Here is a 60,159-nt window from a genome sequence, read left to right as displayed (position 1 = left end):
GAGCGGTGATTGAACGACCCCTCGTACTAAATGGGAAAACTTGGAAATAAAGCGCAAACACTCCCAATCTTTCTCAAAACTGATTTTCTGGAAAGCGTGTTGTACTTTTATCCAAATATTCAGGTCTGCAGGTTCCAAGTAAGATGCACATTTGCGGGTTCTTGAATTCGCAGAACGGCAAATCGCAGCAGCAGACGAATTCTGACTATATATGTCCACGTAGCGAAGGAGGGAGAGGAGGCAATAAGCAGGCGTTCTGTATCCAGGTGGCGTTGCCATAGCCAATCACGAACGGGCTTTCAGCGATCGTAGTCATGTAGACAAGCCACTGTCTGCCGGATGGGCGGCCATTGTCGTCTGCGAGTAGTAAACATCCCTGCGTACTAAATGGGAAAGCAAAATAAAGCGCAAAACGGGCCCATATTTTTCTGAAGATTGATTTTCTAGTAATGTGTTGGGGGGGGGGGCACTTTCAGTCTATATAGGTTCAAATTTGCGAAGTTAGTCGCAATCATTGCCAAGTTCTTCAATTCACAGCAAGGCGAATCGCGGTAGCAGACGAATTCTGACCACGACCAACGCCACCTAGATACAGAAGGCCTGCTTATTGCTTCCTTTCCTTCGCCGTTCTGCGAATTCAATAACTCGGAAATGATTTCAGCAAACTTGGAACCTGTAGACATGAATCTGTGGACAAAAAGTGCAAATGCTTTCCAGAAAAACAGCCATGAGAAAGATATGGGACTGTTTTGAGCTTTAGTTTAAACTTTTCCCGTTCAGCACGCGGGGACGTTCCATCACTGCTCGCACCACTGATCTCTATGTATAAAGGCGGGATCGCGCATAGGAGAGAGGCTCGTGGGCAGAGGTGGGCAAATGCCCTCACGATCTTTGTCCTCACCTCAATTTTCGTCAGAGATGTTTTTCCTCATCTCACCTCATTTTTTTGGGGACTTCGTTCCTCACCTCACCTCAACCTCTTTTTAAAATTATTTTCCTCATCTCAACATTTTCCAGAACACTTTTTCCTCACCTCACCTCATTTTTTTCTGAAAAATTTTCCTCACCTCACCTCACCTCACCTCAACCTTCTTTCTAAAATATATTCATCTTTGTTATAATTTTTGCCTCGTCGAGCTCACCTTAACCAGTTTCTGTAAAACGTTTTCACTTCACAATTGCTCTTTCAATTAGGAGTGGCGTTGCTCATAGCCACAGTTGCTTGCAGTGGTGCTAACACGGAATCAAAAAGGTATTAGGAGTGGGTAGGTGTATACGTTGCAGTTGGCTTTTTGCTGCTTCGGTGGTTGATTCCTGACAACAAGTTACAAGTACCCACAGCTAAGATTCATTGCCTTGCTTGGTTCGTCCTTCTTGCAACAAGTATCCACTACATGTACGATCAGTAAAAATTGGACGTCGGGTACATGGGTAGAGAAGTTGCACAAACCGAGCAATTTTGAGTTGTTTTTCATACTGACAAGGCAGGAATGGCTTTTATCGAGTGTCTCTCAAGCGAGAATGATAATGGCGCTGCGGAAGTCGTTTTCGGGATGCTATGCAGCTATACTTCGAATTACTTGTACATTTTGCATTTTTGTCGGTTTTGACTTTATATTATCGATCAATAATGTTTAAATATTATGACTTATGACTTATGACTTCTGCATGCTCTAAGATAATGGAACACTTATTATTCAAACAAATGGTGGAATACTTAGATAGAAATAAAATATTGAGCAGTGACCAGTTTGGTTTTAGAAAGGGGTCGTCTACAACATTGTAGTTAATCGAGGCTGTGCATGACTGGGCGTCGTGTCTCAACGAAAGAAAACAATGTGATGTCATCTTTATCGATTTTGAAAAAGCATTTGATAAGGTGTCACATTCGAAACTAATAATGAAAGTTGCGAATATCTTTCAAAATCAGAAGTTAACGTCTTGGATATCTGCATACTTAACGTCTAGGCAACAGTTCGTTTTCTTTCAAGAGACCTGTTCAAATACGCAAAATGTGCTGTCAGGTGTCCCTCAGGGAACTGTCTTAGGACCCTTATTATTTCTTCTATACATAAACGACTTAACCGATTCAGTACCGTGCAACATCAAACTCCTTGCTGATGACTGTATTTTGTACCGATGCATATCCACATCAGAGGACCAGTTTGTCTTAAATACTGCTTTGCAACGTATAGAGAGGTGGTGCCGAGAATGGCAAATGAACATCAACGTAAAAAAGTCAGTGGTTATGTCTATAGGGCTGAAGAAAAACTTGTTAAAATTTAACTACTACCTCGGAGACTTTCAGTTGCAACATGTAGACCAGCACAAATATTTGGGTGTCATTGTAGATAGTAAGCTATCGTGGAAACAACATGTCGAATATATAAAAGGGAAGTCTCTTAGGAAGTTGAACGTAATTCGTCGTATTCTAAGGCATGCACCATGTAAAGTTCGATTGGTGGCATACACTACACTTATTAGACCAATAACCGAGTACTGTTCACCAGCATGGTACCCAGAAGAACAAATAAAAAGGCGAGAACTTGAAATGGTTGAGAGAAGAGCTATTAGGTTTGTCTTCAATAAATTTGGTAGATACGATTCGCCCACTCAACTGTTACATGACGCAGACCTTACTCCATTACCTGTGCGAGTTGAAATGCTGAGCATGAAAGTGTTTTGGCTACTTCTCAACGGAAGACTTAACACAAGCGCTGAAAATTTCCTATCGTTTAAAGAGTCTGGGAGAATTCGACTGAGGCACACTAAGTATTTATGTGAGCCACACTGTAATATCAACGTGTTTAAAAACTCCTTCTTTCCACGTGCTATCTCGCAATGGAATTCACTTCCGCAAAACATCGTTGAATGTGACACATTGTCAAGCTTTCTGAGCATGATGTATGGCGAGCCCAAATAGGCTCTTACTGTTTTTCTGAGCTTTTATATTGATGCACCTTGTCCATGCTCCCTGTCGTGCGTGAGCACTCCTACTGTAGCACCTTCGGTGCGGAGTAGTATTACTAAATAAATAAATAAATAAATAAAATAGCAGACGTATTCATTTGCAGGCGGAATTCGGGGACCTTTTCTTCATGACCCTTGTTTTGAAGCAATCAGGTAGACGTGCTGTACGGATTACTAGTGACTTATGTGTTGACTTACTAATTAAATTACTTTATGTAGACACAGACCTCTTGTGCGTTTTCACCTAACTTCATTGCCGTACTAAAAGCTAAATATTTCAATTTGTTGCAATACGGAATATATGTCATTATTTGCGCTTATTGCACTTAAAACGCTTGTTGTTGCCTCCATTTCTTACATCAGTCTCTGATAAGGCCACTGGCTGTCATGTATTATCGTTCCAAATAATACGTGAAAGACATCTGCCTACGGACTGACTAGTTTGGCTTTGTTGAAATCTAAACACTCAAAGCACACGGAACTATACTGACTTGTTCATGTGTCTCACATCATGTATGTGACTCAACTGACTAGTTTGATTCTGTTGAAATCTGAGCTAAATACATATAAAGCACACATAAGCTATATTCACTTGTACGTGTATCTGATCTGACACGTCTATCATGTATCTGACTCGACTGAAAGTCTGGAACTAACGCGCTTAAAGCGAACACATTTTAGTGTAGAGAGCTTACTTTTGAGAATTTTTCCTCACCTCACCTCACTGTGCGTGAGGTAAGGGTGACGTGAGGGTGAGGGCACCCTCACCCTCATGTGCCCTCGTGAGGATGCCCACCTCTGCTCGTGGGAGAGAGGTGCGGCAACCGGCCGCCATGTTGGAGGGCCCACTGGCGCCCGCTGCTCCCATAGGAAACAATGGGAAGCGATTTGATTTGGAGTATTTATTGCGCTTTAAACGCTCCTCATTGCTGATTAGCACGCATCTTTCTTAGGAATCAGTGTGCTGATGTATTCCAAACGTGCTTCAGCCGTGTTCCTCTAGTTTTTAATGGTAATTGCCTTCTTTTTCTTCTCCGCTGCATGTATTCCGAATAGGGGGTCGTAACTCTCGTGCACAGGGCGCGTACGCATGAAGGTGAATTTGGTGAATGTCAACCTATAAAGTTAATTATTTTTACTCAGAAAGGTTTCACACTGTCTGTTATTGTAAGGTACGTCCGTTTTTATATTTTTTGTTTGTTTTCGTTTGCTGTTCGGTTTTCGTGTGGTGTTCCGCGGTTCTCGTTCGTTATTATGTGATTTGGTATTGTACGGTTCTCGTTTGACTTTTTCCATTATCGTATTATGTTCTAAGAGTGTCTGTATGTGTGTGCTACAATAAGACCTCGATCCTTATTCTGAAGGGGCTCATTATTTTATTCACCACATCGCCACCAGCAATGAGGTGGAGTATAGACCTTGGCAATGAAACTCTCCATTCCTCCTTCTTAAAATAACGTTATTGTCACGAGTGCTTTGCAGTTGTTCAGCTGTCAATGTATTTCATTACAGAAATTCGGAGCGTTGTGCACGAAGAGCATGCACATGCATGACTTATCACACACGCTGTAGGAGCGACTGCACATACGAGGTTAACACAGTTTATTTGCTTCCACCGTACCTCACAGATTAAAAGAACAGTGGAACAAATTGGCATATTGGCGTAGGTTCTGCATCCGGTTCTTCGATCGGCACAGCTGAGTGACTGTGAGGGGAACCTGCAAGTACAAGCGCATTGTTTATAGAATATACATGGTCTTGAGATCTGTAGGAGCAGTCACACATACTTTCTTAGTACGCAATGGCACCAGCAAAGTGCAAACAAGACCGAGTTGTTAGATGCACGCGATACGAATAAACTGGTTTTTCTTCAAAATAAACAGTCTACCTGTGAAAAATTATCCCTCTTTCTCTGTCCGCGTGAAGTGTACTCAAAGCTGCAACAAACTGGCATGACGTGCCCTTTAATTTAAAAGAAATTTTAGAAAATACGAGCAGCACCGCTTGAACTAAATGCAGACGACAGGATGCGATGGGCCCACCAATATGGCGGCCGGTGACCACGCTGTGGAGCACCCTATGCGCGATCCAGCCAGCCAGCCAGCCAGCGAGATCAGTGCTGGTGACAGACCAAAATGACAGATTTTGCGCCCACTTTTATCAACGCCATTTGCATAGAGAGAGGCATGTTGGGAAGACTCCGAATTGCAGAAATGGTTGCTGGCAGAATTAAGTGATTGGCCAGGAGAGCGGTACAACCGCTTCTTCGTAGCAGACGACTGCAGGTATGAAGTTCTAAATCACGTAATGTAAGTAGATCAAATCTAAAATGAGTAAAGATGTATGTATAAATAAAATGCAATTATTTAATGCAAAATCCTACGTACAAGGGTCGTCCTTCTTGCTGTTTTCTTGGTATCACGGTCTTAACTAGGCCTAACGTTAGGACAAGACATCCCATTTTCGCGTAAATAATGATGGCGGAGCGAAAGATGAAGCTGATTTTGCAGACGCGTGCATGATGATATATACTCGCAGTATGAAATTAAAGTATTCTGTGAAAATTTTTGGTCATGAAATCTCCGCTTCGCCGTTCCAAGCACCATCGTCCATCTTGGAGAAATTCTGGTGTCATCGCATCTCCCATGAAAAACGGTAACCAATGAAATGAGCCCAAGTGTGATTGACAGGTCGAGCCTCTTTTTTAGGCTCCTCCTAATGGCCAGACTCCCTTTAGCATACACGGCACTGTGCTCGCAGACGACGGTGGTTCGTCTCCATGGCTACGACCGCTCAAAGCTCGTTCGTGGTTGGCTACCGCCGTTGAAAACACGACCCTCATTGGCTGACTTTTAGTTGTTACGTCACGTCGACGAGTAAACAGGCTTTCTCTATCTAGGTGCTGTTGTCACGACCTGCTAGATTATAGCGACCATGTGATATGAACCCCTTCCCAGCACCGCATTTGGAGTGTAACGGTGGCGCTACTCATCGGCCCGTTAATTGCTTCCTCACGTACGTTCTACAGTACTGTGCACTTTAACTTATCTTAGCATTTTTGTACAAGCGGTGGATGCCACACGAGATATACTTCTTTCTAAAGTTGATTATCATCATCATTCTACGCATTTTCATAGGAGCTGTTGCTGTCGTCTGCTACGGTAGTCGTTTGTCCGCTTCTGCGCGTTCAAAATTCAAATTTATATTGTCCAATCATGATGTATAGATGTCGTGGGCCGGTGAGTAGCGCCCCTAGCGGATCGTGCGAACGAGCTCCTCATAGGGGTTGCCGATTATGATATGGTCGTTATAATCTAGTAGGTCGTGATCCTGACTATATATGTGTGTCCACGTAACGAAGGAGGGAGAGGAGGCATTATGCAGACCTTCTGTATCTAGGTGGCTTTGGCATGGCGAGCTGTTCCTTGTTGACTGCTATTCATTGCGCGTTAAGTGGCTGCTCCGTAGCACGAGTGTTTGGCACTCCTACCGTTAAGTGGTTACGCTCGTACTCCGAGTTTCGTACACGAGAGCGCTCTCCACGTACCTGCGCTTTTGGAAGACGCACGGAAAGGAGGTATGCTCGGTCACGTAACCGCTTCCCTCCTCTCCACGAAAGAGAAGAAAGAGAACGCAGCACGTGGGGCGGCAGCAGAGCAGGAGAGTAGAAAAAAGAGAAATGGATCAACGGCAGCACAGCCAACGTGTTCAAGCGTCAAAGCTGCTCCAGGAGCACGAAACTCGGAGCGCCCGGGAAAGAGTATCATAGCAGCTACTTAACGCACCCATATGTCACGCTTTTTGAGAAACAAAGCACACATGCAGCCCAACAATATAATATTACGATCACAAAGCAATTTTTGTGGCTTCTGTGCAATCCTTCGTTGCACGTCTCCAACTGGGGAGCGGCGTACGCGTGAGTCATGCGATGCGGCGTTCAAAGCAGTGTTGCCACATATCCACAGATTTGTGTGGAGATTTAAAGATTTTTGGCAACATCTACAGATCTACAGATTATTTCTGAAATCTAAAGTTTTTGACTCCATGATGAAACAAGCCTGAGCACGGGCTACACAAAATACACGAACCTTCACAACGATATCGTTGTGTATGTCCCTGTGTGTTCCCATGCTCAGGCTTGTTTCATCATGGATTTCATGCACCAGCTAGCCTGTGCTTACGTTTAGAGCTGAGCGTGGGTGCGGGTATACCCGCAGTTACTCGCACATCGTCACGGTTTGCGGGTAGAAATTCGCGATCGCTGCGGGTATTGGGTAAAATGCGGGTGTACCCGCAATGCGACCGCGGGTAATGCGGGTATACCTGCATTACCCGCACTCCATGGCAAACTAAGTGATCCCTCTCTGTCACACGCGAGCTCAACTGTGCCCTACGTCGTTGGCCCTATACATCCATGTGTCAGGCTGCAGCAGGCAAGTGCTGGCGGGCGAGTTCGATTATTAATGCAGACATACGTACGAGTATATGGCTCTCTGTTGAATTGAAGTTTTATTGGCATACGATTGAAGTCGTCCGAGACACGTATAGCTAGAGCACTGCACGGGCCGACTTTTCCGGGCCCGACCTGGCCCGGGCGCATCGAAAAATGGCCCGGCCCGACCCGGGCCCGGACCTTCATATTTTTATGTGGCCCGGCCCGGCCCGGTGACCCAGTGACTAGAGCCCGGCCCGGCCCGGCCCGGTGACCCGGCGAGTAGATCCCGGCCTAGTATTTCCAGCCGCGACGTACGCGTTTCTGGCGATTATCAAACAAATTTATAAGTAAATTTATAAGGAGAGAAGACCAACATACAAGTGATGGCGGTTTAACACCGTAACCGCACGAGACCAAATTAAATCCAGAACGCACGGGGCGTTATCGTTACACTGTCAAGATTTTGCGGAGATAGAGCATGCTGTCGACAAACTGCTTCTCCCAGTCCCTATCCCTCTCACCAAGCTTTACCAAAGTGATTGTGAAATATGTGAGGAGTGAGGAGCAATGTAAAGTGGCTTGGAGAATGTTCTAGAGGGTCGAATCATATGCATAATGCAGTACCCTTTGCTTGTCTTTGCAAAATATGCACAGGAATGACGCAAGCGCATGATGATATGAACGAATGCATCTCCAATGTGTGGAATTAGCTGCGTGGCCCGGCCGGGCCTGACTCTCGGGAACATATTTGTCGGCCCGGGCCCGGCCCGGCCCGCGGTGCTGGCGTATTTTGTCGGCCCGGGCTCGGCCCGGCCCGGAGCACACAGCCAACAACAAGCCCAGCCCGGCCCGCGGGCCGGGTCGGGCCCGAGCCGGGTCGGGGGCGCGGGCCCGTGCAGTGCTCTACGTATAGCCAACACTCAGAATTTCCATTGTTTTAAAATAGAAACAGCGGTAAAGTGAACGAGGAACACTTCCCCCTGCGTGTCCCAATGCGGGTATACAGACAGCACTGCGGGTGCGGGTCGCCCAGATTAAATTATTGCGGGTGCGGGTCACACGCGCGCAGGTACTGTGCGGGTGCGGGTCCAAGTTTGCTTACCCGCACTCACCTCTACTTACGCTATGTTGTCAGATTTTTCGACAATCGTTCAAAAAAGTTGTGACAAGAAGCCCGATTCACGATGTGCCACTCTCGGGTGAGAAAACAAAGAATTTTTAAGTTCCTGTTTGCTTCGGTATCAGTATAAGCTTTGATATTTTGTATCAGTCGTGGCACGGAAGCTGTTCGTACTTGATCACACGATGTAAATGCTAGTCACCATGGTTAGATCGCTTATGTATTGATTTGTCTGGTCATGATGCTTGATTTTTTTTTTCTTATTCTTCCTGCCTCCACTGGAAGCAAATAGATCTCGCGCAGTCGTCGGCGCATTGGCACCGACGAACAGGTTGTGGTAGTGCGCTATTTCAGGACGGTTTGCCTGCCGGCTTGTGGCTCGGTTCTTCCTAGACAGCACAGCCAGCGCCAGGATTCGAACCCGTGGAGCCAAGCCATTCAGCGCAGCTCCCCAATAAATTTTGCCATCATATATTTGCGTAGTCTTGGATGCAAAAGCGAAATAGAAAATGTCAGACCGATGCAACGCACAAAATCCTGGCCTTAAAAACGGTGTTAATTAATCAGATTATATGTTTTACTGCCGTCTACAGATTTTTATGAAAATCTCCATGCTTCTTAATAAGCGATCTCCATTCTTTCCCTCCGACGGGTGTGGCAACAGTGGTTCAAAGCGAGAATGCTTCAGACCGAGGCGTAGTGCTGTTGTGCGTCTCTTCGTCGTGTTCGCTAATTCCCAGTCACGGCAAAGTCTGTTTGATATATCCTGTCCCCATATCAGCTAAGTGTGTGACCGGACAGCTCACCGGTGATGCAACGCGGGGTTCGGGGATACGTGAATCAGAAAGGCAACGCCAGGGGACCTATTATCGTCAAAGTAATCGACCTCGATTACTTTTGTGTCTCGCCTATCATTGGTCGTTACGCGAAGAAGGCGTGAAGAACAGAGGTGAATGCCACGCGTCCTCAACCAATAGTTGAGCACATGATCCTGCAATCTTCGCGCTTTATCGGAGTGAACGGAATATCACCACGTCCCATTAATTCTAATACACGTTTACACCTATGCGCCACGCTTTTCCCTCCTTTCCTTCCTGTCGTTTATTTCAGTATAGCACATAGCCCCCCCCCCCCCCATGTCATAGGAAAGCGCGACCCTCGTACTGTGTATGCGCTATGCGGTAGAGACACCGGTGGACAAGGACAACGGCTAGGCATACCGGCTAGGGATAGCGGCTATAGGGATAAATAAGGGCGGAGCCTATGGGCGGACCGTGTTCTGGTAGGTCTGCCCAACAGTTAGTGACGTAAAGTAATCGAGCTCGATTATACTTTTGACGAGAATAGCTCCCCTGACTGCCACTTGCACAAGGTTCCGCCGAATGAGTCAGGAAGAAGCAAGACGCTCGCTTTATCAACGTCAGGATACCTTCGAATACGCAGTCTTCGAGCGAATTGCACTTCAGCGAGAGCAATTATTAAGGACCCTGGTTTTCTGCTGCGGCAAATTCAAAATTCTGCGGCACCGACTCGTAAATTCCGCGATGTTTCGCAGCAAGCAGTCAACGGCTGCTTGAAATGGGAAACACTTTACTTTCTTAGATAATGTGGGGAACAAAAAATATTTGATAGATTCAAAGCACTGTTGTGGCTCAGCATTACATATATGATATTTTGTGTTCTCCTCTGACGAAGGATGCCGTCTGTCCCCTGCAATAATTTTATACCTGCTGAAAGATCTTTCGGCATCTACAGGTTTATAGGAACTTTATAGGAAGATTATAGGAAGAAGCTTACAATACATGCCCTGTGGAAGTTACATCTCTAGGACACCCTTTTTGTGTCTGGTGTAGGAGTAGGAGTCTTTAAAGGCAAACTCCCAGACATCAAATCAAAATCCCACCTTGCCACCGCTAAATGGCACCAGGAAGGAACGCCGCCCCTTTCTCAGGTGAAATATGCACAATAAACATAGGCTAACATTATCTTAAGCTAAACTACAATCTGTGTGTGTTAGTCCTGCAGCGTGGGCAATTTTGAAAAGCAGGCTTCACCTCATGCAGGGAAGCGTCAGGTGAAGCCCGCTTTCGGGAGGCGTCGTTCATATTCTGTGAATACATAGTCGGATATTCGGAAATCCGAATATTGGGTATTCGATTCGCAAATGAAGTACTTCGAGTGGTTAATATTTGATTCGAATTCGAGAACTCGAATATCCACACACCCCTAAAAACAAGGGATTCCGTGAAATTCTGTGTCAAACCAAGGATTCCGCGATGAATTCCGGATTCCGCGATATTTCGCGGAATCGCGGAAAACCCGGGGCCTTAGCAATTATCAATAACCGCCGAGCATTTTTGTCATACGACAACGGTGGAACGAGAGTTTTAGTGCATCCTACGGTATCACTTTTGCGTACGTAAGGAATAGCTTTGGTGGTTCTGCGCACGCGCAAAACAAAAGGAGAGATTCGTGCATTGCGAAGAACCGCCACGATATCTTTTAGGTACGCAAAGACGATAACTCACGATGTACTAAAACCCACTATTCTCCCGCTCGGTCGGCATGGCGATGAAGGCCGCACGTACACCTAGCAAAGACTCGTTGCGTTAATCCCCTTACAGTTCGACTCATTATGTCGATGTCCCCACCAGTTGTCACGTCCCGGTGGGGTCACCGGAGGCCTTTCTGGTGCGAGAACTCCAGCTCCATAGAGCCGCACATTGTCGGGAAGCTGTCGCTGTACAACGCACAGTTAGACTCGTGCTGCAGTGCTCGTTCTTCTCATGGTGTCAGCGGTCCCAGAAAGTCGAGGTCGCTGGCGGCCTTCGAATCTTTTCATTTCGGACATCACGTAACCGAAGAACGTGTAGCGTCTCTGAAGTGGTAGCAGACGCTCCGGCCTGAGCGGTGTTGCTGACCCATGGTGTCCGACGTCGCCTCGATCACGTGATCTCAGATCCAATGAGGAGCGTCCCCTCTTCGCACGTCACATAGTGACGCGCGTCAGGGAGCTCATCACGTATCTATCGTGAAGGCGAAGGCGAGTGTTCGGACTGGAGATTCGAGGGGCTGTCGTAAGCATTGCAACTTCGCTGCGGTCGTATTAATTGTGGGAAAATGGTTTTCGGGCTCCTAACATTCAATACCGACCAAAAACAGAAACAAAGTTGTGAGCCTTTAGAAGGCTTCTTTAAAGTGACAGTTGCATCCGTCCCAGTCGATTTCGAAACTGTAGTGCCATTTCATTCCTCGCGGATCACTCACCACGGTATCCCGCTGGCCACGAAATTCCATGCCAAAGATGGGCGCAGTTTGACTGCTATTCGGTGGAATGCATGGCAAGAGCCGACGCCGGATGTTGAGAGTACGCCGGAATTGGGCGTAGGAAGTTGGGGGCGGGGGAATTTATTGGTAGAAAAAAAAGAAAAAGAGTAAAGAAAGGGGAAAGGTCAGCCATGCAGCACGCCGCCTTCCTATTCCCTAAACAAAAAAAAAAGAAAGAAAGAAAATGAAACAATATAAACAAAAAATACGAATAAATAAATAAACAAATAAAAACAAGAAGAAAAAAACAATGAAAGAAACACTCGGCTCACAGGGAGCCCAGGAGGCCCGTATCACGCAGAAAGCGGAGCACCGCTTTTGTCCCTCTCCACTGGCTAGCTCGCTGCACAGGGCCAAGGAGAGAAACGTCTCTGAAAACCTAAGCTTTGAGAGGTGTTGCCAGAGCACGGCCCAACGGTGGTGGTGACGCTGACAGTGGAGGAGCTGATGGGAGATATCGTTTTCTACGGCGCAGCAGGGGCAAGTGCGGGACGCGGCCCATTTTGAACAGGAGTGAACGGGTGAGGGCAACGTTCAGCCGAAGACGATGTAGAAGGGACTCCTCCTCGCGGGTACAACGGCAGCCGATGACAAACTTCAGTGAGGGGTTCATGGACTGCAGGAACGCATTAGGTCGGATAGCGTCTACAACAACCTGGCGGGTGCCGTCGCCGCAGAGACGCCGTATTAGCGGCGACACGCAGACACCGGGAGCGTCAGTAGGGGCACCGGCGTGGCCGCATCAAGCGCGACTAGTTGGTTTGGACACTGCATTGGGACGAAATGAGAGAAGGAAGCACACGACAATACAGGACAAGCTGGTACTGTACTGTCGTGTGTTCCTGTCCTTACGCTCATTTCGTCGCAATGCCGGAATTCCCTCCCTGGAAAAATCAGAAAATGTGACTCCCAAAGAACCGCGACGACGTGAGCAAAAGAATGCCGCAGCCGTGCGGGCGTCTCACAGAGTTCACGGGGCGTCTGGAGACTCTGGACCACGACCTACTTATTAAGTAGGTCTTAATATTAGTAGTCATATTAGTAGTTAATATTAGTAGTCTTAATATTAAGTAGGTCGTGCTCTGGACGACTCCTTTCTCCTCTGAGCGCCGCCCTCTCACTCCTCCATTTAGGGAGTGACGTCACGCCGGCGGAGCCTCGGCCTCTCTGCAGCTGATGAATAGGGTTCGTTTTTGAGTTTTATGATTTTTTAATTACTATTTAGACACGAAAAATCGGGGAGAAATCGGGCGCTACGGTCTCTGTTTCATATGCCATCGGGGAATTTTCGGGTGAAACGAAAGGCATACGAAACAAACCACTGCTGCGACACTGGGAGGAGAAAGAATAATCTTTATATTTCCGCTCGGGAACTGGGGCTGTGAATGACCGAATGAACACTTGCATGAGCTCCACAAAATCTCGACTTTGACTCCTTTGACTCCTACAGGAGGGGATTATAAAAGGAGTACAAATATGTTGTCACAAATAGCTCCCTTTGCTGATATTATGCTTCACTTTTCCGACGGTTTACCTAGGACGACAAGTTGAAGGACCGCAAGGATTTCAGGTAGATGTCGGGTTTTACCCGAATTCTTGCAAACTATCTGGGAACTATCGTGAAAAATCGGGTTTAACCCGAAAACGAAGAACCCGACTGACGAAGCAGCGCTGATCTTGAAAAGTCGTTTATTTAATATCTAAGCACTTTTTTGACAAAAAATTAGCCAAGTAGATTGCTGGCCGATGCCGAACATAGTGATATCGGTTTCATAGGTGAGTTTCCGGATGCAATCGTTCCTTCAGGAATTTCGAAGCAATTGACCATTCGGTTCGTGTTGCAATGGGAGAACCTTTCGCGAAATTTGTTCCACGAACGTGTTACCCGAAAATCCGCCTCCTCGCCGAAAGTTGTTCACTGTTCACAAAAGGGAACGAAATGCGTTTGTTCCGTCCAAAGGAATCGCTTTTTCACCAGTGCAAACAAGACTGGATGAATTCAGTTGCTCCCATCTTTATTAGTGAGTTTCAGTGCAACGTACGCAATGATGCTAGCGTTGGTGGTTCTGCGCACGCGCAAATCACAAAGAGAGCTGCGCACAATGCGCAGAACCACCACAATATCCCTTACGTACGCAAAGGCGATAGCGTACGATGCACTAGAACTGTAGAGTTTTAGTACATCATACGATATCGCCTTTGCGTGCGTAAGGGATAGCGTTGATGGTCCTGCGCACTGCGCGTAGCTCTCTTACTGTTATGGGCGTGCGCAGATCCATCAACGCTATCCCTTACGCACGCAAAGGCGATAGCGTACGATGCACTAAAAATATCTATTATCTGTATCGCCCTTTCCGCTTCACCGTGTGTATGGCGGAGCAGACGACTGCGGAAGCGCAGTTCGTTTCTGCGAACTCGCTGTTTTTAAATGCAATAGGATTTCTTTAAAGTGGCACTCTGGACACGAAAAACGGCATTTATCTTATACAGTTCATGAAAAGAAGGTAACTCAATGATTCTATACGCGAAATTCCAGTCCTGTTTGGGAGCGTTGCGCATTGCTATCAATTTTTGAAGATCTGCTGACCTCCACGAATTTCAATGACGCGAGGAGCGGGTGACGTCATGTCCGCCCAAATTGTGATGTCATGTCCTGTGATGTCAGCGCCAGTCTCCTTGCAACGACGCCGGCGTCCGGGGAGGGTCACGTGGTAGAGAAGTCACGTGACGCTGATCGAAAGAGAAAAATGGGAGAGATGCCTTCCCCTCATTGTGTTTTCTTGAAGGTCGTGGCGGTCGGAGGATATATATGTCAGGTGGGGCTCCGCTAACGGAGTGCCAAGAGTGAGCCCCCCGTAAGACGCGAAAGGCAACAACGTTGCCACGTGAGAGCGTGCGCTCCGTCGCAGCATAACATGACGTCACAGTTCTCACAAATAAAAATTAATTTTCTCTAACTTTCGCGTCACGTGGGGCCAAAATATTTAGCAGGAATGTAAAGTGGGGCATGAAAATTTCAGTAACATAACATTGGTAGGATTCTGTAGATACGAGGCCTCGGTGTCCGGATCGCGTCACGCTGCTCCCTCTCATTTGTTTCTTTATCGCGGCGCCGGTTCAGTAGGAAGATTTAGAAGGCTTGGAAGGATTAGAAGATATTTATTTAGTAGATTGGAAGATCTTTACGATAACGGTTCCGAAAATATGATATGTTGAGCACCTGATTCCGTTGAAGTGGCTGCCACCACGTTGCTGATCTTTGATTTGACAGTTTCCTTCATATTTTCGTAGAGCGCTTTCGATGTGCTAAAACACCCTAATATGTGCTTCTTATACTGATTCCGTGTTAGCGCCACGAAGCAACCATGGATATGAGCCTCGTTCAGACGTGGAAAGATGGAGAGAGGTCAACCGGAAGGAGTGGGGGACAAAGTGGTTGGTGTGCGTCCTCGCCGACTTCAGGGGAAACTGTGCCGACATTCGTGTGGAAAGCCTGCCGAAAAACCCAGTGAAAATCTTAGACAGTACGGCCGCCGGTAGGATTTGAACCTACCTACTCCCAATCTTCCGCACTACATTGACTAGTGATGGGCAAAGTACCTCAAAACTGACACCAAGTATCTAGCACCTGTTGTACTTTAAGTACACTACAAAGTACCATACTACAAATGTACTTAAAGGAAAAGTGCAACGTCCTTTGCAAAGTACTTTAACTCATCAAGCGCATTGCAAATTTAGATCGTATCACTGAACGTGTCAACACTTGATAGTGATAAAACTGGAGGTAATTATGTTTCGACTGTTATCTTTAGAAAGCTTTTAGCAAGCATTTTTGCCAAGTGCTATTTGGGAAACATGGGTACTTTACATGTGACTGATTAATATCAACCACAAGAAATGATTTTGCGACCAAGTTTTGCATTTATATTGCCATTTGGGTGCTTGAGAACAATAAGTAAAGTACAAGGTACACAAACTGAAATGTGCTTTAAGTAAAGTACAAGTAAGCAGAAAATATCCAGGATAGAGTCGACGTCCAAGACGTAGTAGCACAACAAGGTACACACAGTGAAGCTTTCTTGGTTTATTGCATGAAAGCTACAAGTACAAGTAAAGTACAAGTACTGAGACACCTGAGCGCTTGGCACTCCAAGTACGTTCACTGGACTGTTGGTACTGGACTGTCCGCAGGGGCAGATCCAGGCCATCGGTTGAGGAGGGCGGCTTCTTTGTCGGAGCGCATGGTGGGGGAGGGGAGACAGGGAAATTTAATGTATAATCTGACGTTTTGGTGGGCCGATCGCCCCTCCCCCTTTTGGATCCGCCACGGACTGTTCGTCCGGACGCTCACTGGAACCTCATTAGCCCTCGCTCCCGCTCCGCTTCTATCACACTCAGGTCTCGCCTTCAGCAGCGTCTCTGGAACGTCAGCTACTTCGCATAGATTTCTACAGGCAAGTATCGGCACAAGGTCTCCGATACAAAAGAGCAAAGTATAGCTGGTGGTCATCGGTCCAAATGGAAGTTCTTGGTAAGAAGGCGCTGCCCTCCCTGTCGCACTAGGGGTCACTGAATAAAGCTTGCGGTGGCTTGTGCGTGTTTTTATTTTATTTTAGATTTCATTCTTGTGCACAACTATTTGAAAGGTATACTTGAAACTCTATACATTGATTTTTTATGGTGCACCTTGTAGCTTCCGTTTTTGAGGTTGGCTTCCCAGTATAATCACACGTCAAGAATTCTGGAAATAAACCGAGAACCATCTCGAGGTACAGTTACTCTCTTCAAGCAGTCTCTTCTCTCTCTCTCTCTCTTTTTTTTTGTTGATATTACTGCCATAGGCTTGTGTTGCGCGATCCTTGAATCACTTAGTACAGCAGAAAATGGAATAGCAGTCATCTTAGCTATTAAGCCAGCTGATGACAGAATGGCTTGGTCCATGGTCAAATCCAGCCCATCAACGGTCTGCCCTAAGAGCACTCCGAACCTTTCCGGACAATGCGGGGCTTCGGTCCTCACTGTAACGCTCATCATTATATTTTTACCAAGTTGCTGCGAGCACAGCACCATCATCTGTGGCGAGGAAACACCTCAATCATATAGTATATATATAGTTGTCATGAAGTTGTTGCAATAGTAATCAATGCGCAGGGGCACGCACGCACACACACAATCACAACAGGTGTTATGGCATTTCTGATCGACTGAAAAAGAAAACGAAAAATCTGAAGATGAAATGGTGAGGAAGCAGTCGAGCTGTATGGCCACGGTAATCTATTACAACAAATCGGAGATTGGGGAGAAATGCAGACGACAAGGTCCCTCTTTTGCGGTATCTTGTCTTGCCTGGATTTCTCCCCAATCTCAGTATTCTAGTGAGGAACGGACCTGTGACTCCAGGACACGTAGGACAGAAAGTAGAAGAACAACGCCTAAAACTAACGAAAAAAGAAACGCAAATGCAATCCAAGATATCGACGAGACATAACAGAGAAGAAACAGGGGCTAACTAATGAGTGAGTCCAGTTAACGGGACCATAGTTCGAAAGTCCGTAGATGAAATACAGCAATTGCCCACGACGCACACTGCACAATGTACCCTGCCTTTAGGACAGTATGCAAGACACACAAACACTTCACTGCGTGTCGAGAAGGTCACATGATGTCAAAAATTATACAGTTGCGTGCATGGCCGGCACTTGATGACCCACAGGCCAGCGCCCAATAACTTTTTCGGGGATAAAAGGACTTTACCCAGGTGTGCAAGCGACGATTCGAAGATACCGCGATGGTTACGGTATTTAGCGCAGTCTTGAATGACGTGTTCAGCGTCTTCATGCCATGTCGCGTTCGCTAAAATCATGTCACACTTCTGTCTTCACCGTGTCTACTACATGTTCTTCTTTATTTTCAGCCGGTTATTTGGTAAGAAATCGGAATGTCAGGTATACGCCTTTCACTCTAAGTGAATTTTCTGAACATCACTTAGTTCCTGTATGAACGTAGATAACCCTGAAGTCTTTATTTATTTGCATTAGAGGTCTATGTTTTCGTTTGGAGCTCGGCCTCTGCATTTCTGGCTCTTATGATGTAGTGGGCCTCGTGATGTCCAATGGCGTTTCTTCGGCTACTCGCTTGTTTTCTGTAATAATGTCACTCAGCACAGCACAGCAGCACGGACAGGAGAATCCTAGCAAGAAGTAGTCCTGCTCATGGACGTGGACGTTCACGTCATGTCTGATGAACTAACAGCTGTGTACTGCACGATGGTGGCCGGTTCTGTAGTTTCCAGAGGCTGCGCAGCTTTGGTAGCTGTAAATTACGAAGATAAATAACTATCGATGAAAGATGAAAGTCACTGAAAAGGTTAGCCAGCTGTAGGACTCGAACCCACATCTTAATTAATTAACATCTTAGTCTTAGTTAATTTCTTAGGCAACTTGAGGCCTTGTATGTGATTGTCCTTTCTATGTTGTTCCAGCCTCAGAACATCAGTTATATCATGTTCAATAAATAACTATACAGGGTTTGAGCACTGTGTATGTAGGAAAGCAAACGCCGTGTCAGCCAGCCGATGGCAGGCTACAACGTCCCTGCCTATTACAAATTCCCTGAAATTGTTGTCGTTGGACGTGGAAATCACAATATGAAGAGCAAAATAAAAGCTGAAACGCTATGACTACACTGGTGCAGCTCAGACGTCGCCACGCCAGCATTAGAGAGCTGTTTCGAGACAACATCCCACTTATTGGGATCTCATCAGCAGTGCGTACACTCTAAGAAAAAGTAAGAAAAGAGTAAGAAAAGGATTAATTTTACTCCTTCTGGGGACTAAATGCATTGCCACAAAAATAGTCCCTTTCGGGAGTAAATGCACGGGAGTAAATGAATGTCACAGAGTGGAGACAGCATTTCACGCTCTGTTTTAAGAATTCCAAGTACATAATTCGTCTGCATGCATGAAAATACGTCGAATCAAACTGTCAACCGTGATATATCGAGTGATATAAAACCTTGCGACATGCATAGGGCACAATTTGTGAAGAAAGAAGCGCTATCTCTTTCTTACTCTGTGTGGGTAGAAAATTGTTAAATTACGCTGTACAAGTGCGTCTCTACGCATGAGAGGAGGGATTCAGAGGGAAGAGGGAGGGCGCCGCCGTAGCCAATGGGGCTTTCCGAGTGGAGCAACAGGGAGAGGAGATATGCGCAGAACGCTCGGTTACTTGCAGAGCGAATACAGCCGTATGCCATCATATTAACCAAGAGCCTGTATTCATATATACTATTGCATTCGGAAGACCATTTGCGAGGTTCAGTGACAATTTGCAGTCCCGATGAGTAAATATCGGGGTTAGGGGAGTAATTACAGTCTAAGGGACTACAAACTGCAATTACTCCTCATTTAACTCCCTTTTTTTAGAGTGTAGGTGGGACAGCGCTCGAGGAAGCGCCGTCAGGTCACGTGGAACGTGATTTTCTTCTGTCAGGGTGAGAGCCTATACCGGGGCAGAGTTGTACACGTTACTCGAAAAAAGTAATTGATTACAATTACTACTGCGCGAAAAGTAATTCTTTACCGTTACAAATTACTTCGTCCAAAATGTAATACGTTACCGATTAAAAATATAACGCGTTACTTTTCCCGTTACTTTTAAATTGTGGGTCATAGCAAAGCCAACAAGCCTGCAGTGAATGCAACCATGCAGCTCTTGTGGCAAATTCTAAAATGAGACACCAACATACATGATAAGTGAAATTCACAAATACACTTGAAAGCAACATACAAAACACATACACGCGTTTATTACAAATTTATATACACATTTAACAACATCGAAACATCCGCTTCGTTTTGTTACTATTGTTATGTTCAGCCCGCACAATTTATCAATACAGTCACCTATTTTACTGTTGCTCCAGTAGGTCGCGGTTGCAAGGGATTATCATATCCCAAGCAGCACAGTGTACTGAAAGTCGAGTGTAATAGGGATGGACGGGTAGGTGGAAGGCCTTGAACAGACTCGTGAAACTAAAGAACATACACATACCGTCCACCACTATTGTACTCGACTTTCGGTACATTGTGCTGCTTGGGTTACTGTGGTGTGCATGGAACACGTGTGGACTAGAGACGGCATTCACAGTGACCTCTGCGTCATTGCTTCAGTCGAACTCGTGGTGGAACAGAACAGATTGGCTTGCTGAAAAGGGTTGCCACTGTTGACAGAAGGTTAAAAAAGTAATCGATTACTCAGTAATTGATTACCGAAAATTTTAATCAGATTACTTGGAAAATTACTTGCTCGCAAAATTAATTGATTACGTTAAAAATTACTGAAAAAAGTAGTTGATTACTAGTAACGCAATTACTAGTAACGCGTTACGTACAACTCTGTACCGGGGGGATCAAAGGAAGCTTCTCAGGGAAGGGGGGGGGGGAGGGCACCTAAAAAAAGGCCGGCGGGTGTGTGTGTGGGGGGGGGGGGGAGATATGTACACAGCGGTCTGCTGCATTTTCATTTCACACGAGACTTCGCGGTACGTATCTAAAGCCGGCATAGATTAGAGGGAGAATCAGTCAAAATAATGTGGATTTCGAAAGAGCCAAGCAATGTTTGTGACGGGGTCTTTCATTCCACGAGAATAAATTTTTGTACTCAAATGCTCGTTTGATGGCATGAAACACTACTGTGTACGAGTACTGATATGGCGTCGACAAGATGATTTGAATTCGAAAATTCGAATGCATTCTTACCATGCCGTTCTGCATTTCCACAAGGAATGCGGCGACGAATCTCTTGAAATAAGTGTACCATGAGACACCAGAGAAAACCTGCCATCCCGACAACTTGAAACGTGGCTCGACTGCCGAACCACTCGAATCCAGCTCCACCGACCATGCCACCTAGTGCTGTGCCTGCAAGATAGTGTTGTGATAGCCAGTTAGAAGATTGGGCCATGAAATGTTGAAAACTATACGGAAGCGAATCCTGAAATCTATTTGTGCGTCATTTGACTTCACCGCTGCCGTGCTGTAGCAGATGAGTAACGTCATTGCAGTAGTGACGGCAAGCAACCATCTGAGTTACAACGATACGCCATTACAGGTGTTGGACTGTGTCTAACGACGTCTGTAGCGTCATGGCCGTCTGCGGGGATAGCCGCCAAATAGATGGAGATATAGTGGAACTTTACAAAACGCAGACGTCGTCATTTTGGGAGTAATGAATTGAATTAATTGTGTCAGTCGTGTTGTGTAGAAAATCAGCAGCAGGACTCAGTATCAGTAACGCGCGTAGAGTTTCAAGCGGAATACGAGCTTTCATGCCAAACAGCCGGAATATGCCTCACTCAATCCATTCAAACATAGTTCCTACATTTCTTCAGCAAATATCTATATAGGGCTGTTGCCCTCTATTTGTTGGATGAATGCGTGTAACTGAGGGGCCTTTTAGACAGAACGTATTTGCGTTCTTTTCAATAAGCCCGAGAGGGCCTTAGGAACTACGGCATCTGATTCAGTGGACATAATTAAATTAGAAATCTGTGACCTGGCAAAAACGCTGTCTGTAACGCGTTGGCCCATTGCAGGCTGTCACTTTTCCAGACCTTCACGAAAGTTCAAAGAAATGGATCTGCACTTTCTAGTCAACAATCACGTGCTCGAGCAACCCTGTTAATTGGAAGAAATACATGTAACCTGATAGGACAATGTTGGTGTACGAATATCCCGCGTCTGGTTGATCATTCATCATCAGCAGCATCACTACCCATTCCCTGGCACGAGTGTTTTTTCTTCGTCTCAAAATAGAATGATTTAGTTGCCTCATGCCTGACAAAGGAGACAGTCGTTGTCTGGCTTTGTTCTTCGAACGGCTGGTCCACTGCGTACTTCCTTACTTATACTATATTAAAGAAATGCTTCACAATTATATCATATTGACAATTGCTTTGTTTTTGTTAATCGCTCTGAAAACAGGCTCAGACTTCACCGTTACAACAGCAGCAACACATGTAGTTCAAAAGCATAGGTATTAACAAAATATCATTAGAAAAGACTTGCCGATTCCTTCGAAGAATCCCGTCACTAAACCCAACGTTGTGGCCTCTGTACCAGGCGGAGCCACATCTTCTGCGTAAGAAGGCATTGCAGTAAAGAAGGCCCCGAGGGCCAGGCCGAGCAACAACTCTACCGGCAGCGTCACCCAAGGATCCACGATTATGGAGTAGAGCCCGAATGTGACCGCCATAGACAGAAGCGCGGCACGCAACACCACGACGTGTCCCGTCTTTCTGATCAGCCATCCAGCACAGAAGAATATTGGCAACTCACCAAAGCTCCGCACTGCTACGGTGGCGCCCATAACACCCTGCGATGCTCCGAGATGCTTCAGATACCAAAAATGGTATTGCCATACAATGCCAACAAAGATTCCCCCCATTGTCGCATCTAATAGGAGGACAACAACTTTTCTGTTATGAAGGAGCATCTTCGTAACGTCCTTAACGATTTTCTGCGACGTTCTCGTCTTCTTAATATCACAGATCCAGATACACGCAACATCTATTGCCATCAATGCAGCGCAGAGGTAAAAACCTGCAGAGTAGTCCACAGCACCTCCCGAGCCATAATTCAGCCAATCAATCATGTACCCACTCACAGGCGTAAATATTCCCCAACCAACAGTTCCCCACAGGCGATGCAAACCGAATCTGTCTTTCGCGTCGGCACCTTCACATTCGAGCAGATCGAAACACGATGCGTCGGTTAAGGAATTAGCACATCCAATTGCGGCATAGTTCACCGTGATGAAAACGAAAAAAATCCAAAAGTAGGTGGACGTCAGTGAAGAACTGTTGGAGCCTTGTTCACTGGGCTCTGTACAGGAGACGTTGCATGACAAAATATCTTGTGGATCAGAAGTCACGGGCAGAAGGAAGGTACGGTTCTCTTCATCGAACACAGTGAGACGCTGCGACACCGAACACAAGCGCGATGACGCCTCGGAACTGCATAAACAAGTGGCATCGCATGTTGTGAAAGTTTGGATTGTCATATTTGGCACGGTCAATGCCACTTGACGTTGGTTCCTCAACGAAGGAATGATGTCCACTTGGGCGTTCTGTTCCGTGACTAGTGGTAATACATGCTTAGATATGACAGGGATGAAGTTGATAACACCAAACGAAAGAGTGACAACGATGACGAAGGCGAGCAAGACGGTTTTCATTTTACGCGTGTGGTCCACCATGGCTCCGAAGATGGGCTTGGAAGCAGCTGAGAAGAACGGGGCAATCGTGTAGATGAGTCCTACTTCGGCTGCTGACACGCCCTTGTCCTTAGCCAGAACGCCGATAAAGGGAAGAAATCCTGAAAGTGCTGTAAAAACAGAGCTGCGCGTTAAAGGAGCACTATAGGGCAAAAATGTTTTCTCATGGAATGAAAGTGTTACCTTGACACGGAAACAAATGGAACGTGATTGATCCGTTGTGTTGTTCATAGTTTATGGCGAACACTCATCACTTTTTATCGAGAAGCACGCGAGCCAACAGTCGCGTGACTGTTTTTCTTTTTTTTTTCTACGGGATGTGTTTTTATCCTTCACAGAGTTTTTATAAAAACGATATGAGAGCAGCATAGATGTCATTTTTGCAGTTGAGTTATACGGCTAGGCGGACATCCTCTCGAAGAGGGTATGCAGGTACGATATCACTAATGACCTAACGATTTATTAATTGACTCTTTAATTAGGAGATTTCAGGCAAACGCGAGATAGGAGGACGGGAGACAATCTTCGTTGAAAACCATTCCATGTTTTAAAAAAAAATATTGAAAAACGCATGTGCGTCGAAATATTCATTATGGAATTTTTATATGCAAATGAGCCGAAACCGAAACAGCGGTGCAAAGGAGCGCAGGGAGCACAGCGCTCATTCCATGTTAGAGGGCCGGGGATGATTGGGTATAGATGTAAAGAGAGGGAAAAGACATATTCCCGAAAAAAATATTTTCATTTTCTTTTTTTCAGCCGCTCGTAGGTTGAAACCAAACAAACAAAAAACTCAAAAATTCAAGATAACGTCTTTCGTGCGCCTGCACGTTGTGAGGCACCTCAGTTTGTTTTCACATTCAGTGTACAAAGTACTTCGATGAGCAGCGGAGAAAGATCGCCATCGTCATTCATCGCTTTTGCTTTAATCGAAGTATTATGGCACTTTCGTAAAATAGTTTGTCCGCTGTCGATCGAACTTTGGATGCATTTAATTCTCTTCGTGCGAACTCCAGGAAAATGGGTGAATAACAACACGGTGTCATCTCTGCCAAAGCGGCACGTCACCGTCGGGGGAGCAATCTCTCAAATGCACTTCGCACCATCGCCGCCTTGATTGTTTTGAACGCGGGATTCTTACGTTTTGCATCATAACTTTGCACTGCGATGCTCAATCCCTTTGAAATCTACAGGGATTGAATGTCCTTCAAAGCTTTATATGTTGACAACACAATGTTCCGCTAGCATGCGCAGCGTAATCCGTAGCGTAATGCGTAGCGTAATGCGTAGCGTAATGCGTAGCGTAATCGTGTAGGAGCACGGCACGCTGGCACGGGTGCACCTTTATTGGGTAACACATTGTATACACATGTCATTAAACAAGTAACACGCTGTAGTAACAGTATCTTCATTATTTTCATTTTTTCCAATTTTTTTAGTAAAAGACACGAAAGCCTTTTTCCGAGGCTAAAAATTTTCCGAAAATTGTACATCTCTAGATTGGAGTAGGTGCTTATCTGCTGGCCAGATCAACCACTTTGCGGGAGCTTCCGCCAGCGAAGGTGACGAGCTTCTGAGGCGCGCGGTTTTGGCCCATTTGCACAGCCACATTCAGCCATGGATGTTTCATGGCACGCGTTCGTTACTGCATGGATGTGTGAGAAAGGAGGATTAGTGACGGAACCAAAATAACAAGAAGACAGCTTTCTTGGTTGGCCCGCTCACTCTCCGTGCGTTATCTCTATCTCTGAATGACACGGCGGTTTCGTCACAACTAAACGGACAAACCTTACTTGTAACATCGCGGCGCCATTATTAGTGAGCTTTAGTATAGCGTACTCTGTCGCCTGTGCGTGCTTACTAAAACTCACTATTGTTTGTTCCAACAGTAGCCAATAAACAACAGCCAATGAACAGCGCCTTCGGATAATAGGTAACACCAGCGAAAATCCTCGTTTGGTATTTCGAACGCGTCTTCATACTCATCACAAATGCGGAGTGGGCGGCGCAGCAGTAAACGAACGGCAACAAAAGCGGCCGCCGTTTATCTAACAATCTTCAAAGTTTGTCACTATCTATACTCGGTCGAAAAAAAAAAGTGCGCAACGTCATTTTTTGACGTCACGGAACTTCTGCGAAAAGCTTTATTTTCTCGTTCATTGAGCTTTGGTTTGACGGACAACACACACCCTCATGTGGGCCAGGGAGACGATGTAACATCTTTCCAAAACTGTTTACATTGCAGAAATCTGCAAAGAGGAGGAGGAGGAGGAGTGTGCGTTGGGAGGAACCCGAGAGGTCTGCCTGCCTGATTAGGCGGCATGTTTCTCGGGAAGGGAAAGATGGTGGACAGGAGGAAAGGGTGAAGTGGAAGACCGAGCGGAATCCGCTCGTGGGGAGGATAGCTGCGTCCATGGGCCGACTTCAGGGGAACTGTGCCGGCATACGCCTATTACACATCTGAGGGAAACCCAGGAAAAACCCCAGACGGCACAGCCGGCCCGCGGATTCGAACCGCGGACCTCCCAGTCTCCAAGCGCACGCGTTACCGCTGCGCCACCGGAGCTGGTGAAATCTGCAAAGACCCCATCCTCCCGAGCATCCGAAACGTCATTTTGACGTCACGAAAATATTTCAAAGTACGCTCGTCTGGGTAAACTTGACCTGAGGTTTGATTGACAGTCAGGCATGCTCATGTGGGCCACGGGAAACATCCATTCCTTCCTTCCATCCCTTATCTTCCTTCCTATCTCTTGAACTTTCTTCGGGTGGCTCGGCAAAGTCAACTTTGCGTCATAGCGATCTGTTCTTTTCTTTTCTCATGTCTCAGGGAAACTGTGCGCCATTATCTACGCCTCGTCGCGGAACACCGCCGACACCCGTTGGTCTCGAATCCTCAAAAGGCGCAGGAAGAGCAACATTTCTCGCTGCATCTCTGCAGTAAAGTCGTTGCTACCGGTCTTGGTTGGCAGATCAATCGTCCCCAGGTCCCCTCCATGGGTCTTTTCGATACTTTCAATCTCCGTTCCTGGGATCAAGAGCAAGGCTCACGCTGCAGCACCTGTGTTGAAGGAACTTGCGCTAGACATGATGCAGTGCCGCTGCCGTACGCACACTGCAGTATTTACAGATGGGTCGACCAACTTACACAGCCCCACTGCTGCCTTTACAATTCCGAGTGCGTCATCGTGCCACGCATACCGTCTCTCGCACAGCACCTCATCCACGTTTGCAGGGTTGCATGCCATTTTGTTCTCCCTCAAGCACATATCCGCCCATATCAGCAGCTGGTGATATATTGTGACAGCTCTTCAGTGTATAGCGAACATATATGTATTCGTGGATCACTGGCGCCAGTGGTAGTGCAACACTGCAAGTACTGGAGCAACTAAGTCGTCTTGAGGTAAGCGAGCACTGTCTACTTGCACACTGCGGCATCTGCGGCAATGAAGAGGCTGAGGGGGCTGGAGCAGCTGTGTACAGGTTGGGACAAAAGTTTGCGGAACACGTTGCGGTGTACTTTTTCTTCTGTGCGACACCCTAGCGGCCGGCGGAAGCGGGTGAGTTCACTGCTTCGGAGGGGTGGAAGCGTGTGGAAGCGAGGGCCGAGGAAGAGAACAGTACTAGTGGTACTAGTTCCGGTGTTGCTTGGGTGTGTCTGGGAAGTGGAAGCTACCGCTGTGTGTCGTACCGAAGAAAAAGTACGCCGCTCGCGTGTTCCGCAACCTTTTGTCCCGACCTGTACCATCCCCGACCAAGCGTGCGGATTACCATCCCCAAAGGTGACAGGCGAGCTTCGTCAATGATGTGGTGAGGCCTCTCGCACATGCGCAATGGCCCCGTAACGTTCCATCAAGAGTCCTGATGCGTGAAGTGGACCCTGACCTTTGCTTTTCCATTCCCTCTCGTGTGCCTTGTCATCTTGCATTGCTCACGCATAGGCTTCGTCTTGGTTTTGCGTTCATCCCCCATTCCAAGCATCTGATAGGCCGCTCAGACTCCATGCTCTGCTCTCGCTGTGATGTTTTGGCGGATACCAAGCATGTGCTTCTCGACTGCGATCTTAATTCCTAAAGAGCAGCTCTGCAGCAACCATACGCGGCCCTTGGTCTAACCAGATCGACCACCGTCAAGCTTTGGAGTACTTCCAGATTTTTCTCCGGGACACCCGTCTCCTCTCTACACTCTTAGAAATGAACTTCACCGCATAGCACGCTCCTAGCGAACCATATTATCGAATGATATCGTTATCTGCCCTGATTTGCTGAAAACGGGAGGCGTACGCCTTTTTTGTGACACTTATAATTGTCCGCAAAAGAAAACAAACAGAAGGAACGAAAATGAAAAGAAAAATGAAGAACACAAAACTAAAGCTGAAGAATCACACACTCTGCCTTGATCCTATGATGTATGCAGAACTGGTATAGAAATAAGAGGAAGGAAGAACAGAAGAAAAAAAAAAGAAGAAACAGAGAGAACGTAAACAGTGAACATGTGCACAACTGAAGGCATTACGCCTTTGAAAACTGAGTGCAAAAGGACCAAAATGCATTGAATCCTCGGTGTTTGACCCGAACTGCACGCAATATAATGTATATGGTCAATGAAATGGAGCAGCGGGAGTTGAACCCGCTCCCAACGGATATGCGTTCCGAAGATCCTACCGTTACACCTCACTGGCAGCTGCTGGTACCTTTTCGACTGTTTCGTTCCATTGATCTGATTGTTTTGGGCGAAATTCAGGCTATGTGTTGTGTCATCCTCTGTGTTTCTTCGCCTCACCTTCTACTGCGATCATGAGTATGGGCGGATACATATTTTACAAATTGCAAGATGCATTTTTGGGGTTGGTGCCTCTTCGTTCTTTTGACCCGGGCGCGCTGAGCCCCAAAGGTTGGTGTCAGTCTCTTAGCGGGACTTCCCGGGGGAGGCGCCCCCCCCCTAGTTGATGTTCCGGGGGGCCAAGGCCCCCGCGCCCCCCCGCAGTCGGCGCCCATGGTTACACGTTTTAGGAGGTAATAGTTGTCGCACATGTTGTGCCTAAAAGGTTGCCAACTTCTACCTGCTACCTACAAATGATGGGGTTACCGCTTCTGATTCGGTGAGCGAGGGGGGGGGGGTACGCCTTTTTGTACCAATTCGGATATATGATAATTGATTTTACCACCCTTTTACGACTTTTACCAGACGCCATATTCAACTAGGTGGTAACTATAGAAGTTACCACCTTTTCACACCCTTTTATCTTAGAGTGTAGAATAAATAATAAGTTCAGCCTAAGAACAAAGGGCGCTTCGTTATTTAGCGAGGCACCGAACTTCGTTACTTAGTGTGAACGCCGACATTGAACGGTGCCGCCGTTATCAGAAATGATTCTACGACACACTATTCTCATCCCTTTTAAACACAGAAGTTGATTCAGTCAAGTGGATCACTGAGCATTTCCCTTGTGAGACGTATCTTTTCTGATTTTAGGTTAGCTTCTTAGACTCTACGCAAGGCACTTTTAGCGGGTAATCATTGTGGCGATGATAGGGTAGCCACTATCACGGATAATGCCAGCCTCCCCCATAGCCCTTAAGGTATATGCATAAAACATACTCGAGAAGCTCAAGAACCTCAAAAAGTCAGCAGATACTGTTGTTGTCACACACTCCTTACGGAGTCTTATGATCCACGAGACGAAAATGAGACTGTACACCGATGGAATACAATGAATCACGTTGGTGCCTGTTTAAGCTACATCGTCAATACACGTACTTTTTGTTGTTGTTACACATGTCTCACTGAAACTAGACGAGTTTGCACGAAAAATAATAGTGGATGTTTGGATCATTCCATTGGTGGCTCAATATCGGTTGATGCGCTTGTTTGCCGTGAGAGCTTTATTCCAGCATCATGACAGCTCTCACTGCTACCATACAAACGAAACGATGAGTTGCGCGACAAAACACCGACAGCGCGATTTGATGATTTCGGTCGCGAGGTCACCGACTCACCGGAATAATAGAAGAAATAGTGGGCCTTCATGGGCACTTCCTTCCATCGCACCCCGATCATCCTGCCTGGATTCCAAGATCCGATCTTCAAACGTCCGGGCGCCTCCATAGCTTCTCCACAGTGGAGGCGTTCATTCGCTTCCGCACCGTCAACGTGCCAGACTATTCTCAGCTGACGCGAGGAATTTACACAACGTCCCGCCGAGAGAGCAATGCATTTGCGAAACTCAACGTTTGCAAAGTGAACGGGAAATAGTCGGGCAGTTGGCTGGCTTCCACTCACCTCGTTATCGGTCAAAGTCAATGCCACAATCTCAGCCTTCTTAAGATTATACGACAAGGGCGTCGAGGAAACTGAGAGAGAAGATCCCACGTATACGGGAATGCGGTAGGAATAGAGGCGTAGCGAGCGCTCTCTGTACCCGCCGACCGAAGGGGGCCCCGCAAGGGAGGGGCCCCGTAAAAGTGGCAAATAAAAATAAAAATAAGAATACAAAAGTTCGCAGATGTGGTGCAAGTTACTGTGGCTTCAAATAGTCCCATAAGTTGTTCCTCCGTGTGCATATCCCCCCCCCCTGCAGGGTTGAAAAAAATCCGGATATTTAAAAAACATCCTGTCCAGTGGTCTCTATTTGATAAAACCGGATTTTTTGGATTCTTTTGGATAATATGGAATATCGACCAGTGAGCAGGAAGGCCAGGCCCCAAATGTGTTTTGCGCTGGCCCATCCTTTTTTGGATCATCTCCTATAGTTTTAGATTATAAATCTCTAGGCAGACAGTATGGCAGATTTATCTCTAAAAGGTGTCCACTGAAGGTCCCAACAGGGGTCGTACCCATTTTGATGCCGACAGCGCCCTGCTTTAGAAGTTATGTTTTTCTTACGAAATTCATTTGGATTTTTATTTAAATAATGAGCGCCTTCCACTCATTCACACGGTGCGCAGCTTGTAGCTGGTATTGGACAGATACTTGTAAAAAAGAAAGTTCGTCGATTGGTGCACCCGTACGCGAATTATTTAGCCCGGGGATTTAACTGAAACACCCTGTATATCTACACCGCACTCTTAGAAAAGAACTTCACCCCATAACACGCTCCTAGCCAACCATAATCCCGAATAACAACGTCCTCTTCCTTGATTTGATGAAAATGGGACGCGTACGCCTTTTTTTTTACCAATTATGCCGTACATAATGGTACAAAAAAATGCTCCGCCTCCCTTTTTCAACAAATCAGGGGCGAAAACGTTGTCATTCGGGATGATGGTTGGCTAGGAGCGTGCTATATGGTGAAGTTCATTTTTAAGAGTACAGTGCTGCAACTGGATCTGCGTTCACCAACTCTCAACTATTCAAGATCGGCTCTGGCCACTGTCAACAACCTGAAGCTATCGAGCACATCCTGCGAGAATGCCGAGCATACCATTCTGCGCGCGCTCTCTGGCATGCTCTGGCACAAGCTCTGGCACGCTGGCGGACATCCTCTACCCCGGTGGTGCTTGTGCCGAACGTTCCGCTAAAGCAAGAAACCGTGTTCTCTTTCTGCAGGTGGCGGGGCCCAACGACCCCTCTAGCACTTTGCACTCCCCGACGGCCGCACACACCCTCTACGCACTTCCACATTTCATCCTCCATCCGTCTTTTTTTTTTTTTTGTTTGCTATAGTCGTGTCGACGCCCACTTCTGTGTAGCCAACAACGGCGAGCCGATTCTATCATTCCCCCCCCCCCTTCCTCCGTGCGTTCCTTATTGCATTTCGTTTTATGGTTATGCGTGGAAGACGTAAGGTCGTAAGACGTAACGTCGAAAAGTAAATTGCATAGAAATTAGTGGGGTTAAATAAACCCGAAAGAAAACAAAGCAAACTGAGGTTAATAACGAGACCCCTTCGTTCAACCTCTCAAGTTTGTCCCTATTCTTTATTGTGGGTTTCTAAACACTCAATACCGATACTCTTTTGCGTGGATCCATGTTATGCGGAAGACGGGCGTGGTGTAGAGTAGAGTAGAAACGGGTGATTTCAAGCAGAGTCAGGCAGGGTTGTCTGGTCGACCTCTGAGATTTCTTTTCCTTCCAATATATATTGAAAACTAGTGGTTAAAGCACATTGGCGGGCGAAATATATGAAAATATCTGATAGTTGTCTTTTTAAAAAATAATCTTCGAGACTGACCATTTCGAGCACTGCGCTTCCCCGCCATTTTCAGGCCCCGTATCTTCGTAACCAAAGGGACAGTCCGGGAAAACCGGAAGTTGATTTTTTCCAACTGCCACGGAGGCTTACATGCTGTGTGGAAAGTTTCAGCTCACATAATGGCGTGGTTTTCGAGATGTCGAATAAAAAATACTCCTCTGAAGACATCCGGTTTCGTTTTTCTCCCTCGCATACTCCTTGCCCCAAGAATCCTCTATGTACGTCAGCCGTCACGTGAGCATGACGTCCCCAATGGACAAAGTGGAGCGGAGGACTGCGCCGTTGCTAGGAATGCAGAGAGGTGTTTTTGTCTATGAGTGTACTGAACAGAAGGCTGCGTCGTGATACCTGTCTTTACATTGACGCTACTCTGCATTTTAGTCTACATAACGCGTGATTACTACTCAAAAACATCGTAATGGACAAATGCTAGCACGCAATAATCAACTATCGCGCAAACAGGCATCCGCAAGTCACGTGCGGCATTGCTCTTATGCACGTTATGGCGGGCCCGCCATATGCACGTCACACGAGAGCTCGTTGCGGCCTTTACTCAGGACCAACTGCGGCATAGAAAAAAATCGATTATAAATCGTGCGATACGATTTCTTCTGAAATATTTTGCACAGTTGTTGTGAGGAGTATTAGAAATCATAAGGCGGTATTTCCAGGACCTATGTTTTCGACCGGACTGTCAGCGGTTATTTTTTTTTACACTTATTACGTATGCGCTGCAGTACTGTTCTCTCTGCCTTTGAGGTTATAGATTCTGCAGGTGTCCAGATAAAAACTCGCAAAGTCGCCTCATTTGCAAAAATTCGCACTTTTTCGGCGCGTAACTGCTGTCTGGCAAATACCAGAAGGTTAAGACGGGTGGTGACATCGTTCTGTTAGCTTTTAAACGATCTTTCCATACATCTAAAATATATCGTTGGAAAATCTCGGACATACGTCCTAACGCTCGTTTAGTGAGGGGTGGTAAGGCAAAAACGCGCAACTTCGGTTGCGTATTTTCCATATTCGCCAACTCGCGACGTGGTTCACATTCTTCACATATGTTGTTCATAACATGCTCACATAGCATAGTGAAAAAAAAAAAGAAAGAAAAAAATCCACTTCAGAAATGTATGAAGTTCATTTTCGGGCCTTCCGCGCACACTTGCCGTGGCTGGTTCGTGATGGGGGCTGCGAGGGCGGACAGTGGAGTTTCGTCCCTTCTTGGCTTCATGTTACATTTGCGGTGGTCAAGTTCTGGCTTATAAGGTTTATTACGAAACAAAGTTGAAATATCAATCGACAAAGACAGGGGTTACGATCCGTAAGTCAGCATGAACGTTGGCCCCATACGTGCAAAACAAAAATTTTAAACATGTACGGTCCTTAATGGATGACGAACAGAAAAGGGGACAAAGTTTAACAGCGGAATGCTACTTTCGTGCATGCACTCTTCGAAGTTTTCGCCGTGTACACTTCACGAATGCCATTACTTGTACATCCTGTTTTCCCCAGACATGTGTGGACTGTACTCCAGGATCGCCCTAGAAGTGGTCCTATTCTCGTCTCTTTTTCTTCTTTTTTTTTATACGATAGTTTGCGATGCCATGCTCCTGCAGATGAAGCATCTAAATATTGGGCAGCTTCGTCTTTCTAATTGTCTTATTTGCCGTACATCTCAGGTTGTACAGTGTGGCATTGGCTTGGTGGGTGGTGGTGGCGGCGACGAAATACCGGCTTGCTGTTGTTGGCCTCACGTATGTGGGCTGCGTCCACGACTGTAGCCAGGATGAGACGAGATGGTGTGATAACAGATGAAGGAATGATGACGGCCGAAAATTAAGATCTAGGGCAGTCACTGCAGAGTTGGCGAGAAGTCCGAGCAGTACTCATAGCCTTTGAGCGAGGCCAGATTCCTCGAGAAAGTAGACGAGGCTGCGAATTTTGGAGCGTCTTTCTGTGAAAGAGCTGACTGACCACTGACACCACCGCATCCACTCTTCTCGAGTCCCGCTGTATTGTTGACTGATTAGATTAGTCACAAAATTAGTGAGCCCATCTTCCTTATCGTTTTAGCCTACCACTCCCTATATCCTTAGTTTACTGATTTGCTTTATTTTCCCCAACCAAGTCAACAACTAAGGCCAGTTCTCAAACTTTGCCCCATTGCTTTTGCACTTGAGTGTAACGCTGTATCGTGTGCTTCAGAAGAGCGCCGACACCCCAGTGCTTTACAATTAACTCACCTCAAATTTCCGATAGATCTCCTTGTGTTGCGGCGTTAGTATATTCTAAATTCATTTAACTAATCTGGTAATTTATATTTAATACCCTCCACTACCCTGAACCTTTTACACTGCCACTGTTTCGCGAAGTTTTTTGCTCGTAATCTTAGCCGCTCCCTCTCAAGCCAAGTTCGTACGTAGTAACTGATTATATTGCGTACTCGTTCTTTACCCCAGCAGTCACCACCATGCACCACTCTACACCTGTTTACCCAAACTTGATATGCGATTTCGACGGCTACTAGCATGTAAAATTTCTGTTGTCTTTTGGTTACTTTCCCCACATGTATTCCCACAGCTTCTTGAAACGTTAAGTTACTTAATCCAAAATATTTATTAAAACAGGAACACAGGTACGCCGGTACCTTACACGCATAGCTGGGCGGCCTCACTCATGAGGACCCTCATGAGGACGCCTCACCCTCATCTCACGACGATGAGGTGAGGGTGAGTGAGGCCAGACCACGCTGAATGTTCCTCATAAGGACAGTCGTGAGGCATTGTCCCTCATGAGGCCCACCGTGAGGGCCCTCATGAGGCCAGTCGTCGTGAGGCTATCAACACGTGAGGGTATAAAGCATTCCGTGACCGTGAGGAGCCTCACTGATGAGGCCCTTTGTGAGGAACCTCACGGATGAGGCCATGAGGCTTTTCGTGAGGGGCCTCATGGATGAGGTCATGGATCCATTCGTGAAGAGCCTCACGGATGAATGGGGAGCCAACGTATCTCCTCGCTTGGACAAGGTATATATGGCGGAGATGTCGTCACACTGCGCGAAGGGGAAATTTGAAGATCTTCGAGGATCGCCATGTTCAGTTCTTAGGTTTATTTCCCCCATATATGCAGTCTTCCATGAAGAACCTCAGAGGTGAGGGCATGCCACTTTTTCATGTGGGACCTTACAGATAAGTCATGATTCTCTTAGGCGGTCGCGTTAAGTTGTTGCATAATGTACTACCCCGAGACTAGGGAACACGATTTCGTTGACGTTAAGTTGTGTCTTGGGCGCGACGGTACCTCTCGTGGAATCGTTTTTCTGTCTGTTCACTGGAATAGCAACGTCATTTGGAGAGGCCCTGTACTGCGTTTTTAAAAGCGCGTGCAACTGCTTTCCCACGCCAATTTCGAATGATTGCAAGTGGACACATGCATGCCATGTTGTGCCAAAGGTGCCATGTGCAGTATTTTTGTATTTTCTTTTTCAACAAATCTTGCCACAACCGGGAATGTAACGTAGCTTTATTTTTGGTTTGACGCTTCTTGTTCTTAACAGCATAAAGCTCAATATCAAGCAGGTTTTAAAGACTGTGCGACAGCAATAATGAATGAAGTGCTAAGGAAGGAATTAGCAAAGCAGAACAAACAGACAACATTCAAAAACTCCCGGAAGACAGTCAAAGCATTAATAAATTGAGTTATTAATAAACAAAAAGGAAAGAAGAAAGGGGCATGTCATGATTGAAGATGAGGGGAAAGCGATGAGGACAAAATGGACTGATGGAAGAGGAATTGTGGTCTATTTCGCTGATTGCAGTCTTCTAATTTCAGTTCTCAGTGAGCATACCTTGACGTAAAGCAAGCGTGCGAGACTGAGACCAAACAATCAGCTATACCGACGTCATGATAACTCTTTATTTTCACAAGTTGATAAATTGCCTCTTGTTTGTCATTGGCGGTCCACCAGAAATACACGAAGTGTTCGTCTTATCAGGGATTTGTTGAACGAACAAGTTCCCCGACGAGCTCGATTGTCTCGGGTTTGAGTGATGACCTTCGTGTGCGTTGTAGCGAGCCAGCAATGGACAAAAGTAGGGATGTGTCAACCGAATCCGCGAATCATCGAATCCACGAAAGGCGGGGATTTGCGATTCGGGTTGCCCAAAACGGCGAATCGAATCTTTCGAATCCACCAACTACGTTTGTTTGTTTTTCAAACTGGCACGTCCGGAGTCCGCCGAAAACCTCATTGACCAGCGGGTGTTTTGTTGTTGTTTGTTTACATTGCTCTGAACTGAAAGAGTTCATGCAGGAAATGTTACATTACAAGTTTAAAAGTAACTTTGTTTTGCTTTTGATAGCTGCTTCGTTTCATGGAAATAATTGAAACTCGAGAATTTATGTATTTCATGTAGTCGATGAGCAACCACGTTAAATAAACTAAAAAAAATGGGTATATTTTCTCCCGAAACTGAACTATTATTTGATTCGTTTTTCATTAAACAAATGTATCATGTTCTGCTTCAAAACACTTTCCAGTAGAAGTGTTTCTTTTTTTTTCTGGCTTTTTCAACTCCTTTTAAAGAAAGGATTTGAAAGATTCGTAAGATTCGTGGATTCGCAGAGCCTTCCTTGGATTCGGATTCGGACAATTCTGGATTCGTCCCATCTCTAGAAAAAAGTATTTCAGCTGACCCTGATGTAGCTGGCATGCCAAAACACACAGCAGCAAGCTTCGCAAGCTGTGGGTAGATGCAAGAATTTCTCTTCCAAAATGGAAGTGGTCTTCATCTACGCTGCATAGGGCTCGCAAGTATCTGTCCAACTCCGTGTCGTTCGGCTCAGGTGAAGCTGGACACGCCATGTCGAGCAGGCAGTACATATCATCTGGGGCTGCCTCCTAGTGACTGGAACACACGTGAGGCCATCAGGGTATTCATGAGGCGAGAGCTCGTGAGGATGAGGGGTCGTGAGGCCATGAGGGTCCTCATGAGGTGAAGGTGTAGAGGAGGTAGTGTTCCTCTACATGAGTCCTGACCGGCGATGATGGAATGTCCCAGCGGGCAGATGGACGTGGCCTCACACTAGGACGGTGCCGGTAGAACTGCCGTGCCAGCGCCGTAGCGCGTGGCAGCAGAGGCACGTCTTCGTCATCACACACGGGCCGCCACATCACTCCCCCCCTCAGACGCGGAGCGGTGTAGAGCTGGCGGTTGAGATTCCGCGTCGATACAGGAAGAGGAGGAAGACGGGCGACACGCAGTACAGGGACGGCTGGTCTTGCGTCTTGTGATGAGTGGGCAGAAGTGGCGGGCTGAACGGTGCGGACAAGAGCTGGCCGGGAGGGTTCCAGGGGCGGGCCAAAGCGGAGAGCATGCATGTAGGCCGAAGTGATAAGAGAGTGGGGCGACAGAACCGCGACCGGTTCGTGAGCGTTGAGCTCGTAGTGTTGTCACCACAGAGAGTGCCGGGGAGGACCATCGTGAAGCACGTGGAGACCGGGAGTAAAACTCACTGTGGCCTCCGTGCGTGACCCCGGTGGAACGTTGGTCCCGGTGCCCCTTGACCGCAATTGGATGGACTGGACTGCCACTATGTTGCACAAAAGCCAGGTGGGAAGGCGAGGCGGGCAGGGTTCCTTGACCGCTGGCGTAGCAGATGCGGGTGGCCCGGTCGACAGCGGCGTACCGCGACCGGTACAGGAGCGTGATGCTCGGGAAGGTGCCGCTGGTGGTAGCCCGAGGAGTGCCATCGTGAAGCGTGTGGCGACGTGACGCAGAGTGCGAGACCATGGCGACGTGATCTGGGTAGATGGGTAAGGTGGGTAGGACCATGGTGTGGCGCGGTCGGGCGTTGCGATGAGTGGAGCCGCGGTGAATTGACGTCGTCGCCTAGCGGTTCCTCGGTAGAACGTTGCACCGTACCTTCGGAGGTGGGCTTGCAGTAATTTGGGATGGTGCTTGGCCGAATTATGCCGAACATGGTGTTCGTTGTTCGGGTCACCAAATGTGGAGGATGTAGTGTTCCTCTACATGAGTCCTGACCGGCGATGATGGAATGTCCCAGCGGGCAGATGGACGTGGCCTCACACTAGGACGGTGCCGGTAGAACTGCCGTGCCAGCGCCGTAGCGCGTGGCAGCAGAGGCACGTCTTCGTCATCACACACGGGCCGCCACAAAGGTACATGAGGCCATGAGGGCCCTCATGAGGTGAGGGCAGGTGAGGACTCGTGAGGCATGTGGGTCGTCATTAGGCTAATGTACGTAAGGCGCCGTGAGGACATGAGGGCCTTCATGAACTGAGGGCACGTGAGGATGAGGACTCCTGAGGCCATGAGGGCCCTCATGAGGTGAGGACACGTGAGGATGAGGACCCTCATGAGGTGAAGATACGTGAGGCCGTAAAGGTTGTGAATAGCCTCATGAGGTGAAGGCATGTGAGGATGAGGACCGTGAGGCCTTTAGGGATCCCGATGCCCTGTGGTGAGGTTTGTGAGGGTAAAACATAAAATGGAATTGAGGGTGAGGGCGACTGAGGCTAAGTTACTGGTGAGGAGAATTTGGTGAGGGTGAGTGAGACCGATAAAGTCTGTGCTTCGTGAGGTGAGGATGAGTGAGGCCACAGGAAAATGCCCACCTATGCTTACACGCGAAGACGGCGTGCCTCACCGTTTGTATTTGATCGGAAAGCTCGCAGTCCCTTCTGCGGCTTTTCCCCCACAGCTAAAACTTGCCCCTTGCTGGTATGACCTCATGCGCCATTTTCCTCAAGAATGATTTTCTTTTGCCTTCTAACCAGTAATTCTTTTCCAACCTTCCGCTGTTATGGTAGATTGGTTTTTCTTTCTTTTTGTTTACCAACAAACGCGTTTTGGAGTAGCCAGTTCTGACTGGGTCGGGACTAACCTCTCCATATTTTTCTTTCTTTTCCAATCCAATCCAATCCAATGGTAGATTGATATTTCTCTATTTCCCTCCCCCTCAGATATCTGTATAATTCTGCGACTGCGATTCCGTTGTAGTCCTTGTTCTTGTCTAACCTTTTCAACTGCAGCAATGTGTGCTTTCCTGCTTCATAAATTGCTGGCTCCCATTCCGACATTGGACTCCTGTGATCTATCCCGTGTTGGCGAAAATGTCTTATGTTTATTCCCAGTCAAAATTTTGCTACCTGCTGCCCGATGTCCTTGCCATCCAACATCCTATATATCCCATGTAAATCATGTGCTTGTGACAATTGTTTCAGAGCAGCAATCTGTAGGCCCCCAACTTCAATAGGAGAAGGGTAAGCAACAGAAAACAAGTACACACATCTCGGTATCATAATTCTTTTGTCAACCTGCGCTCGATGTGATGTGATGTGATGTGAATAAAGAAAAAATGGGGACGTGAGTTTCGACGAAGTCAAACTGGCTACCACAGTACACTTAATACAGAAAACGCTCGAGCTGTTAGTGGCGTTCCCTGTTCAACATAATCTTCCTTCAATTTTTCGAAGTATTTTCTAACTGCATCCAATTGCTGTGTGAAACCCCGTCCTTATTAAACCTGACTCCGAGGATTTTGGTCTCTTCCACAATGCTCAGACCCAGATCTTTCCTCGGCTTCTCCCCACCTAAATATACCAATTTTGATTTGTCTCTATTTATTTTTGCACCGCTCATTGTCCCATATCCTTCCATTACTTCCAGAGCTTTCTCACCTTCCTTTTCGCCTTGAACTACCATAGTGAGATCATCTGCGTAGGCCACTATGGTTTTACACTGTACTGACCCAGGTAATACAACCCCTTTCACTGCCTCAGACTGGTTCAGTTCTCGTAATAACCTATCAAAGGCTAACACACACAGCAGGGGAGAAAGGTTATATGTCATATATGGCCCGAGTGTGCGTAAGGCCCAAGTGACCAGAACGCCCAAATGTTCATAAGACCCGAAAAGAAATTTGACCTTTTGAGCATTTGGGTCAAATGAGCAGGGCAGGATATGGTGTCCAGAAGGCCCTAATGCCCAGAAGGCCCAATTGGTCATATGGCTCGAAAACCAGGAAGGCATCAGATTGACCTGTGAGGTCATGGAACCGCAAACAACAGAAGCGTATTTCCCCATTCAACTAGGCCAGCCCCAACCTTCCCTCACCTGAAAGAAAGGCTTCTGTTGCCTCAGGGTCCCAAAACTTGCACTGATAAAAGTACCGTATTTTTCTGTGTATAGGCGCCGTTATACATTAAAAAAAATTCTGTGAAGAAGTCCTGCGCGTCATCTAATGTCATCATATGCTCGTCATCATCCTGCACAGGACTTCTTTAGATAACTTTTTTTAATATACACAGAAAAGTACGGTACTTTTATCAGTGCGAGTTATATGCAACAAATATTCTTCTGTAAAATCGCCTTTCAGGTGTGACAGCGCAGGAATTCCACACTTTTCCGAGAAGCCCTACGGCTTGGTATTTTGGGCTGAGATTTATTATGTTAATCAAGTTGCGCCCATTTCGGACAATTGCACTCGGTGAATCCTCGGAATATGCTTCTTCTGCAGCGCGCATCTGACGGGAACACAAACAATGCGCTTCTTCCGCCGCGTGAAATGTAGTCTCCAAAGAGTTCAGTTACAGAATCAATTCCAAGGTGTTCGCCCATTTGATGGAACCCATTTGGTCAAACGGTCCCGAAAAAATGGCCCCGGAAAATTTGGTGACGGAACAAACGATCTCGGAAAAAATGGTTCCCGAGGGGTTGGAGCAGAAAAAAACGGTCCCATGCGTAGGCATGGTTTGCTACGTTCAACCTCCTCCCGAAATCGTACATTTGGTAGCTCGTTTGGATAGGGAAACGAGGAGTAAACCCTTCTCTCCTATGCAAATTTCCTCCTGAACCCCTCCAAAAATATTGTTTCTGGCTACGCTACTTCCGTGCCCGGCTTGGTTACCTTAGCAGAAAAAGCGGTACTCATTGTGCGTCATAGCAGTATTCTAGAGAAGGTTGAAAAGCTTTTAATGTGGCAAACGGATAGGTTATTCAATAAAAATATTAGGCACAGAGCCTACCAAATGTACCAAACGAAATATTGAACGCTGTAAGGATTCATATTTATTTGTATTTAGCTTTTGCCACATATATATCTCATTTGCATGAAAAATGTTTCCTCATTTCAGCACATTTATTAATATTTTTAGTTCAGTTACCTTTTTCTCCTCTGTCGCCTTCATTTAATGTTGTGCATAGGAGCAAGGAAAATATCTAGGACACTCCTAATGTTCCCTCCTGGTTTTCGGGCCATATGACTATTTTGCCCTTCTTGGCATTTCGGCCTTCTGGACACCTTACCCTGCCCTGCTCATTTGACCCGAATGTTCAAAAAGCCCAAATTTTTTTCGGGTCTTATAAACATTTGGGCGTTCTGATCACTTGGGCCTTATGCACACTCGGGCCATATGAGATGATACCGGGGAGAAAGGGGGCAACCTTGCCTTATACTCCTCTTTTGACCTGAAAGCTCTTGCCCAATTGCCAATTGATGAGTAGCCTACTCCTGGCGTTTTCATACATGGCTCCTAGTGTGTTTATTATTGGATTTTCCGTCCCAATTCCTTCTAATGTTTGTCTTAAATATGCGTGTTTAAGTCGGTCAAATGCCTTTTCTTGGTTTAAGGTCATGAGAATGTTTCTTATTCTCCTTCTGGTTGTTCATTCTATAACATCTCCTAGCTTCTATATTTTCCTTTGGATTCTTCGACCTTTAACTGCAGCACCCTGTGATAGTGACACCCACTCTTCCATGTTTCCTTGAATTCGGCCCACGACTGCCCTTGCTAATATTTTATAATGTAAATTTAACAATGTTATAGGTCTCCAGGCGCCCAATTTCTCCTTACGCTGCTGATCCTTGCACAGCAGAGTGACCATTCTTCTAGGAAGGTTTCTGGAAACGTACCTTTCTGAAGTGCACCATTAAGCACCTTCACCAAGGAGGGGCCTAGCATGTTCCAATACCGTTTTGTAAAATTCTGCCGGAAACCCGTCAGGCCCCGGCGACTTCCCCTTCTTCAGGCTTCTAACAGCCTGCTGTGCCTCTTTGCAGCTAAGTTCTATGCCTTTTTCTGACTTCCCCCCCCCAAAAAAAAAAAAAAAAAATCACCTGCCGTGAGTCCATTCTTAAACATGTTAGCGTAGAACTCTCGTGCCACAGTGGCTATTTCACCTTGCTTGGTGACTTGTCTGCCCTTGTTTATGGGGGCCTCCATGGGCGGTTGCGCTGAAGCCAGATGTTTAGAGAGAAGCCTCCGGGAGCACCAGGCTTCCTTCTCTAGATTGTCCCTCGCCGCCATATACCTCAACGCCTCCCACCTTTCCTCCCTCAGGAGTGCGAGATGATCTTTGGCGGAGGTGTAGCTCACACCGGAGAGTACTCCCGCGCCGAACTGTTGCAACCGCCGCATGTGATCCTGGAGCTTATGCATCGTTGCGCGCTTCTCATGCGCCTTTTTCTTCCCCCAGGCCTTAAGACAGTTTTTTACAGCATTTTCAAGCTTATCCCACCAATGAAAAGTATTGTCACTATCCTTGACCCCTCTCTGGATTATGCCTTTCACTTCTTGGTCAACTTCTGGGAGATCGAGCAACTTTATATTCATTCTCCATGAACGTTGGGAACCCGGAAACCCCCATTTCTGTCATCCGACAGGACACCCTCACTGTAAAAAATTTCACCGTAAAAAAAAACGGGCAAATGCAAGGGAAGTTGGCTGCCAAACATTGGCCCTTTTTTTTACGGTGGCCCGTATAAGCAGTGATGGCCACTAACTACTTCTACAGTAGTTTAACTATAACTACTAACTACTTTGTGACTGAGTAGTTTAACTAGTAGTTCAACTACTTTTCAGGGGAGTAGTTAAAACTACTTTTTTTAACTACTGCAATGTAGTTTAACTACATCTATAACTACTTAACGTTGTCCACCAACACCAATCCCTTGTAGTGTTCTTGGACAGCTAAATATGAATCACAAGCAATAATAAACTTTGGCTCAAGTCATTGCTACGATCGTCAAATACAAAGCTTGCGGCGGGATTCTTTCTGTGCCTAGGCGATAAACTAAGTTGCAGAATTATTTCACAGCAAATGAGGCTTCACTAGCCAAGCATTAAAAGTGAAGATTTAGTACACATGCACGACACAATTGCTCTGTACCTCCGTTCTCATCAAACAAGTAGCTCAAGGTAAAAGTCGGAAGCACAATCGTGCCGTAAAGCTTGCGGCAAAATCGGAAGTAGTTGACGCCTTCAGTAACCTAACTACTGTAGTTAACTACTTAAAATAGTAGTTTAACTAGTAGTTGCCACTACATTTCTGCAAGTAGTTGATAACTACTTTTTAACTACAATCAGGTAGTTTAACTAGTAGTTTAACTACATGTAGTTAACTACTGGCCATCACTGCGTATAAGTTGTACCCGTGACAAAATACTGCATTGGCCAGTAATTTTAACAGGGATACGCCGTGTAGCATTACTGTGCTGTGGTCGCTAGAAAAACTGCATTGGTCAGTAATGCCGTGCCGTATGCCGTGGCGATGCCGTGTACCCTTATCATGCTGTGCCCGTCCCTGGAGCCCCTCTTTTTTTTCTACATATAGTCGTAGCAATGAGAGCAGTTTAAGCAATGACCATGCCCAACACATTGTGATGTTTGTCACATTGGGATTTATTTTCTATGTACATAGTGATGAAAATGCGCCAGTCACCTCTGGCATGAAAACCCTGCAAAGAGAAAGGGAACTGTTACAGGGAGCCGGGCAATTGACATGCAATTATACTCACCGTTTATTTTTTCAAAGGAAGAACATACGAAGGAACCATGTGCACCCATCAGTCAGCTCTGGCATCAAAATACTGCAAAGAGAAAGGAAACTGTTACAGGGAGCAGGGCAATTGACATGCAGTTATACTAATCGTTTATTTTTTTCTAAGGAAGAACATACGAAGGAATCACGTGCACCCATCAGTCAGTTCTGGCATCAAAACACTTCAAAGAGAAAGGAAATTAGACTCACTGTTTTATTTTTTCAAAGAAAGAACAAGAAGGTGCACACAAAACGCGGGGACGGCACGGAACTACTTCTGGCAGCGTTCATAAGGACATCTGATCATGACCCTCTCGTATGTGCTGCTTCATATGTGACTATCTCTATATTCGTAGTGAACTGACGCGAGCACGAATGGACGTGACATACTTTCGTGATATTCGGAGAGCAAATCGATTCGAGGCGACCGCCCTCGTGTGTTCTTGTAACGTCCCAAAATGTGACATCCGAGTTTTGCATGTCGCCGCCGTGTACGCACATAATGCATGACAGCACGGTATTCTGCTCGCTTCATGTACACCTCTATGGTGGTCAACTAGTCAATCGGAGTGTTAAAAACACAAGGGCACCTTCCGCAGCGATACATTACAACAAGAGCGCCTTGATCACCCTACGAGCCAGGACGTACACGCTGAACTAGAGAGACGCTTCACAACAAACGCGAGCCACGATTTACTGGTGTCACATAAGTTGAACAAAGCCAGGCATACGGTGCATCACGCTCAAAACAGGATGTGCGAACAGAAATGTGCTTACCTGACTACGTGCATTCACGAGATTTACAACAACCGCTTCGTCCTCCTTCGTCAACCGTCGTCCGCGCACGATGTTCCGCTTCCGGCGGTTGCGAATGACGGCAATGCAGTGTTGCCACACGTAAAACAATATTTTCTATAGATCTGAGTCCGAAAAATCTGTAGATAGAGCTAAAAATCTGTAGCCACTCAACACTCAGCGACTTGAACGTTTTGCCTTCGAATCTGGAATGTCTGCCTGCGTCTATAAATTAGTAGAATAGCAAGGGCTTATTTCGTTCCACTGCTGAAGACCACAGCCGGAATTCATTGCTGCGGCGCACTGCCGTTACGCGTAGGAACTTTCGGTTTCGGTTTACGACGTAGCGTTTTTTTGTGATTGCAGCGGACTTAAGTGTCCACTACAATCACAAAAAAAGTGTCCCTGCACGTAGATTTCAGTACTTTGACATGTGTATCACATCAGCTGTAGCGCTCCAATGCAAGAATAACGTATCGCGTGTAGTAGGAATATTTCTCTCGCTCGTTCCACAATCACAGTGATGAGCGAAGATCACAATGAACCACAAAAACAATAAAGCTCGATATATTATTTCCACAGACATAATGAAAGCGTATATGCGTGACGCGAATTATAAACATTGTGGTTTCACTTCAAAGCCAGCCAGGTCAAGTCTGTGAGGCAAACTGGTAACGCGCACACAAATACTCAAGAAAACTGATTTCGCGTTGAGTGAGGCTTGCCAATGGTTCGTTCGCTGCAGACGTCCTTCTCCTCCGGCGAGCCTCGCCAGTTTCGTGGTCGACCAACAGCATGTGTTTTGTGTGCGGGAGGCCAGTTATGGTGGTCGTTGAGAGGCTATTTTTTCGCTTCGTTTTCATAAAAAAACTGCAGAAAATCTTCGAAAGAATAGTCGGTCAAACACTCATTCCCGTGTTCTGCTGACGTTTTTCATCAGTGTCGTTTTGTGCACTGATGCGAAACACGTACCGCACGTACTGTGTCGAGCGATCCATTCGTTCGAGCAACAAATCATGAGATTTCCAGAAATCCCTGTAGATCTGTAGATTTTTCAAAATGTAGGTAGATCCCATGATAAATCTGTAGGTGTGGCAACACTTCGGCAATGCCCACTGATCTCTATGGATAAGGCTGGATAGCGGATGGGTGAGGGTATCGCGGGAAAGGGTACGCCAACCGGCCGCCATATTGCGGTGCTCAAAAGAGCCATTACAGCCCATTGGAATGCATGTAAGCTGTGAGAAGTTTTGCTGTTTGTGAGCGCTTCCCTTGCTGCTTCGCTAAAATTTTGCAACGGATCGCTGCAGAAATCCCTCATGATTGGGTTCCTTACGTTTTTTGTGTGAAATCTCGTCACATACATGTTATTTCCTGTCTATTTTGTACTCGTGTGAGGTCGTGTCGTTCCAATTTTGGACTTTGAACTTCGATTATGTGATTTCTGGTTTTGTGTGGTGTTGTATTTGTTGTGTTACGTTTCCTTTGTCGTCTGTCAGCGTGTGCAGCCCTGTTGCTTCTCGTGTTTCTCCCATTTCCTTTCTGCTCGGGGGTGTGGGATGCCAGGGAGCAAAATTCCCAGAGCTGACTCTCAGCATTCAGCAATGTTTGGCACGTTTGTTTACGAAACTACCTTAATATGCTTGGGTATAAACATTATGCTTTGCACAGGAAGTTTAGATATGACTAGTTATGACACGAAATGCCGAACGGCACTAAAGCACTTCCAAAGGACTAGAATGATATTAAGTATGTGATATAAAGGCTATATGACTGTAAAAACATATCGAATAGAAATATGTGCACTGGGGAGGTAAATGGTGATAAAGACCGTTCCAAATGACTAGAGGTAGAGTGAATAAGTCATAAAAAGGCTAAGTAGCAAGGTCTCGTGGTGAAAGCTCCAACATCAAAGTATCACAAGTCCAGTTGCAACAGCAAGTTTGAAGCAGTCAACCAGGTAAGTGAGTAGTGTGCATTACTGGTTGTCGAATACGATCAACCTTGACAATTTCTTTCGCAGATGAGGCCTGGCTGTCACCTTCTCTGTATATTCCTTGGCAAGGTGGTACAGTCCGATACTGCTGTAGCACTGGGAAATTCCTTTGATCAGACGGATCACATTGTTTTCATTTGGGCTGCATTCAAACATATGTTGTCGCAAACTTAAGCAGGTAGAATAAAGAGTACACATTCGGAGGTTGAAAAATTATTTATTGTCTCTAAGTAAACATGCTGGAAAGCACAAAAGGGACATGTGGCTGGTGTGTTTGTATGTCCCACTAATACGAGTTCGTACGTTAGGCAAAATTTTCATGCAATACTTTTTTATTTATATGCTTTTGCCCATCTTAGTACTGTCCTATCCAATATGGAGTGGCTTTTAACTGCATATGAATGCATTATTCAGGAGTGTTTTCATATATTGTACTAGTTGCAGCTTTAAGGTGCCCTTCATGCAAGTTCCAAGTTACTTTTAATTCATTTTTCACTCACGTCCACTTGTTTTCTTGCTGTCTCTCCGGTTCTTCCATGGCATTTTATGTCATAAAACGTGATGTTCAGTCAATGACAGTATTCTGTTCAGGAAGTAAGAACCGCTGCAAGCTGAACCATTGTGTGCCCACAGGGAATAAGATGCAAAGCGTTCGCGTTGTTGGACACAAACGAAAACTCAACGCAGGCAACTGAAGGTCGAACTCAACTGCTCACACGCGCTGCACCTGTGTAGTGCTATTTTGTGTCCGAAGTAACTTGGGAGTAACTCGTTCTTTTTTTAAGTAACTCCGTAACTGCGAGTTACGTTTCGGGCTGAATAACTTCGTTATTAACTTAGTTACATTTTTCACAATGGTAACTTCGTAGGGAGTTCCTTTTGACGGGTAACTTCTCGATCTATGCTGTCAACGCTGCATGCTTTTTGTACACTGCATAAAATAAGATACTTTTGCCCCAGTGAATTTGTTGCGTGTTTTAAATGCATGCAAGTGAATTTCTAGAAGTGCATATTTTGAGCAAGATTAATGAATCTTTCATGCATGTTTGTTCAACCAGCTTTTAGTGCATATAAATCCGGCCTCTACATATGACGTATGCATTATTACTTTCTGGAGGTGTTCTGGGAAGTCGAACTTGTTGGGCACAGCGTCAGGCCTCAGTGGAACGGTTTGCCCCGTTCTGTCGAAGCACCTGTCTTTAAAATGTTTACTGCAGACCAGTGATGTCCTCGACGGCGTCCAGTCCTTTCGCTTGACATTCACCACACGCTTTTTAAATGTTGTGGGCGGCTGTGAGGGAACCTGCATTGAACAATTTATGCCATCAATTACGGCAGGTATGACAAGGCTGATCCAAGAAGCAATCGTCGATACCGTGACCAACAAACTGAGCCGTAGATCCGACACCTGAAAGCGCACTTCAACGCCTGCTGCGTGCCGAGACCATACCCGTGAACTGCAGGAAGTCTGGACTATCACAATGACTCTATCCAGATGACGTACTGCTTCAAGTTTAACGTTTAGATCTTGAGATACGAGTCACAAAGTGCCGCGCACATGCTTCAACAGCAACGTTTTGTCGTCCCACTCGTGGACTAATCACATTTATTTGTAAAACTAAGTCACTTACTTGTGAAATGTCGTTCCCGGTGCCTTGCAAGTACGGGCAGTACACCCATAACCACAGCAGGCGGCCATTACACCACAAAAAAGCTACGCAAAGGCGCATGCAGAATATGCAGCTGAGTCGCGGACGGCAAGGTTTTCAGCTTCGCAAGATGGCGGCCGGTGACCCTACGGTTGCACCCTCTATCCGCTACCCAGCCTATTACTATAGAGGTCAGTGGCAATGCCCCACAGGGGTGACACAAACCCACCATTGTTGTAACTACCCTCAAGTGGGTGCTTTTGGCAAAACTGCCATCTTGTCGTGGTCGCACGTCATAGAAAACGTCATTTTGAGGTCATGTGACTTTGTTTACATGTCGTTTTGCCGCTTACCGACATATTTTCACCGTCATAACCCCAAAAGATAACAGTATTTTGCCAGCGTAAACTATGCGGTGCTTCTTCCGCAACATGGTAACCATCGCATCGGCTCGGTAAGTCTTAACGCGCGGTCGTCAGATACTTACAGTGCTTGTGATCGGAAATGTCAATTGTTTCGATGGTTTTAAGACGACTCTTACTTTCTATGCCATTCGACTTGATACATATATTCTGTCGATTCTGGTTCCCCCTTTTTTATTCAGGCGGGTAAAACCCGTTCCTCCCTCACCTGCTGTTGTCCACACATCTTGTAGTTGGAATTTTTGTACTGCCCACTCCAAGTGTCTAGCACCACTACTGTTGGAATGTTTTCCTGATGATGTATCTCTAGTATCAGTTACGCAGTTAAAGTCCCCACCAAGTATAAAATTACGAGCCCCAATAAAATAATGCGGAAGTTCATCCTTATAATTATAGAACTCCTCCGATTCTTTTGCTATATTTGACACATACACGTTAATTATTCTAAATACTGCCCCTTCGTGAGCTATGTCCACCGTAATTACTCTCCCACCGATGCCTTTTTCGAATTTAAGTACTCCTATGCTCCTTGGCTGTAGGAAAATAATTCCAACCCCTTTTGAGTTGTGCGTTCCATAACTCCAGTACGACTTTGTGTTAAATATTTTATCGAATTCCATTGTTTCTTGTTGTTTGTGCCAATGCGTCTCTTGAATTAGGATATAGTTAACTCAAAAAAATTTCGATAGTTCAATTACTTCATTTTGTTTCGGCTTACTTCTAAATCCTCTAGCATTAAATGTTAGGAATTTGAATGTCATAATGGAGTGGAGTGGAGTGCAGTGGAGGAGACTCAACTGCCCGACACGGTAATACCTTTAACAACTTTGTCTTAAATATCAACCTTCGCCTTTCTGTCAGGGAAGGGTAAACGGTAATGGCAACGGAAACAGAAACGGTGTATTACCGAAATTGGAGATGGTAACGATAACGGAAACGGAAACGCATACCACTTTCCTCCAATACCGGAAACGGAAACGAAAATTGTCTTCCGGTATTGAATTCGGGTAGTGGCTATTACACTTGTGCGATGACATTTCAGTGACTTTTCATTTTATTTTTGTATTTTGATGACTCCACTCCCTGTAATGCTCTAAATACTACACGACAGCATGGAAAGAAAGCGCAATATCGAGGGTGCATCACTCGCTTACCTACTTGTGACATTACCTACCTACATGACATCAAGACATAGGACTTGCACAACATAGACTCCACGCACTCTACTCCAACATAGCACGACGATAACAGCATACGATTTTTTTTGTAATTTATTCATTTCACAGTGGGAGTATTGTTTACTACTGAGAGCGTCCGCCTATGAATGCAACATTGGATGAAGGTTACGCCCATCTTGGGTTGCTAGACTCAGAGTGACTGAAGACATGTTCAAAAATCTTCCAAGATGTGCGCAACCCAACGACGTAAAATTACTTGTTTATTATGTACGCGTGACACCGAAGCAGCACTTGCGCATAACAGGGTGCTCACAGAGCCGGACGGGCTGTCCTCCCGCAGCTCTGTAACAGCCGTTCCATTACCGGAAACAGTAACGGAAACGTAACGGGAACGAAATTAAAAGCTGGCATGAGAAACGGATAACGGAAACGAAAATATAGCGGTAACGAAAATACATCCGTTACCCTTCCCTGCTTTCTGTCACCTTTTTTTTTTTTGCCTTTCTAGATACCCTTCTCCTTTTCAAAGCCATACCACGACCCTTCTTATCAACTTATTCGCTTTCTTGTCCCCCAATTTCGTCTGATACCATCCTGTGGAAGCTTTCTCTACTGTCAGAATATGTAACTTGTGACATTGAAGACACGCTTAAGGTTGTGCTTGTTACAGAGGAAGCATCGTCCGGACTTGCTTCCTCTTCAACATTGCCATTGCGAGCCTCTGACCCTCACTTTCCGTTCCTTCACTCTCCCTTTCATCACTTGCGGTTCCCTCCACCTCCTCGCTGACCTTCATTTCATGCTCTAAACCTTTCTCTTCTACCTCTTGCTGCTTATCACAGGCCCCTATTTCTCTCTCTTTCTTCCTACTGACTACTTCATTCATTTTAACTTCACCATCCTTCTCTACGATTGTGGTGACCGACTTGTTTGCTTCCTCTACAACCTCCTGCTACACTTCCTGCTGCTCTGTACTTTCCAAACGTGAAAAGTTCTCCTCTGTCACCCATGGGGTACTCTTTGGCTCAGCCACGCCTCCCCAAGCCGATGGCCATACATCTGCCAGGACGTCCCTCTTTCTTGCCAGATCACTTTTACATTTCCCACACTCCACCTCGTAGTAAGACCCACACCAGCGGCATCCATGAGCCTTACATTCACGAGCTAGGTGATCAGTTGCACCATACTTCGCACATTTCCGTGTGACCCCATGATACAGGCACTCAATTCTGACTCCCCTCACCGTCAAAAAATTTGGAAGGTGCCCATTAAGCTCCTAAAAATCTGAGCGGTCGACCGGACCACCCTGCACGACTCTGCTTAAAATCACCCAGACCGCAACGATCGAGGTATCGCCTGTGGCGATGAAACGCTCCAATCATCGTCAAAATATGTTCAACATAGGCATGATGTGTGGGTTCGGATAAAGCAGAAGGTGCTCTTGTAATCATGTCGTGCCTGGCGAGAACGACACCAGATTTCCCAATTTCCCAATGCAACGCGTGCAACGAGGTCACTCCGTGAACGAGGTTCACCGCCAACGGCTGAAATACTATAGAAATACTCAAGCGAAGATGAAGACAAAGTAGAAACAGCGCATGAAAGCCAGTGTAGCATGCCGTAAGCGCCCGATTGCGCCGGGGGACGCTGCACGAGCTACACTGTTTGCAGTTGAAGTATAAACAACCCTTTACAGCAGAGGCAGCTGCAGTAAATTTGGCTCATTTCCGGTGATGTGGTGTATGGTTTTGTCATGCTTCATCCTCGTACGCACACTTCACAGTCTTTACAGCAATCGTGCTATTGTTGCACAATCAGAATCGCCAATCACCTACTCTACCGTCCAAGGACTGTTACTCTATACTCTGCGGTGTTCATAACATGGGTTCAAGTAAATGACTATCGGTATTGCCCTATTAGAAATCTACAATAAATATGAGATACAAAAGCGTGTAAACATACTCCAATTACCCTTTTATTATTATATTTTGCACCACTGATCGCTGCTTTGCACTGAAGCCGGTATTGGTACCGGAAAGAATTGCTGGTGAACTGTTGTTATTCTTGCAGCCTCACCACCCACACACCTCAACCACCCAGGTTGGATTCCGAGCATCTCGGCTCGTAAGGATGCTGCGGTAACGTCATGTGTGAGAAAGATGCTCTCCAACGGTACGAATGCGCTCTGATCTTCGAAACACATCTAAAATAACTACTCGAAAAATAACAACAAACAGCAAGCACCACGATTAACGAGGGTTACTGCAAGTAACGGAAGGAGGGGGAAGTCTTCGTGGGACCGGAAGTTGTCGCGGGGTGTGTTTTATATTTTCCCTTCGGTAATTTCTACGTAATTTATTTTTCAAACTCCTTACATTTTCTTCGCATAACCATATACAGGGTGTCCCAGAAAACGTGTCATTGAATTATAATAAAAAAACTACGCCACCTAGAATCATGCGGTCAACGGCATTTGTTCTTATTAGGTTTTTGCCACCTTGTAAAGTTAATATCATGTACCCCAAGTTTAATTATGTAAATATTTGCGAACTCAACTCGGAAATTTGCCAAGTAAAGGTCACTTTTTTACCCCACCAATATGAAGAGCGTGCCGAATTCACTCAAATTCATGATAATTGGCAGTGATATTAACGAGCTATCCCATCGGAAAAAATCACCGAATATCATGCTTTTCGGAGCACCGGACCATAACGCGCGATGTCTTTCTGAGCACAATCGCTCGCAGTCCGACGAAAGGAGGTTCCGAAGCCAGCCCACAGAGTGATAGTAGAAAAAGTAACAGTTCCTAAAATTGGGAGAGGGAAAGCATTATCCCAGCGAAAGTCGGACGTGATAAGCCATGCCTGCGATATCTCTTTCAGCGATGCCGAGGTGGGCTGGGTTTCCAACCTCCTTTCGTCGGACTGACACAGATTGCGCTGAAAAATTCATCGTGCGCTATTCTGTGCGACCTTCGTAGAGCATGATGTTCGGCTATTTTTTCCGATGGGATAGCTCCTGAATATCCCTGTCAATTATAATTAATTTGAGTAAATTAGACACGCTCTTCACATTGGTGGGGTAAAAAAGTGACCTTTACTAGGTAAATTTCTGACTTAAGCTCGCAAAAATTTACATAATTAAACTTACGTTACACGACATTCTCGTTAGAAGGGGGCAAAAACCCAGTAAGAACAAATACCGTTGACCGCATGACTCTAGGTGGTGTAGTTTTTTAATTATAATTCAATGACACGTTTTCTGGGACACCCTGTATGACCGAAACAAAAGTCCAACGATGCAACCGACGCACAGTGCAATCATCATTGCAGAAGTCTAATCTCGTCTCTGTAGAAATACCTTTCGGTCACTCTATCACGGATTAGGGTTGCCACAAGGCCAGTATTATACCGGCACGGCCGGTTATTTGCTCGCTCTGCCGGTTGCCGGTAGGAAAGTGATACCGGCAGCTTTTTGCCGGTATTTGTGGCTCAAGATCTTTCTCAGGGGCTCTTGCTGTGTTTTCCCTTCAACCTTCCACTACAGCTTGAATGAATCTGGAGCACAGATCCAACTCCGCAGTCACCAGTCGTTTTCTTAGTTATTCATTACTAGTATTAGTATTATTCATTAAGTCTTGTGTTCGGAGGAGACAACATTAGTGGTTGTGCAAAGCTGTTCGTGGTTGTGTCGAGCCAGATAGAACTTAGTTCGTATACAACCAACATGAGATCTCCGCCTGCAAAGAAGAGTTTGTCTGCGTCGATGCGTTTTTCAAAGTAAGTGGCAGTCCAATCCGGTTGCTCCAATACGATCCAGTGTAGCGTTCATGCCTGTTTATAGCAATTTCTAACATCAATGATCCAGCCACACACAGGAACATAAGTTTCCTCGTATTACCTTGAGCGAGCACGCTCCCTCTCTCTCTCTATGTGTGTGCTCGTCCACCCCTCACCCACTTTCCATTTCCCGTGAGCCTTTCCCCCTATTCCACCTCCTCTCCCTCAGCCGGTATTTTTCACTACGAAACGTGGCAACCCTAATCACGTCGCGCGGACGTTTTCTTATAGTCCACCATAGTTTTCTTTCTAGACGGCGGGCGATGCATGCTGCAGGTGTCACGCAGAGATGGCACCGAGAGCGCCTCTCAAAGCGGGCCGGTCCAGAAAGCTCATTTTCTTGTTATGTCGGTTTCGGCACTGATTCTCCTTCCCATACTTCAGCCATCCAGATCTTCTTCGGTACCTCCGGAAGACAAAATCTGTCATGGAGCTTTAACGATCGGGACCATCTGTATCCTATCCAATTTCTTTGCGGTTGCTTCAAACAGCGGTTTCAAATGCGTTCAACTGCCACTTAAAGAAACTGCGATAATGAATCCATAGCAATTGTCGCACATGATTCTAAATGTCATTTCAAGCATTGACATACCGGTGGCTGGGCGAAGTCAACTTTCTGGTGTAGAGATCTTTTCTTTAATGTGACAACATTCCTCCCTACTACACTTGCTGCCACACTCTTAGAAATGAACTTCACCACATAGCACGCTCCTAGCCAACCATCATCCTGAATGACACAGTTCGCGCTCCTGATTTGCTGAAAACGGGAGGCGGAGCCTATTTTGTGATCATTATGCACGGCACAGAATAGGCTCCTCCTCCCGTTTTCAACAAATCTAAGGCGAGAACGTTGTCATTCGGGGTGATGGTTGGCTAGGAGCGTGCTATGTGGTGAAGTTCATTTTTAAGAGTGCAGTTTCGTAAGGAGGAACCAACCACGATACACATATCTTTAGAATTATACCATCATCCCGAATGACAACGTTCTCGCCCTTCAACGATTGGTTGAAAACGGGAGGCGGAGCCTGTTTTGTGATCATTATGCACGGCACAGAATAGGCTCCTCCCCCTGTTTTCAACAAATCTAAGGCGAGAACGTTGTCATTCGGGGTGATGGTTGGCTAGGAGCGTGCTATATGGTGAAGTTCATTTTTAACAGTGCAGTTTCGTAAGGAGGAACCAACCACAATACACATATCTTTAGAATTATACCATCATCCCGAATGGCAACGTTCTCGCCCTTCAACGATTGGTTGAAAACGGGAGGCGGATCCTATTTTGTGATCATTATGCACGGCACAGAATAGGCTCCTGCCCTTGTTTTCAACAAATCTAAGGCGAGAACGTTGTCATTCGGGGTGATGGTTGGCTAGGAGCGTGCTATGTGGTGAAGTTCATTTTTAACAGTGCAGTTTCGTAAGGAGGAACCAACCACAATACACATATCTTTAGAATTATACCATCATCCCGAATGACAACGTTCTCGCCCTTCAACGATTGGTTGAAAACGGGAGGCGGAGCCTATTTTGTGATCATTATGCACGGCACAGAATAGGCTCCTCCCCTTGTTTTCAACAAATCTAAGGCAAGAACGTTGTCATTCGGGGTGATGGTTGGCTAGGAGCGTGGTATGTGGTGAAGTTCATTTTTAACAGTGCAGTTTCGTAAGGAGGAACCAACCACAATACACATATCTTTAGAATTATACCATCATCCCGAATGACAACGTTCTCGCCCTTCAGCGATTGGTTGAAAACGGGAGGCGGAGCCTATTTTGTGATCATTATGCACGGCACAGAATAGGCTCCTGCCCTTGTTTTCAACAAATCTAAGGCGAGAATGTTGTCATTCGGGGTGATGGTTGGCTAGGAGCGTGCTATGTGGTGAAGTTCATTTTTAACAGTGCAGTTTCGTAAGGAGGAACCAACCACAATACACATATCTTTAGAATTATACCATCATCCCGAATGACAACGTTCTCGCCCTTCAACGATTGGTTGAAAACGGGAGGCGGAGCCTATTTTGTGATCATTATGCACGGCACAGAATAGGCTCCGTCTCCCATTTTCAACAAATCAGTGGCGAGAACGTTGTCATTGGTTGGATGATGGTTGGCTAGGAGAGTGCAATGTGGTGAAGTTCATTTCTAAGAGTCCGCACAGTTCCCTTAGAAGTCGGCCCAGGACGCACATTCCCCCAGGGCGTCGTTCGTGACGTTGCCCACATCTGTGAGGCCGACAACCAGTGATGGCAACTGACTACTTCTAGAGTAGTTTAACTATAAGTAGTAACTACATTGCGATGGAGTAGTTTAACTAGTAGTTCAACTACTTTTCAGGGGAGTAGTTAAAGCCACTTCTTTAACTACTGCAATGTATTTTAACTACATCTATAACTACTTAACGTTGTCCACCAACACCAATCCCTTGTAGTGTTGTTGGACACTTAAATATGAATCACAAGCAGTGATAATGATATTTAAAATATACTCTGGTGGCTACGTGCACATACTGTCGTAAAATCCACTGCCTGTCCCTTGTATATTATGCGCTGACAAAAAAGCTTGTTGCGGAAATATTTTCTATGGAGTGAAAGCTTCCGCTATAAAGGTACACACAACATACGACGGACCATGTACGAGATATACACTCAGGCTCCTTCGTCACAAATCAATGCGCCATGCACAAATATTGTGGTGGCTGCCGATTGCGCCACTACGGACAGTAAAATCTTTTCGCTTAGCCACGATGATCGATCACGTAGCCATTCTATGCAGTTATGTGCATACCAGGACGGTAACCAAGGTATTACGCAGGCCGCTACGATCGTCAAACACAAAGCTTGCGGTTGGATTCTTTCTGCGCCTACGCGACAAACTAAGTTACAGAATTATTTCACAACAAACGAGGCTTCAGTAGACAAGCTTTAAAAGTGAAGATTTAGTACAGATGCACGGCACAATTGCTCTGCACCGCCGTTCTCATCAAACAAGTAGCTCAAGGTAAAAGTCGGAAGCACAATCGTGCCGTAAAGCTTGCGGGAAAATCGGAAGTAGTTGTTGCCTGCAGTAACCTAACTATACTGTAGTTAACTACTCTAAATAGTAGTTTAACTAGTAGTTGCCACTACACTTCTGGAAGTAGTTGATAACTACTTTTTAACTACAATGAGGTAGTTTAGTTACATGTAGTTAACTACTGGCCATCCTGCCGACAACGGCGAGCCCCTTCCAGCAACACCACAACCACCGTCATTTCTAAGATGTTGATGTTGATGTTGAAAATACTAAGAGTGTAAGGCTTTTTGAACGCCTAGTGTACTGTGAGGAAAACAAAATCACTTCCTCGTTAGAGCACAGCAAGACGGATACGAGAGTTAGAGCCTTTGGCAACAGTTGGCTAGCCGTATTGAGCAAATTGAGGTTGTTAAGTTGGCATAAATCATAAGTTCAGCCTAAGAACAAAGATCGCTTCGTTATTTAGCGTGAACGTCGATATTGAGCTGTGCCGTCGTTATCAGAAATGATGCTACGACACACTATTCTCATCCCTTTTAAACGCAGAAGTTGATTGAGCGAAGTGGATCACTGAAACCCTTGTGAGGTACATCTTTTCTCATTTTAGGTTAGCTTCTTCGACTCTATGCGCAAGGCACTTTTGGCGGGTAGTCATTCTCGCGATGGCACAGTAGTCACTATCACGGATATTGCAAGCATCCCCCATAGCCCTTAAGGTATTTGAATAAAAAAAGATACCCGAGAAGCCCAAGAACCTCAAAATGTCAGCAGATACGGTGGTCATACCTTCCTTACGGAGTCCTGTCAACCCCTGAGACGAAACCGAGACTGCACCCACGAATTACAATGAATCACGCTGGTGCCTGTGTAATCTATTTTCGCACACATTGTCACTACATGTATTTGTTGTTGTCGTCACACATGCCTAGCTGAGACTAGGGCGAGTTTGCACGAAAAATAATAGCCTATGGCTGGATCATTCCATTGGTGGCTCAATATCGTTCTTTGCCGTGACTGCTATATTCTAGCACTCTGACAGGTCTCACTGCTACCACACAAAACAAACGATGGGTTGCGCGACAAAACACCGACAGCGCAGACGATTTCGGTCGCGAAGTCAACGACTCACCGGAATAATAGAAGAAATAGTGCGCTTTCATGGGCACTTCCTTCCATCGCACCGTGATCATCCTGTCTGGATTCCAAGATCCAATCTTCAAACGTCCGGACGGCGTATTTCGAAACCCTGACCCAAGCCAGGAAAGAAAATAAGGAGTGAGTGTGATGTCATTGCACGCGATTCCGTAAGTTTGGGTGAGGGGAGACAACAATTGGGACAAACAATTCTCCTCTCCCACCTCTCTGCAGCTCGGCACACGTATGTCTGGACGCCTCTACAGCTTCTCGACGGCGGAGTCGTTCATTCTCTTCCGCACCGTAAACACGCTCCGCTAGACTATTCTCCGGTGACGCGAGGAATTCACCCACCTTGCCTAGAGAGAAACGCGTTTGCGAAACTCAATAGTGAACGTGAAGTAGTCGGGCAGTCGGCCGGCTTCCACTCAGCTCGTTATCGGTTAAAGCCAATGCGACAATCTCTACGTCAAGCCTACTTTAGTTTATGCGACAAGGCCGTCGAGGAAACTGAGAGGGAAGATGCCGCGAGTCGGCATGTGGTAGGAGGCAGCGCAATTTCGAGTGGTATTTCTTATGCAGCGTTCAACTGACACTTCGTGTTTTATACATTTTTTATTCGCTAGATAAAAAAATAAGTATGAGAACAGCGTGGAAGGGTGCCGTTTTTGCGGTTGTGTTCTACAGCAAGACGGACATCCTCTCGAATACTATAGTCACTATATAGGGTGCGTTTTTTATTCAACCCGAGCAGTCTTGAGTAAGTTACTTCTAAAGAGTAACTGAATTACAGTTACAGTTTATCTGCGAAGAATAGTAACTATGTTACAGTTATAGTTACTTTCTTGGTCGAGTAACTAGTTATAGTTACTGATAAAAAGTAACTTAGTTACATTACAGTTACTTTTTATAAAAATGACCATGAGAGGGTGATACAATTGTTAAAAACATATTTATTTACATTTACTGAAGTGCGATAAAAGTTGTCTTGCGCTTAACGATAGGCAGTATAAGTTAATACGCGGTTATCCCACACGGAAAAATACGACATTTGCGTGCGATCTGGCTCATCGCGGTGAAAAAGAAGACCACGGTGACACGCACGCGTTTCGTAGCGTGTAGAGAGAGAGAGACATATACATATATATATATATACACAAGAACAAGGAACCCGCCTCAAGATGCTTTTTCAGGTTTCATGTTGACGTCCTATTTGCCGAGTACGTCTTATTCCATCGCTTGCCACTTTACAATTAAATTATTCTCGTTCTTCCATGATAAAAACTCGAAGGTTGCTTCATACAGCGGCCACGGAAGCTCATAATGGCAGCAACCGGAGCAGGATTACCCATTGGACTGGTGGGAGCGCAAGTGAGCTGACCGGAAAGTTTATCTTTGTGCATAATCATGCCCTTGTCGATATCCACAGGAGGCAGCATCCCGTGCTAGGGCGGTGACACTATTACTAACATATGACTCACTCCGACCGTTGAGGGTCACTAACTTCCACTAATTTCTGTTCGCAAAGCTGGAATTCACTGCTTGGTCAAGAGCCCAAGGCACGGGGCACATACCGATTACGGATAAAAGGAAGGAAGACACTGTTAGGGGGAAGTACACTCTTAAAAATGAACTTCACCGCATAGCACGCCCATAGCCAACCATGATCTCGAATGTTATCGTTATCTGCCCTGATTTGCTGAAAACAGGAGGCGTACGGCTTTTTTGTGACACTTATGCTGTTCATAATTGTCACAGAAAAGGCGTACGCCTCCCATTTTTAACGAATCAGGGAAGATAACGATATCACTCGAGATCATGGTTGGCTAGGAGCGTGCTATGCGGTGAAGTTCATTTCTAAGAGTGTAGGGGAAGGTAGGGTAAAGAAGAAAAAAATGGAACGACATTTATTCGAGTAACTAGTTACATTTTGGAGTTACATTCACAGAAATAGTAACTAGTTACAGTTAAAAGCTACTTCTTTGGAAATGTAACTATCAAAAGTAACTATATATAATTACAAGTTAAAAATAACTTCGTTACTACCCAAGACTGAACCCGAGCAACCCGCGAGTTGGGTATGACGTAGCGTCACGTGGCCCTGGAGTAGCCACCCTACCCTGGGAATTTTCGAACGGTCGGAGTCATTCTTCGATGAAGATGGCGGACGTTGAAGTTCCGATTTGCGCCAAATGGACCTCTTTCACTTACGTGTCGTATCCTAGCGGCTCTCTATCGAACCATGCTCGGCGCGGGTCAAAACAAATCCACGTGGGTAGCACAAAGGACCAAAACCGGTCCGGAGTGGGGATGGTGGCTAGAATATGTACCTGGTGTGACGTTCGCGGGCGCCGGAGCGAGCTGTCCCCGGAAGAAACCGACAGATGGCGCTGCACGGAGTAGCGATGCCAGTTCGCAGGCTTCGCTGTACATGAAAACCAGGGTGAGGATTGGAATAAAACGAAAACACGGACAAGAATGCGTTTGTACATCCCATTTTAAACGGCATAGACTGTTTCGTGAATTATGTACTCCCACTGTCTGAAATTAAGCATATTAGGACTTCACTTTTTTTTTCGTACAGCTTCCGTGGAACGATGCTGGACGCATTGCTCACAATTTCAAAGCGCGGGTGTTCCTTTTTCTTTTCAGTTTGTCGTCAAGCTAAATTAGTTGGCATTTTAGGTCTTCAGCCACCAAAAATCCACTAGAAAGACATTCTCATACTAGAGGTACTTTTATTCTGAAAACGCTTCCCCTTCGTCAAGCAAACCCATAAAAAAGCGTCACAGCTGAGCAAGAATGCTAACTTATGTACATGAATTTCGGGAAGTGTACCTTCACAAACTAAAATCCATGAAGAACAAATACAAGTGAACTTTGCAAAGCAGCACTGAGCGCAAAGACAAAGAAGATAACTTATAAAAGGCGGCTTTGTTTAGATAACCTCAGCCTTGCCCTCTTTTCCTTC

The 60,159-nt window shown here is 46.0% G+C and overlaps 1 protein-coding gene across 2 annotated transcripts; it reads right to left on the bottom strand.

The window, feature by feature from the left end:
* Positions 1-15,927: 15,927 nt before the first annotated feature.
* LOC135385446 (major facilitator superfamily domain-containing protein 6-like) lies at positions 15,928-57,613 on the bottom strand. Of its 2 annotated transcripts, XM_064614762.1 has the most exons (5): positions 57,413-57,613; positions 57,184-57,300; positions 21,919-23,235; positions 20,611-20,772; positions 15,928-18,164 (listed from the first exon to the last, which is right to left on the bottom strand). In XM_064614762.1, the coding sequence occupies exons 2-5, from the start codon at positions 57,242-57,244 to the stop codon at positions 18,079-18,081; spliced, it is 1,626 nt and encodes a 541-aa protein (XP_064470832.1). In that variant the 5' UTR covers positions 57,245-57,300; positions 57,413-57,613; the 3' UTR covers positions 15,928-18,078. The 2 variants fall into 2 exon arrangements, with proteins under 2 accessions (XP_064470832.1, XP_064470831.1); XM_064614761.1 differs by lacking the exons at positions 57,184-57,300; positions 57,413-57,613 and adding an exon at positions 29,125-29,434.
* Positions 57,614-60,159: the final 2,546 nt, after the last annotated feature.

The sequence above is a fragment of the Ornithodoros turicata genome, chromosome 2 (assembly GCF_037126465.1).
Source record: "Ornithodoros turicata isolate Travis chromosome 2, ASM3712646v1, whole genome shotgun sequence".
Lineage (NCBI taxonomy): Eukaryota > Metazoa > Arthropoda > Arachnida > Ixodida > Argasidae > Ornithodoros > Ornithodoros turicata.
This window is presented reverse-complemented; position numbering and strand designations above follow the sequence as displayed.

What these genes read in the sequence shown, in the direction of transcription:
- LOC135385446 (XM_064614761.1), bottom strand. Translation starts at nt 29,233, where the DNA reads ATGGAGGCGCCCGGACGTTTGAAGATCGGATCTTGGAATCCAGGCAGG. An exon ending in CTATTTCTTCTATTATTCCG is followed by an intron (nt 23,236 to 29,124) that starts GTGAGTCGGTGA and finishes CTGTTTTTACAG; the next exon opens with CACTTTCAGGATTTCTTCCC. An exon ending in TGGAAATGCAGAACGGCATG is followed by an intron (nt 18,165 to 20,610) that starts GTAAGAATGCAT and finishes CGTAATTTACAG; the next exon opens with CTACCAAAGCTGCGCAGCCT.